At 39.3% G+C, this 72,089-nt stretch overlaps 2 protein-coding genes across 2 annotated transcripts; both read right to left on the bottom strand.

The window, feature by feature from the left end:
* Nucleotides 1-36,333: 36,333 nt before the first annotated feature.
* LOC149195542 (protein NODULATION SIGNALING PATHWAY 2-like) lies at nucleotides 36,334-37,767 on the bottom strand. The gene has a single exon (XM_089407948.1). The coding sequence runs from the start codon at nucleotides 37,765-37,767 to the stop codon at nucleotides 36,334-36,336; it is 1,434 nt and encodes a 477-aa protein (XP_089264074.1).
* Nucleotides 37,768-56,408: 18,641 nt separating this feature from the next.
* LOC149195541 (protein NODULATION SIGNALING PATHWAY 2-like) lies at nucleotides 56,409-58,013 on the bottom strand. The gene has a single exon (XM_089407947.1). The coding sequence runs from the start codon at nucleotides 58,011-58,013 to the stop codon at nucleotides 56,409-56,411; it is 1,605 nt and encodes a 534-aa protein (XP_089264073.1).
* Between the last annotated feature and the right edge of the window lie 14,076 nt (nucleotides 58,014-72,089).

Below are 72,089 nucleotides of genomic sequence, written 5' to 3'. Positions count from 1 at the left end.
TTTTCCTCAATTTATGCTTTACGGAGTTTCCTTTGCAACATCTGGTGCAAATGCTAGTTTTAATTATATGTTCAAAATATCAAATTATAATCATTTTAATGCAATTTGAATATTATGATTTTTTTATTTAAAAAGTTATTTATAATTTTATTAATAAAAACATAATTACTTCCACGGGTAACTCAGCGAGGATGGTGGAATGAAGTCTCATTGAACCGGAGATCTAGATCTTGGGTTCAATCTGGTGCTACCCTCCCTCGTAGCGAGGTGAATAATGCACATGTAAACTCGAAAATTGGAGACTCCTACCAAGATTACAAAAATAAGTAAAAACAGAATTACAATATAAAAAATTTAATAAAATAAATTTGTTTTTTTCATTATTTTTAAATTAATTACATTTTCTAATTAAATTTAGATTATATTTATTATCATTAATTAATTTAAAGTGTCATTTCCATACTCTAAGGTCTCCCCATTTTAAAGTGAGGAGAACCTATAGATGCAATGACGAATCAAAAACACACTCCTTAATCACAAATCAAAAGAAATTGGAAGAGCAAATATTATGGATAGATTCACTCAAAAAACAATTTGTATATTACCTCACAAAACCAAATTATAAGCAACATAAATAGTGCTCATGCGATCCAACAAATTTCACCAAATTATAAGCCACATAAATAGTGCTCTTGAGATCCAAGAGATTCCACCAAATTATAAGCCACATAAATAGTGCTCATGAGATATAAGAGATTCCAAACAAGGAATTGCTTGTTGATAAAATCTCTCAACAAAATTCAACAACCAAAAAACTAATCTTACCTATTTACTGATGTAATTATTATTTCAAGTCCCCATTTAATGCTTACATTACATAATTACAAATATTAATACAGAAAACACAAAAAATAGTTCACATATAATCACATTTGTTTGAGTGGTCTTCCTTGACACTTATCCTCACTTTGAAGTCTCTAAGACAACGCTCTTTTCACCACCACAATCTTCGAGCTTCCCATTCAACTCATTTAATAACCATTTTTTATTAACTTTGTATAGTTCACATTTCTCGATCTCCGGAAGGAGAATCTCCATACTTGACTATATCCAGCAATGAATTATGCAAGTGACCTTTTTACACACATAAATCTCATAACATTATGCAACTCACCTTTTTACACACATAAATCTCATAGCATAACTTCTAACTAATGCTCTTGAACCTAGAAGCACAACAAGACTCTCATCAACCTATAACACACTCCCACAATCAAATTAGCTATACGACTCATGAGCTTATAACACACTCCCACGATCAGATTAGCTATACGACTATAAGAGACTCCCACAATCAAATTAGCTATATGTTCTCTCAGCACCAAAAAACCTTCTTTCCACACCAAAGAAGGTATAGAAAGACTAATTTAACTACATTCTCTCTTCATCAATTAATTCTACACTTTTACAAGTAAAATAAAAAAACTACACAAATCTCACAATAACAAAATCAATAACCATATTTTTACATAAAACTATCTTATATCCTCCCAACAGAAATAAGTCTACTCATCCTCTGACATTATGATATGGATAGAGCCATCGATGTCTAGAATTAACAAGCCCACACTTTGGCACACATGCTATATGTTGAATTCACTAGACTAGGCAATCCCAATCTCCTCACACCATTACAAACAACTACTATTATGAAAGGCAACCCTAGATAAGAATAACGATCACAACACCTACTTAATCCCTCAAAACGAGCTTTCCTCGAACAATGAAGCGATGCTGACAGGTGCGACTTTCATATTATTCAACACGAAATCACATTACTGTTGGGATGTCAATGCGTCAGGAGGGCGGTCGGATTCGATGGTTGTTACCATCCCATTACCATTTTTGTTGTTCTTCTCAAAAAGGTAATTTTTTCGTTGGAATTCAATTATTATAAGTATAATTCATTAATAAGAATTTTGTTTTAAAACGGGAGAGAAATATGAATGAGACTATGTTGTTGAGTATCAAAATAAACATTTGCAAAGAACTGCTATGCACTCAAAGATTCCGGATAATGTCAAAATAATTTAATTATAGTTTTATCTAATTTAAATTAGAAATTTGTTAAAAAAAAAATGTCTTAGTAATTAATTGGTGATATGGTGATAGGATATATTGTTAAAGAATTTTAATTAGGTTAGATTTGAATATTTTTATGATCTATATTGTAGATAAATGTATTTTGAACTAATTACATTTTTAAGATTTTGTAGACATTTCGAATCAACTAATCTGGATCATCCTAAAGACAAGGGGAAAAAACCATAGAATCTTCATGAATAAATAACATTGATGTATCATTGCCCAAAGTTAGCAGTTAAAAACTAGGTTGAAAATTAGTTAAACAAGTAAATAAAAATTGTAAAAAAGTAAATAGGAATGATTTAATATTATAAATTTACAAATTATTTAATATTACAAATTTAATTAATTAGTTAAACAGGTAAATAAATATTCTAAACAAGTAAATAAGAATTATTTAATATTATAAATTTAGTTATAAATTAGTTGTTAGAAGTATGAATAATAATAATATATAGTCAAGAATACTTCATAAATTAATAATGGAGTTAAGAATAAGTTATAAATATTAATAAAAATAATTATTAGGAGTTTATATATAATATTAAATAATAATAAGCTTATAAGATTATGAGTTAGTTCTAAAATATTATATATTATACAGTATAGGGTTAAGAGAGGTTAAGAGTAAGTTTCAAAATAGTATATATTAATAAAATAATTAGGAGCCCAATAATTTATTTTAATGAAGTTAAATAAATAAGGTCAAAAAATGAATCAAAATAAAGATAAAGGGATACTATATGTTATAAATATATAAAGCAAATGGGAGGAGGGAATTTATTTTAATATTACCAAAGAGGTAAGAATAGGTTTCAAAATATTATAAAGTAATTAGGAGCTTGAAAATTTATTTTAATTATGTTAGATAAATAATTATAATAGGAGTAAAAAAAGATATAATTATATAAAGAAAAAGGGAGAAAGGAATTTATTTGGAATAAAAAGCAGGGGGGATGGGTGGGGAAGAAGGATCATGAGGAATATTAATTTAATTTTTTATTAATTTTTTAAGATTTATATATTAATGAAATATTTTAAAATAGTTAAAAATGATTTAAAAAATTAGGAAGTTTCTTTTTTTAGTTTTAATATAAAAGAAATCCATAAAAAAAAATTAATTTACAATCTTTTAAGTGTGTTCTTTTTAGTTTTACGTTGTTTTATGATAGAAGCAGATTTCTAGGGCACTTTGAAACTTATGATTTCATTAGGTCACTTCGAGTGCAGAATTCACTTGTCAAAATTGTGATTTCAATGAATCTGATTCTAGACAAATGAAATCGGAAAATAAATAGGAAATTTTTTCAAAAAGTCACACTTAAAACAATTTTTTTTCATATTGTCAATATTATTAAATTTAAATATAAATTCTTTTATTTAATTATTACAAACACCCATTTATTATATTTATTCAAAATATCATTATAAGAAAATACTAAATAAATTTTATTTTTAAAATTAATCAAGATCCATTTAAAACCTATATTTATGAGAGGAATCAAATTTAGAAATGCTTAAATATTTTTTATCATTTCATTCTATTTCATTACTTTGTAATTAATGTTGTTACTTGTACATATATGTATGTAGTTATTTATTTTTTAGTCAATTTAATTTTGTGTTCTTTAAGAAGGAGCCAAATTGTACTATTTTAATTTTTTAATGTAACATTTTGTTAATTCATTTATTAGTGACCACTACTCCCAATGCTACCTTGTAGGGCACCCTCTACTCTAGATGCTATACAAAAAAATAAAAAATAATCTTAAAAGTTTAATAATCAATGCATGGTCAATGGAAAGAATTTGTTACAGTATGTTATTGTTGTAAACCAACCATATTGGTGAGCTCCAGTATTGTAGCAATAATGCTACAACTCCTGGGGCTTCCTGTCTCTTAATTTTATCAACCCGGTAGTTCGTACAAACTTGGAAGCGACGGTGCTGTATGCACAAGTACTAGCCCTTGTCGCAGCTGTCACTTGGTCAGCTGGCACAAGTCCGCTAGGGCTTAAGCCAACTTCTATAGGCTCACAGAAGAAGCTTTATCAATGATGGACGAAAGTTAACTCAAAGAAAGGCTACTCTACTTGACAAACTGAATCAAAAGCAACTTAAAGCATGTAAATCTATGAAACCCTAATTTAACTAGTCTATCCTCTATAATGCAAAGAATGTGGGTGCAACTCTTATGAATGCTGTCATTGCCTCTAACAAGTATGAATGCATGGGTCTAAGCTACTGGCATCATGAGAAATGTGTTTTTGTGTTTTTCCTTTAAGTGTGTGGAATGATTGTGACCTTGGCCTAACTAGGGTTTGATTGTGCAGGTGGGATGGAGATGGAAGGAAAGTGTGGGACAGGTTGGGGAGGCTTGGAGAGGTTCCTAAGGATCCTCAGCACCCATCCACAGAGGTCCCTCACGTTCAGAAGCTCGGCAACGAAGTGAATGGCCTCCTACAGGAAGGCTGCTGGGAATTCTACAGGATACTCTGTTTTCTACAGGATGGCTGTGCACGTCTACAGGATGGTTGGTCGTGGAGATTTTAGGAGTGGATGGAGTGTTGGAGTGGTGTGGGAGGCTAAGGGAGATGGAGATGGACCTAATGATGTTTTAGGAAATGGCAAGTCAGACGAAGGAAGGGTGCATGCAATGGGTTGATGTTTTGGAAGGGTGAAATCAACGAGAGTGAAGGAGATGGAGCTGTACGTGAAATGAGAGAGTTGGAGGGCAAGTGAGTGAGGTAGAGGATGAATAGAACTTGCAGGTGGATGGAGAAAACGACGAAGGAAGTGGCTTGAGAAAGAGCAGCGTAAATGAAACAAATGACCTGTGCATCAAAACAAGAGATTCATTAACCTATTATGCCATGAAACCTACAAATCCGAAATGGAAAACAAGAAATGAAACTAATGCGTGAGAGTGCAGTATGGATCAATGTCGAGAATATATGAATGGATTTTCAATAAAAACGTTCATGTGGCAACTTGCGTGGAGATGAAACGACTGTTGTTCTTTTTGGTGGTTGATCATGGTCTACACCCCAATCCCAACAGTGAGATGGCAGTGAGCCTTTTGCAACCTGTTTTTGATGGAGCTCCAAGAGATTTATTCTACCAACCTATCAAACTCGAATACTGAAAGCAAAGCATCATACCAGTCCTATCTATGCTAATGAAAACAACTAAACTAACAAGCTGGAAATCTGAATTGCATAGGAAACTAAACAAACTCAAGTGCTGGAACTAATGGTAAATGCATTACAACACGGAGGAGGACTATGGCTCTCAGGTTGGGCCCTCACCTGAGAGCTGTAGCTCCTTGAGAAAACTCGGAACTAACTCAAAAGTGGCCTTCTTTATTCATAATCTGATAACATGCCAAATTGGCTTACAAAAGAGAACGAAACTTGAGCTGTGCTCCAAAATTACAATAGTAATACGAGAGTTTCAACAACCTAACCAAGGCTAAGGCTTCTATACTTATACAAAACGATGCTCCAACAGATATCCATGATTCTAGGAGCTCGGCTGTTCAATCTATAGTTTAACTGCTGATCCTGTAGGATGGTCATAAATGCTGTTTCCTGTAGAGCAGTTTTGAACTGCTGTTCCTGTAGAACAGCTGGCCGTGTATTAAGCTCGGAGGGAGGCTGAAGTGGGCTCGGAGTTCTTGGTGAGGATCACGAGGAATGTCCCCCAAAACCGTGGACAACCTCTCCTTATGTCAGCAATGCCAACTCGTTGTCTCCTTGCCACCTTTCCGTTGTCTTTTGCTCCCTTTTAATGCCAAAACCTGGAATCACAATGCATTAGCTACGTGGATAAAGTGCCTATCCTTTCTCCTACAAACAACATGAATAAACTAAGAAGTGTATGCATAAACAATAAAAATGAATGGTTTGAGCAAGCAAAATAGGCCAAAAATGAGCCCAAATTGTACCAAAATTGGGGCTCATCATCACCCCCCAGCTGAACCATTTGCTCATCGTTGAGCAACTTAGTCAAGATCCTCATCCTTCATGGCCTTTACTGCTCCCCTTACATCCCAAGCTTCTGTGGTGATGTCTTCATGGTTGATATGAAACCCTGCTGTACTTTCCACTTTTTCCCATTGTGCCCTTTCTTCCTTTCCTGCACCTCCTTCAGCCAATCCTAGCAACAATGGAGGGCTGAGTTTGAGGCCAATCCAGCTGGCCTGAAGTCTTTGCACTGATTTCTTGTACAGGTCCATCCTTGCAAATGCTTCCCTCATTCTGGTCGGGGTATGGTATTCCCTGATTTTCAAGCTATGTGCCAAAGCATGCCATCTACGTGCACAAGCATGGCCAGCAGTTTCTCCCAAGAGTCTGTCCATGTCTTCAAAATGGGCGATTGCTTGGGCTTGCTGATCTATAAATCTCAAGGAAGCTGCAGGATCATTGGATAACTGTTGGCGGGCTGAGGTGAGGGCAACCGGATCTCCTAGTTCTGGCCGAATATACAGTGGTTCACTCACTTCCCGGTTCATGACCGACTTCTCCTCAGTGGCTCTCTGATCCTCATGATTCAGCCAAGATGCAAAAGCCATTAGTTGCATATCGCCCAAGGCGATATTGGGATCCCAAGAGACCTCATTGGGCAGAATTAGATTGTGGATATAAAATTCTGCTAGCTTAGCTTTATCTTCTGCTGAGCTAGTGTTGCATACTTCAGTAAACTGCTGTGGGTCATGAATTTGCTCAATACCTCTTTGTGCTAGGGTGTTGATCTGGAATTGTAGCCACCGATCCTTTAAGTACAGCCCATAGGACTTTGCAGGATGTCTGCACTGCAAGGCTTCCATGGCCCAACTAGCCATGCAAGCCAATTGCGCCTCCTTTTGTTGCAGCTGCTCCTTCAAGGCCTGCACCTCAATTCTTAACTGTTGTTCTTCTTCCTGTAGAACTGTTTTTGGTCCTTCAATATTGGTGGCCAGCTCCTTCTTGCCTTCTTGTTCAGATGTGATGCCCTTGGAGGATAGTCCTGCCTTTGCCTGGAGTTCTTGCAGCTGCAACCGTAGCTTTTGGTTTTCTTCCTGTAGAAGTGCCTGCTGGCAGCTAGCCACATGTTTAGCCATAGTGAACTCGCTTCTGACCTCCCTGAGCTGATTTTGTAGAGGGCCTATGTCCCCTACCCCCTTTGATTTGGCAATTTGCATCCAGGTATGGGAGCGAACTCTTTCTTGCTCCAATTCGAAGAACAGAGGTACGGTGAATTTTTGTGGGATGATCTGGCCTGCCTCCAAGAAAGTGTAATATGAATTCAAATTGGGTGAAGGACTAGGTTCAGGTATATGCTCTATTGCTTTTTCTTGAGGGGGTTCTGCCTCATCCGCCCTGGGTGATGAAGGTCCTCTTCTTCTTTCTGTTCGGTTTCCTGTAGTCGAGCTAAGGTATCCTGTAGGACGTTCTCAGCTTCCTGTAGCCGGGTCTTCTCGTCCATCAGGTCCACTCGGTCTTGCCATGTGCTCTTCTTCGGGCTGCCCTTTTCATAGGTAACTGTGACCTTTGAGGGAGATTTGTCTTTGGGAGAAACAGGGGTGTCCTCAATGACAATTGGGCTGCTGGACTGCTGCTGTGGTTTCCCTGTTTTTATCCGAACACTCCTCCGTGCTTTGAAGTAGAGAGGAGGGTCCCTCTTCCTTTTTCCCTTTTGCTTAGGTGGCGTACTGAGGCCAGCTAATACGGCCGCTGCCTCTCTGGCTAAAACATCCACCTTTCGCTTCTCAGATTTTGGTTGTGCATGGCTTCCTGTAGAAGCCTGTTTTTGCACCCTTGTGCTTCCTGTAGACGCTGGTGTCGGGCTTCCTGTAGAAGCCTTGGTCTTTGCTTTTGGGCTTCCTGTAGAAGCCTGCTTTTCCCCCCCTGTAGCGGTAGGTGTCTTCCCTTTTTCTCTTTTTTCTACGGTGGATTGATCCTTTTGCTTGCTTGCGAGTGCTGGATAGGTAATTGGGCTGACGTGGCTTTCCCCGACTCTGTCTCTTCTGCTTTTTGACCTTAATTTTCTTGCTGACAGGATGGGGGAGTCAGCTTTTTCTTTATCCTCTTCTTTCTCAGCCACCTCTTCCTTGTCTTCAGTGCTGGAGGAGCCACTCTCTTCGATCAGCATTTTAATGTCTCCATCTCGTGTCAGATTCCTAAACGACTCCCAGGAGAGGGGAACTCTATATGAGTGCAAGGCATCTTCCACAAGCAATTTTATTAACCCATGATGGGCTATCTGATCAGGGATGCCCTGTCTTAGTTTGGTAGCACACTCCATGAGGGACTGTAGAAGATAATAAGGGATGCTTAGTTTTTGGTCTACAGGATCGTCAATTCCGTGCCTTAATTCAGTGAGGAGCCGGAAATGATATGCATATACTATACTGAACCGGCCTTCACACGTAATATACTTCATTATTTGCAAACTGACTTCATTCCACGGTGGTGTTAGGCTCGTCCTTCTTACCCCATTTTTATCCTCCGAGAATTCTTCCTCAGGTGTGAAGAAATCCTTCTTTGCTTGCTGGCTCATCTTCCGCTCGTCTTTGTCCCACGGCAGACCCATGGGCAACTCTGTAATCCGACTGATATGCTCGGGGGTGAGTTTGAGGCTGAGACCTCTGAAGGTTACCGTGGCCAACGTCTGTGATTTAGGCTGCAGAGCCTGCAAAAATTCCTCGGCTACTTCCTCATCGTAGCCCTGTTGTTTATCACAGAAAGGCATCCATTGTGCTCTAGTGAAGAGCTCAACCACTGCCGGGTTTCTCCTTAATGCATTTGAATTAGTGGGCTCTCGCCTGATAAACCCGCCAGGCATGATGAACACAGTGTTTGTACCAGAGGTGGTGGATACACAGGAAATTCGGTCTTAAAGACAGAACATGCAATGAATTTTCAGACCACAGTGTGATTATACAGCTATCCTGTAGGAGCGATAGTATAGGCACGGCAAACCAAATTTTTTTATGACCACACTGTGACTAATTGCCTTGCCACCTTTTAAAAAACCAATTGCGGAAGGAGTTGCAGGGTTACCTCTTTTCTGCCACCTTTTTTTACGTGAAGACTTCACCTTCCTGTAGAGCCGCGTGCCTGTAGAAACTGCTTCCTGTAGGACGGCGTTCCTGTAGAAACTGTTCCTGTAGGAGCAGTGTGCAGGCTTCGGGAAGAGCTTTTAGCTGGCTGGCGGTCGAGAGGTGCTTTACTAGCGTTCAGGTAGCCGAGAGCTCGGCGTGTCAACATGCAGAGGTAAGTAGAGGATCTACTCGAGTTTTGAAGTGAGGTTGATGGAGATACACGCTTAATCGAGCCGATTAGATTTTGTATTGGTGCAGCTCGTGGCGCGGGGGTGAGCTGTCCCCGCCGGACCGTTGGGTGACGTCACCCCTCATCCGCCTGCACATTCGTTTGTTGCCGCATTCATTCCCACAGATCTGCCGCCGCCCTTTTCGGTTAAACTTCACTTCTCGGTTGACGGGACTGATCTTCACGTGCTTGCTGCGTGTGTCTCTCGTCGTGGATGCCACCTCGTCCTCTGACTATCCCTTTACTAACCGACGTGGCCCATCACTGGCCTTTAGGCCGCTCAACCATTCACCTTTATGCCATGCAAAACAAATCGAAGTAATAATCATGCAGTTTGATGGAGAGAAGGATTAGAACACTTACCTGCGCGCGGCTGCACATGATTTCCAGATTTTTTTAGCGATGGATCCACCTGCCGCATGTGGCTGCACATTCCTGTAGGCTCGTGGTTACAGGATGCTGGCGATGGAGTGGATGGATCTGCGTTCATGCGCCCGTGTTTGATCTCAGATGGCGGTGCTGTGAATGGTCTTCACTTGAGCAGGTCGAACTGTTACAGGATCCCCGCGAGGGGTCTTGTCACCGTTCTTTCTTCTCGGGTGTATGCTGCATGCTGGCAGTTCTGGCTTCTCGATCATGATCCCAGCGCTTCTGATGTATCAACGTGGATGTGGTATGGTTCTCGGTGCTTAGTTTCTCTTTGACAGGTGCTTTCTCACGAGAACTGATTACTTTTCTGTGCTGCTGCAGGGATCTTGGTTGCATGGCGACGAGGGTGGTGGAGGACGATAATGGCAATGTTCAGGGGTGCCATCATTGACATGCATGCATTCAATCCACTCCTCAGTCGCTAGATCTTCATTTGAAACACATTTCGGCCATCGTAACCTTCTACAGGAAGTTTCCTGTAGAACACAGAGCTTCCTGTAGAAATTTGGCACTTTCCTGTAGAAGATCCACGTTTTCCTGTAGGAAGACTGTCTGTTCCTGTAGAAAAAACTGTATCCTCCTGTAGAAGATCCGAAGCATGATAATAATTGCACATACCTTAAAAACAATGCTGTTCTTGGAGGAGGTGCTGATGACATCCTTTGCTAGCATGATGAAGGCCCCTGGCTTGGAGTGGAGAGGCTTCTTCTCCTCCATAGAACATCTGCATGCAAACCTTTTATTGTGCTGATTGTTTTTTCTTTTTTTTTTTTTTTTTTTTTTTTTTTTTTTTTTTTTAGAAAGACAATAGGAGCGCCTCGATGAGGTTTTCACCCCCACTGCCTGCCTTGGGTGCCTCAGAGAGGTTTTCACCCAAGGATCTTTATTTTCCTCTTTTTTCTTGAAAGACAATAGGAGCGCCTCAATGAGGTTTTCACCCCTACTGCCTGCCTTGGGCGCCTCAGAGAGGTTTTCACCCAAGGATCTTTATTTTTTTTTTTTTTTTTTTTTTTTTTTTTTTTTTTTTTTTGTGTTTTAGATCCTTCAGGGTATGCCCAAAGTGGAGGCAGAACCCTTCTCTATGACCAAAACAGATTTCTCCATAGTGCTGATAAACTCTTGTCTTGAGAGAGGTCTTCTATAGATCTTCAATCGGTGCCCATTGACAAGCATGGGAATGGATTCCTCATCAATGGTTCGAATGAGGACAGATCCATTGTCATGGCACTGTTCCACCACATATGGTCCTAGCCATCTGGTTCTCAACTTCCCCTTGAAATCTTTGAATCTGGAATCATACAACAAAGCCCAATCTCCCGGCTGAAATTGCTTGTCATGGAGATGTTGGTCATGCCACACCTTCCTCTGAAGTTGAACCACTTTTGAGTGAAGGAGGGCCTGCATGCGGTGTTCATCCAGTCCATTCAGCTGCAATAGCCTTTCTTGCTGTGCATGGCTGAGATCTAGGTCCAGCTGAGCTGCCAACCTCAAAGTGTTATACTCAAATTCAATGGACAGCAAAGCTTTCTTCCCATAGACCAGCTCGTAAGGTGTGAAACCGGTGGTGGTCTTCCAAGTGGTGTTGTAAGCCCATGTGGCTTCAACTAGGCGATCTGCCCAGTCTTTTCTGCTGCTGTCTACCACTTTGGTCAAGATCCCTTCTAGAGCTCTATTGGTGACTTCCACCTGCCCATTGGCTTGAGGATGATAAGGGGTGGAAGTCCTATGCTTGATCTTGTGATGAGCCAATAGATCTTCAACCAAGTTAGAGGTGAACTGGCTCCCTTGATCGGTCACCAGCTCTCTTGGGTAGCCAAACTTGTAGAAGATGTTCTCTCTTAAGAACTCAACCACCTTTTCTTCAGTTGCTGCTTTGATTGCTTTAGTCTCTGCCCACTTTGTCAAGTAGTCAGTAGACACTATGATGTAGGATCTTTGCCTCGAAGAGGGATTGATTGGGCCCACAAAGTCCATGCCCCACTTCTCAAATGGCTCGAGAGTCACTTGAGGTTGGAGAGGCATCTCATCCCTTTGGGTCGGTTTCCCCATTCTTTGGCATTGGTCACACTGGCTAACATATCTTCTGACATCTTGATGAAGTGTGGGCCAATAGTAGCCTGCCTGCAGGATCTTGAAGGCAGTTCTCTTTGCCGCAAAATGTCCTCCACAAGGCCCATCATGACAGGTGAGGAGAATGTCAAAGACTTCCTCCTCCCTTACACAACGCCTTAAGATCTGATCGGGGCCAAGCTTGAACAGGTTGCCCCCAATCCATGTAAATGAGGCACTCTTTCTGATGATTTTGCTCTTCTCTTTTGAAGAGAGGTGCGGAGGAAACTGAGCTGAAACAAGGTAGTTTGCTATGTCAGCAAACCATGGAGAGAGTACTGAGATAGCAAACAGATGCTCATCAGGCATCTGGTCATCCACCGTCCCATCTTCATCTGCAGACAAATCCAATCTAGACAAGAAGTCAGCAACAACATTTTCTTTTCCTGGTTTATCAACAATGGTTAGATCAAACTGCTGCAATAAAAGTAACCATCTAATAATACGAGCATTCACATCTGGTTTATTCATCAAGTATCTAATAGCAGCATGGTCAGTATGTACAAAAGTCTGGTAACCAGTAATGTAATGTCGGAACTTGTTCAGTGCATGAACCACAGCTAAGAATTCCTTCTCGGTTACAGTGTAATTCAGCTCTGCTTTGGACAAGTTTTTGCTAACGAAGTAAATGGCATATGGAAGTTTTTGCTCAACTTGTCCTAAGGCTGCACCTATGGCTTTGTTCGAGGCATCAGTGTGGATGTGGAAAGGTAGGGCCCAGTTTGGACCTCTTAGGATTGGAGCTGACACTAACTTGTCTTTTAATTCATTCAAACTCTTCTGACAATCGTCAGTCCAATTAAACTCCACATCTTTTGCCAACAAACCAAACAACGGTGAGGCTAACTTGCTGAAGTCTTTAATGAACCTCCGGTAGTATCCTGCTAATCCCAAGAAACTCCGGACATCCCTTACTTTTTGAGGAGGTGGAACCCTCTTGATGAGAGCAATTTTGTTAGGATCCACCTGCAATCCTTGAGAAGAAATGGTATGGCCTAGCACTGTCCCTTCAGTCATTAGGAATTCACATTTCTCAGGGCTAAGGGACAAGTTCATCTCGATGCACTTGGTTAGGACCTTTCCCAAGTTGGACAATGCTTCCTGGAAGTTGGCCCCATAAGGGGTAAAGTCATCCATGTAGATTTCCACTGCATCATGGACCAACTCCGAGAAGATGCTCAAGACAGCTCTCTGAAAAGTAGCAGGAGCATTGCATAGCCCAAAGGGAAGGACTCGGTAGGCAAAGGTACCCCAAGGACAAGTGAAGGTGGTCTTATCTTGGTCTTCCGGGCTGATTTGGATTTGATTGTACCCGCTGAACCCATCCAGGAAAGAGAAGAACTTCTTTCCTGCCAGTCCATCCAACACTTGATCTATGAAGGGTAGAGGGAAATGGTCCTTCTTGGTAGCTTTGTTCAGCTCCCGGTAATCTACACAGATCCTCCACTTCCCATTCTTCTTGGGAACCAACACCAGAGGGGACACCCATTCACTATCTGAGATGGGGTAAATGAATCCGGCGTCCAACAATTTTTGCAATTCTTCCTTGACAATGTCCTTAAGGGCTGGATTCATTCTCCTCTGGGGTTGCCTAACTGGTTTACAATCCTCTTTGATGTATATATGATGGGTACAGACCGAGGGGTGGACTCCTTTCATCTCCTTATAGCTCCAAGCAAAAGCATCTAAGTGGCTGGCCAATAGGCTACACAACTCCTTCTCCTGGGAAGGAGACAGAGAGGAGCTGATCTTTAACGCTCTCTCAGGGCCGAACTCCACACTTTTGACTCTGGGAGTTACAGGGCTGGTTGTACAAAGGTCCACTAAGGGGCTAGCTTGGGCATCCTCCACCAACTTCTCTAAAGATAGTGCACTGGAAGGTGGATTCTGGATCAGGGTCTCAATTAAATCATCCTCGGTAGGAGAATTTCTTCTAGCGGTATCTAGGGTGCACAGAGGTGCAGAGTACACCTCGTCTTCCTCTCCGTCCTCCAACCAGAGTGGTAAATCATGCTCTAAAGAAGGTTGGGCAGGAGGGTATAGGACTAGCTGCTTGGACATGGGACCATTTTTGATGGTCATGTTCCCTGCCCGACAACTTATGTAAGCATCTGCAGTAGCTAACCAAGGCCTTCCCAAGATGAGAGGATATCCAGTAAGCTTGGCCTTTGGTTGCAGGACCAGGAAATCTGCAGGGTATTCCCAAGAATCAATTGAGACCAAGACATCCTCCACAATCCCTTCGGGAGTCACGGTGGAGCGATCTGCTAACTGCAGTACTGTCGAAGTCTTTCTCAAGGAACCCTGAAGATTGAGTTTAAGCATGGTATCCCTGGTCATCACATTGATGGCTGCCCCCAGATCAATCAAGGTGTGGGGGATAATGGTGCCATTGATGTGTACATCTACTACAGGACTTCCAGGATCTAGGTATTTTGGGCAGATGACTTGTCCTAGCATAAGGTCAGACAGTTGTCCTATGACGTTGATAGTTGAGGCATCTTTCTTCCGTCTGCCTGGGTGTTTGAAACACTTCTCCTTAATCAGCTTGTTATATATTGGCACATCCTTGATGGCTTGGAGAAGTGGGATTTTAACACACAACTGTTTGAGCTCACCCAAAAGCTCATCTTCTTCTGGGTTCGGTTGTGTGGTGGCGGTTAATCTCTCAGGAAAGGGTGGAGTAGGCTTTGGTTCACTCTCCTGATGGTTTTCCTCATCCTCTGGGGGAGGAGGTTGGCGATCTGGAAGAATCTTTCCAGATCTAAGATTGATCTCCTGGATCTCCACAGCATAGGTAGGGCACGAGGTCTCCCCAGTATATACCTGCTGAGCCTGTCTATTGTTGGGGTTCGGGTTCGGTTGAGCAGGCATCTGAGGTTGCCTTGGAGGAGCAGGAGGTAAAGGCTGAGGTTGAACTGGTGGTGGAGGCAAAATGGCGGGAGGAGTGTTGTATTGGGGCCTCCACCCCGACTGAGGAGCACTCCATTGAGGTTGCGACTGGGTATGTGAGTGATATGGATGAGAAGTAGGTTGAGTAGGGTACTGAGGTGGATAAGACCATGGAGGAGGCATTGACCAGGAAGGATGAGCAGGGGGACCCCAGGAAGGCATGGGAGTCAAGTGGTTGGGGTTGTAATAAGCTTGAGATGCCCCTTGCATCCCCTGCTGATAAGGTCTAGATCCTTGAGCCTCCTTTGGTTGATGAAGTAGAGAGGTTCAGTGGGGGCTTCAGTTCCCTGGTACATGGCTTTAAACCCAGGCAAGGTTGGACACTGATTTGTTGGGTGGTCCTCCTCACAAACGAAACACACTTCAACCGAATGCAATGGACATTCGTTCTTAGGGTGTCTTCTGGTGCACCTAGGGCAGAAGACAGCCAAGGCTCTCTCAGCTTCCTCTTTCTTTTGCTGGATCCTGAATGTGTCCAGCTGCATGGCAATGGTATGTCTCACCTCACTCTTAAGATCTTCTAATTGGTTTGTAAGCTCATGTTTGGAGAAAGGGACACCGGTGGAGAGGAGGATTCCTCTACCTCGTTTTCTAGCTGCCCTGGAATGATTTCGAAACACAGTTTTGATGTCCTCATAAGGCAGTTGGTAAATGTCCCCCCCAGCTAACATGTGAAGGGTGTCTAGGAGATCTTCAGGGACTCCTCGGAGTAGAACCAACTTGAGGGATTCAGGGTCAAGTGTGCACCTGGCCCGTTTATAGCTAAGTTGGAACCTCTCCTCATAGTCCTCTAAAGACTCATCATTCCCCATGGTCATTCGAAAGATTTCTCCCTTGGTTTCCTTGGACCTACAATAATCCCTATACTTGGTATTGAAGGCTTGCTGCATCTGAGCCCAAGTGGTGATGCTATTCCCAGGTAATCCCATGAACCAGCGTAGTGCTGCATCCTTGAGAGTGGAAGGGAAAAGCTTCAACTTTTGCTCATCCTCAGTATAGTCATAGGTTCGACAAAGGACAGCAAACTCAAACAAGAAGGTATCCGGATCCTCAGTGGTCAGTCCATGGAAGTGAGGCAAGGCAGAGGGGCTAATGTTTTTCATTTTCATATCCCCATTGGTTTCTCGGATGGGGAAAGCTCCTTCTATTCTCTCATCTTCTCTCCCATTATCAGCCATGGCTTCAGATGGAGTGGTTTCTAACTCTTCTTCGTCTATAGGGTCTTGGTATATCTCGGGATGTTCACCTATAGGTTCCTCTGGGTCACTGTCACCAAAGAAGAGAGAAGGGTGACTTAGTGATGTGGTGGGGGTGTTTGGTAGGAATTTGCCTGATCTATCTCGGTTCCTACGAGGCATGAAAGGGAAAGGACTCTTCTCTGTTTTTAGTGCTTTTGCTTTTTTCTTGTACCTGCAAAACTGAAACAAAGTGATCTACAACTAACTAGATTGCTCAAATGAAATTTGCGGAATTGGAAATATTAATCTAGGAAAGCAGGAAATATTAATCTAGGAAAGCAGGAAATACTAATCTAGGAAAGCAGGAAATACTAATCTAAGAAAGCAGGAAATACTAGTCTAAGAAAGCAGGAAAGTCTATGCTACTTTTGCAGAATGGAAATGAAGCAAACTACTTAGCAGAAGGTAAGAGTAGGAAAGTAGAGGAAAAGCAACAGGTGCTAATACTCTGACGCTTCCCCGGCAACGGCGCCAAAAAGATGGTGAGCTCCAGTATTGTAGCAATAATGCTACAACTCCTGGGGCTTCCTGTCTCTTAATTTTATCAACCCGGTAGTTCGTACAAACTTGGAAGCGACGGTGCTGTATGCACAAGTACTAGCCCTTGTCGCAGCTGTCACTTGGTCAGCTGGCACAAGTCCGCTAGGGCTTAAGCCAACTTCTATAGGCTCACAGAAGAAGCTTTATCAATGATGGACGAAAGTTAACTCAAAGAAAGGCTACTCTACTTGACAAACTGAATCAAAAGCAACTTAAAGCATGTAAATCTATGAAACCCTAATTTAACTAGTCTATCCTCTATAATGCAAAGAATGTGGGTGCAACTCTTATGAATGCTGTCATTGCCTCTAACAAGTATGAATGCATGGGTCTAAGCTACTGGCATCATGAGAAATGTGTTTTTGTGTTTTTCCTTTAAGTGTGTGGAATGATTGTGACCTTGGCCTAACTAGGGTTTGATTGTGCAGGTGGGATGGAGATGGAAGGAAAGTGTGGGACAGGTTGGGGAGGCTTGGAGAGGTTCCTAAGGATCCTCAGCACCCATCCACAGAGGTCCCTCACGTTCAGAAGCTCGGCAACGAAGTGAATGGCCTCCTACAGGAAGGCTGCTGGGAATTCTACAGGATACTCTGTTTTCTACAGGATGGCTGTGCACGTCTACAGGATGGTTGGTCGTGGAGATTTTAGGAGTGGATGGAGTGTTGGAGTGGTGTGGGAGGCTAAGGGAGATGGAGATGGACCTAATGATGTCTTAGGAAATGGCAAGTCAGACGAAGGAAGGGTGCATGCAATGGGTTGATGTTTTGGAAGGGTGAAATCAACGAGAGTGAAGGAGATGGAGCTGTACGTGAAATGAGAGAGTTGGAGGGCAAGTGAGTGAGGTAGAGGATGAATAGAACTTGCAGGTGGATGGAGAAAACGACGAAGGAAGTGGCTTGAGAAAGAGCAGCGTAAATGAAACAAATGACCTGTGCATCAAAACAAGAGATTCATTAACCTATTATGCCATGAAACCTACAAATCCGAAATGGAAAACAAGAAATGAAACTAATGCGTGAGAGTGCAGTATGGATCAATGTCGAGAATATATGAATGGATTTTCAATAAAAACGTTCATGTGGCAACTTGCGTGGAGATGAAACGACTGTTGTTCTTTTTGGTGGCTGATCATGGTCTACACCCCAATCCCAACAGTGAGATGGCAGTGAGCCTTTTGCAACCTGTTTTTGATGGAGCTCCAAGAGATTTATTCTACCAACCTATCAAACTCGAATACTGAAAGCAAAGCATCATACCAGTCCTATCTATGCTAATGAAAACAACTAAACTAACAAGCTGGAAATCCGAATTGCATAGGAAACTAAACAAACTCAAGTGCTGGAACTAATGGTAAATGCATTACAACACGGAGGAGGACTATGGCTCTCAGGTTGGGCCCTCACCTGAGAGCTATAGCTCCTTGAGAAAACTCAGAACTAACTCAAAAGTGGCCTTCTTTATTCATAATCTGATAACATGCCAAATTGGCTTACAAAAGAGAACGAAACTTGAGCTGTGCTCCAAAATTACAATAGTAATACGAGAGTTTCAACAACCTAACCAAGGCTAAGGCTTCTATACTTATACAAAACGATGCTCCAACAGATATCCATGATTCTAGGAGCTCGGCTGTTCAATCTATAGTTTAACTGCTGATCCTGTAGGATGGTCATAAATGCTGTTTCCTGTAGAGCAGTTTTGAACTGCTGTTCCTGTAGAACAGCTGGCCGTGTATTAAGCTCGGAGGGAGGCTGAAGTGGGCTCGGAGTTCTTGGTGAGGATCACGAGGAATGTCCCCCAAAACCGTGGACAACCTCTCCTTATGTCAGCAATGCCAACTCGTTGTCTCCTTGCCACCTTTTCGTTGTCTTTTGCTCCCTTTTAATGCCAAAACCTGGAATCACAATGCATTAGCTACGTGGATAAAGTGCCTATCCTTTCTCCTACAAACAACATGAATAAACTAAGAAGTGTATGCATAAACAATAAAAATGAATGGTTTGAGCAAGCAAAATAGGCCAAAAATGAGCCCAAATTGTACCAAAATTGGGGCTCATCATCACCCCCCAGCTGAACCATTTGCTCATCCTTGAGCAACTTAGTCAAGATCCTCATCCTTCATGGCCTTTACTGCTCCCCTTACATCCCAAGCTTCTGTGGTGATGTCTTCATGGTTGATATGAAACCCTGCTGTACTTTCCACTTTTTCCCATTGTGCCCTTTCTTCCTTTCCTGCACCTCCTTCAGCCAATCCTAGCAACAATGGAGGGCTGAGTTTGAGGCCAATCCAGCTGGCCTGAAGTCTTTGCACTGATTTCTTGTACAGGTCCATCCTTGCAAATGCTTCCCTCATTCTGGTCGGGGTATGGTATTCCCTGATTTTCAAGCTATGTGCCAAAGCATGCCATCTACGTGCACAAGCATGGCCAGCAGTTTCTCCCAAGAGTCTGTCCATGTCTTCAAAATGGGCGATTGCTTGGGCTTGCTGATCTATAAATCTCAAGGAAGCTGCAGGATCATTGGATAACTGTTGGCGGGCTGAGGTGAGGGCAACCGGATCTCCTAGTTCTGGCCGAATATACAGTGGTTCACTCACTTCCCGGTTCATGACCGACTTCTCCTCAGTGGCTCTCTGATCCTCATGATTCAGCCAAGATGCAAAAGCCATTAGTTGCATATCGCCCAAGGCGATATTGGGATCCCAAGAGACCTCATTGGGCAGAATTAGATTGTGGATATAAAATTCTGCTAGCTTAGCTTTATCTTCTGCTGAGCTAGTGTTGCATACTTCAGTAAACTGCTGTGGGTCATGAATTTGCTCAATACCTCTTTGTGCTAGGGTGTTGATCTGGAATTGTAGCCACCGATCCTTTAAGTACAGCCCATAGGACTTTGCAGGATGTCTGCACTGCAAGGCTTCCATGGCCCAACTAGCCATGCAAGCCAATTGCGCCTCCTTTTGTTGCAGCTGCTCCTTCAAGGCCTGCACCTCAATTCTTAACTGTTGTTCTTCTTCCTGTAGAACTGTTTTTGGTCCTTCAATATTGGTGGCCAGCTCCTTCTTGCCTTCTTGTTCAGATGTGATGCCCTTGGAGGATAGTCCTGCCTTTGCCTGGAGTTCTTGCAGCTGCAACCGTAGCTTTTGGTTTTCTTCCTGTAGAAGTGCCTGCTGGCAGCTAGCCACATGTTTAGCCATAGTGAACTCGCTTCTGACCTCCCTGAGCTGATTTTGTAGAGGGCCTATGTCCCCTACCCCCTTTGATTTGGCAATTTGCATCCAGGTATGGGAGCGAACTCTTTCTTGCTCCAATTCGAAGAATAGAGGTACGGTGAATTTTTGTGGGATGATCTGGCCTGCCTCCAAGAAAGTGTAATATGAATTCAGATTGGGTGAAGGACTAGGTTCAGGTATATGCTCTCTTGCTTTTTCTTGAGGGGGTTCTGCCTCATCCGCCCTGGGTGATGAAGGTCCTCCTTCTTCTTTCTGTTCGGTTTCCTGTAGTCGAGCTAAGGTATCCTGTAGGACGTTCTCAGCTTCCTGTAGCTAGGTCTTCTCGTCCATCAGGTCCACTCGGTCTTGCCATGTGCTCTTCTTCGGGCTGCCCTTTTCATAGGTAACTGTGACCTTTGAGGGAGATTTGTCTTTGGGAGAAACAGGGGTGTCCTCAATGACAATTGGGCTGCTGGACTGCTGCTGTGGTTTCCCTGTTTTTATCCGAACACTCCTCCGTGCTTTGAAGTAGAGAGGAGGGTCCCTCTTCCTTTTTCCCTTTTGCTTAGGTGGCGTACTGAGGCCAGCTAATACGGCCGCTGCCTCTCTGGCTAAAACATCCACCTTTCGCTTCTCAGATTTTGGTTGTGCATGGCTTCCTGTAGAAGCCTGTTTTTGCACCCTTGTGCTTCCTGTAGACGCTGGTGTCGGGCTTCCTGTAGAAGCCTTGGTCTTTGCTTTTGGGCTTCCTGTAGAAGCCTGCTTTTCCCCCCCTGTAGCGGTAGGTGTCTTCCCTTTTTCTCTTTTTTCTACGGTGGATTGATCCTTTTGCTTGCTTGCGAGTGCTGGATAGGTAATTGGGCTGACGTGGCTTTCCCCGACTCTGTCTCTTCTGCTTTTTGACCTTAATTTTCTTGCTGACAGGATGGGGGAGTCAGCTTTTTCTTTATCCTCTTCTTTCTCAGCCACCTCTTCCTTGTCTTCAGTGCTGGAGGAGCCACTCTCTTCGATCAGCATTTTAATGTCTCCATCTCGTGTCAGATTCCTAAACGACTCCCAGGAGAGGGGAACTCTATATGAGTGCAAGGCATCTTCCACAAGCAATTTTATTAACCCATGATGGGCTATCTGATCAGGGATGCCCTGTCTTAGTTTGGTAGCACACTCCATGAGGGACTGTAGAAGATAATAAGGGATGCTTAGTTTTTGGTCTACAGGATCGTCAATTCCGTGCCTTAATTCAGTGAGGAGCCGGAAATGATATGCATATACTATACTGAACCGGCCTTCACACGTAATATACTTCATTATTTGCAAACTGACTTCATTCCACGGTGGTGTTAGGCTCGTCCTTCTTACCCCATTTTTATCCTCCGAGAATTCTTCCTCAGGTGTGAAGAAATCCTTCTTTGCTTGCTGGCTCATCTTCCGCTCGTCTTTGTCCCACGGCAGACCCATGGGCAACTCTGTAATCCGACTGATATGCTCGGGGGTGAGTTTGAGGCTGAGACCTCTGAAGGTTACCGTGGCCAACGTCTGTGATTTAGGCTGCAGAGCCTGCAAAAATTCCTCGGCTACTTCCTCATCGTAGCCCTGTAGTTTATCACAGAAAGGCATCCATTGTGCTCTAGTGAAGAGCTCAACCACTGCCGGGTTTCTCCTTAATGCATTTGAATTAGTGGGCTCTCGCCTGATAAACCCGCCAGGCATGATGAACACAGTGTTTGTACCAGAGGTGGTGGATACACAGGAAATTCGGTCTTAAAGACAGAACATGCAATGAATTTTCAGACCACAGTGTGATTATACAGCTATCCTGTAGGAGCGATAGTATAGGCACGGCAAACCAAATTTTTTTATGACCACACTGTGACTAATTGCCTTGCCACCTTTTAAAAAACCAATTGCGGAAGGAGTTGCAGGGTTACCTCTTTTCTGCCACCTTTTTTTACGTGAAGACTTCACCTTCCTGTAGAGCCGCGTGCCTGTAGAAACTGCTTCCTGTAGGACGGCGTTCCTGTAGAAACTGTTCCTGTAGGAGCAGTGTGCAGGCTTCGGGAAGAGCTTTTAGCTGGCTGGCGGTCGAGAGGTGCTTTACTAGCGTTCAGGTAGCCGAGAGCTCGGCGTGTCAACATGCAGAGGTAAGCAGAGGATCTACTCGAGTTTTGAAGTGAGGTTGATGGAGATACACGCTTAATCGAGCCGATTAGATTTTGAATCGGCGCAGCTCGTGGCGCGGGGGTGAGCTGTCCCCGCCGGACCGTTGGGTGACGTCACCCCTCATCCGCCTGCACATTCGTTTGTTGCCGCATTCATTCCCACAGATCTGCCGCCGCCCTTTTCGGTTAAACTTCACTTCTCGGTTGACGGGACTGATCTTCACGTGCTTGCTGCGTGTGTCTCTCGTCGTGGCTGCCACCTCGTCCTCTGACTATCCCTTTACTAACCGACGTGGCCCATCACTGGCCTTTAGGCCGCTCAACCATTCACCTTTATGCCATGCAAAACAAATCGAAGTAATAATCATGCAGTTTGATGGAGAGAAGGATTAGAACACTTACCTGCGCGCGGCTGCACATGATTTCCAGATTTTTTTAGCGATGGATCCACCTGCCGCATGTGGCTGCACATTCCTGTAGGCTCGTGGTTACAGGATGCTGGCGATGGAGTGGATGGATCTGCGTTCATGCGCCCGTGTTTGATCTCAGATGGCGGTGCTGTGAACGGTCTTCACTTGAGCAGGTCGAACTGTTACAGGATCCCCGCGAGGGGTCTTGTCACCGTTCTTTCTTCTCGGGTGTATGCTGCATGCTGGCGGTTCTGGCTTCTCGATCATGATCCCAGCGCTTCTGATGTATCAACGTGGATGTGGTATGGTTCTCGGTGCTTAGTTTCTCTTTGACAGGTGCTTTCTCACGAGAACTGATTACTTTGGTGTGCTGCTGCAGGGATCTTGGTTGCATGGCGACGAGGGTGGTGGAGGACGATAATGGCAATGTTCAGGGGTGCCATCATTGACATGCATGCATTCAATCCACTCCTCAGTCGCTAGATCTTCATTTGAAACACATTTCGGCCATCGTAACCTTCTACAGGAAGTTTCCTGTAGAACACAGAGCTTCCTGTAGAAATTTGGCACTTTCCTGTAGAAGATCCGCGTCTTCCTGTAGGAAGACTGTCTGTTCCTGTAGAAAAACTGTATCCTCCTGTAGAAGATCCAAAGCATGATAATAATTGCACATACCTTAAAAACATTGCTGTTCTTGGAGGAGGTGCTGATGACATCCTTTGCTAGCATGATGAAGGCCCCTGGCTTGGAGTGGAGAGGCTTCTTCTCCTCCATAGAACATCTGCATGCAAACCTTTTATTGTGCTGATTTTTTTTCTTTTTTTTTTCTTTTTTTTTTTTTTTTTTTAGAAAGACAATAGGAGCGCCTCGATGAGGTTTTCACCCCCACTGCCTGCCTTGGGTGCCTCAGAGAGGTTTTCACCCAAGGATCTTTATTTTCCTCTTTTTTCTTGAAAGACAATAGGAGCGCCTCAATGAGGTTTTCACCCCTACTGCCTGCCTTGGGCGCCTCAGAGAGGTTTTCACCCAAGGATCTTTATTTTTTTCTTTTTTTTTTCTTTTTTTTTTTTTTTTTTTTGTGTTTTAGATCCTTCAGGGTATGCCCAAAGTGGAGGCAGAACCCTTCTCTATGACCAAAACAGATTTCTCCATAGTGCTGATAAACTCTTGTCTTGAGAGAGGTCTTCTATAGATCTTCAATCGGTGCCCATTGACAAGCATGGGAATGGATTCCTCATCAATGGTTCGAATGAGGACAGATCCATTGTCATGGCACTGTTCCACCACATATGGTCCTAGCCATCTGGTTCTCAACTTCCCCTTGAAATCTTTGAATCTGGAATCATACAACAAAGCCCAATCTCCCGGCTGAAATTGCTTGTCATGGAGATGTTGGTCATGCCACACCTTCCTCTGAAGTTGAACCACCTTTGAGTGAAGGAGGGCCTGCATGCGGTGTTCATCCAGTCCATTCAGCTGCAATAGCCTTTCTTGCTGTGCATGGCTGAGATCTAGGTCCAGCTGAGCTGCCAACCTCAAAGTGTTATACTCAAATTCAATGGACAGCAAAGCTTTCTTCCCATAGACCAGCTCATAAGGTGTGAAACCGGTGGTGGTCTTCCAAGTGGTGTTGTAAGCCCATGTGGCTTCAACTAGGCGATCTGCCCAGTCTTTTCTGCTGCTGTCTACCACTTTGGTCAAGATCCCTTCTAGAGCTCTATTGGTGACTTCCACCTGCCCATTGGCTTGAGGATGATAAGGGGTGGAAGTCCTATGCTTGATCTTGTGATGAGCCAATAGATCTTCAACCAAGTTAGAGGTGAACTGGCTCCCTTGATCGGTCACCAGCTCTCTTGGGTAGCCAAACTTGTAGAAGATGTTCTCTCTTAAGAACTCAACCACCTTTTCTTCAGTTGCTGCTTTGATTGCTTTAGTCTCTGCCCACTTTGTCAAGTAGTCAGTACACACTATGATGTAGGATCTTTGCCTCGAAGAGGGATTGATTGGGCCCACAAAGTCCATGCCCCACTTCTCAAATGGCTCGAGAGTCACTTGAGGTTGGAGAGGCATCTCATCCCTTTGGGTCGGTTTCCCCATTCTTTGGCATTGGTCACACTGGCTAACATATCTTCTGACATCTTGATGAAGTGTGGGCCAATAGTAGCCTGCCTGCAGGATCTTGAAGGCAGTTCTCTTTGCCGCAAAATGTTCTCCACAAGGCCCATCATGACAGGTGAGGAGAATGTCAAAGACTTCCTCCTCCCTTACACAACGCCTTAAGATCTGATCGGGACCAAGCTTGAACATGTTGCCCCCAATCCATGTAAATGAGGCACTCTTTCTGATGATTTTGCTCTTCTCTTTTGAAGAGAGGTGCGGAGGAAACTGAGCTGAAACAAGGTAGTTTGCTATGTCAGCAAACCATGGAGAGAGTACTGAGATAGCAAACAGATGCTCATCAGGCATCTGGTCATCCACCGTCCCATCTTCATCTGCAGACAAATCCAATCTAGACAAGAAGTCAGCAACAACATTTTCTTTTCCTGGTTTATCAACAATGGTTAGATCAAACTGCTGCAATAAAAGTAACCATCTAATAATACGAGCATTCACATCTGGTTTATTCATCAAGTATCTAATAGCAGCATGGTCAGTATGTACAAAAGTCTGGTAACCAGTAATGTAATGTCGGAACTTGTTCAGTGCATGAACCACAGCTAAGAATTCCTTCTCGGTTACAGTGTAATTCAGCTCTGCTTTGGACAAGTTTTTGCTAACGAAGTAAATGGCATATGGAAGTTTTTGCTCAACTTGTCCTAAGGCTGCACCTATGGCTTTGTTCGAGGCATCAGTGTGGATGTGGAAAGGTAGGGCCCAGTTTGGACCTCTTAGGATTGGAGCTGACACTAACTTGTCTTTTAATTCATTCAAACTCTTCTGACAATCGTCAGTCCAATTAAACTCCACATCTTTTGCCAACAAACCAAACAACGGTGAGGCTAACTTGCTGAAGTCTTTAATGAACCTCCGGTAGTATCCTGCTAATCCCAAGAAACTCCGGACATCCCTTACTTTTTGAGGAGGTGGAACCCTCTTGATGAGAGCAATTTTGTTAGGATCCACCTGCAATCCTTGAGAAGAAATGGTATGGCCTAGCACTGTCCCTTCAGTCATTAGGAATTCACATTTCTCAGGGCTAAGGGACAAGTTCATCTCGATGCACTTGGTTAGGACCTTTCCCAAGTTGGACAATGCTTCCTGGAAGTTGGCCCCATAAGGGGTAAAGTCATCCATGTAGATTTCCACTGCATCATGGACCAACTCCGAGAAGATGCTCAAGACAGCTCTCTGAAAAGTAGCAGGAGCATTGCATAGCCCAAAGGGAAGGACTCGGTAGGCAAAGGTACCCCAAGGACAAGTGAAGGTGGTCTTATCTTGGTCTTCCGGGCTGATTTGGATTTGATTGTACCCGCTGAACCCATCCAGGAAAGAGAAGAACTTCTTTCCTGCCAGTCCATCCAACACTTGATCTATGAAGGGTAGAGGGAAATGGTCCTTCTTGGTAGCTTTGTTCAGCTCCCGGTAATCTACACAGATCCTCCACTTCCCATTCTTCTTGGGAACCAACACCAGAGGGGACACCCATTCACTATCTGAGATGGGGTAAATGAATCCGGCGTCCAACAATTTTTGCAATTCTTCCTTGACAATGTCCTTAAGGGCTGGATTCATTCTCCTCTGGGGTTGCCTAACTGGTTTACAATCCTCTTTGATGTATATATGATGGGTACAGACCGAGGGGTGGACTCCTTTCATCTCCTTATAGCTCCAAGCAAAAGCATCTAAGTGGCTGGCCAATAGGCTACACAACTCCTTCTCCTGGGAAGGAGACAGAGAGGAGCTGATCTTTAACGCTCTCTCAGGGCCGAACTCCACACTTTTGACTCTGGGAGTTACAGGGCTGGTTGTACAAAGGTCCACTAAGGGGCTAGCTTGGGCATCCTCCACCAACTTCTCTAAAGATAGTGCACTGGAAGGTGGATTCTGGATCAGGGTCTCAATTAAATCATCCTCGGTAGGAGAATTTCTTCTAGCGGTATCTAGGGTGCACAGAGGTGCAGAGTACACCTCGTCTTCCTCTCCGTCCTCCAACCAGAGTGGTAAATCATGCTCTAAAGAAGGTTGGGCAGGAGGGTATAGGACTAGCTGCTTGGACATGGGACCATTTTTGATGGTCATGTTCCCTGCCCGACAACTTATGTAAGCATCTGCAGTAGCTAACCAAGGCCTTCCCAAGATGAGAGGATATCCAGTAAGCTTGGCCTTTGGTTGCAGGACCAGGAAATCTGCAGGGTATTCCCAAGAATCAATTGAGACCAAGACATCCTCCACAATCCCTTCGGGAGTCACGGTGGAGCGATCTGCTAACTGCAGTACTGTCGAAGTCTTTCTCAAGGAACCCTGAAGATTGAGTTTAAGCATGGTATCCCTGGTCATCACATTGATGGCTGCCCCCAGATCAATCAAGGTGTGGGGGATAATGGTGCCATTGATGTGTACATCTACTACAGGACTTCCAGGATCTAGGTATTTTGGGCAGATGACTTGTCCTAGCATAAGGTCAGACAGTTGTCCTATGACGTTGATAGTTGAGGCATCTTTCTTCTGTCTGCCTGGGTGTTTGAAACACTTCTCCTTAATCAGCTTGTTATATATTGGCACATCCTTGATGGCTTGGAGAAGTGGGATTTTAACACACAACTGTTTGAGCTCACCCAAAAGCTCATCTTCTTCTGGGTTCGGTTGTGTGGTGGCGGTTAATCTCTCAGGAAAGGGTGGAGTAGGCTTTGGTTCACTCTCCTGATGGTTTTCCTCATCCTCTGGGGGAGGAGGTTGGCGATCTGGAAGAATCTTTCCAGATCTAAGATTGATCTCCTGGATCTCCACAGCATAGGTAGGGCACGAGGTCTCCCCAGTATATACCTGCTGAGCCTGTCTATTGTTGGGGTTCGGGTTCGGTTGAGCAGGCATCTGAGGTTGCCTTGGAGGAGCAGGAGGTAAAGGCTGAGGTTGAACTGGTGGTGGAGGCAAAATGGCGGGAGGAGTGTTGTATTGGGGCCTCCACCCCGACTGAGGAGCACTCCATTGAGGTTGCGACTGGGTATGTGAGTGATATGGATGAGAAGTAGGTTGAGTAGGGTACTGAGGTGGATAAGACCATGGAGGAGGCATTGACCAGGAAGTATGAGCAGGGGGACCCCAGGAAGGCATGGGAGTCAAGTGGTTGGGGTTGTAATAAGCTTGAGATGCCCCTTGCATCCCCTGCTGATAAGGTCTAGATCCTTGATGCCTCCTTTGGTTGATGAAGTAGAGAGGTTCAGTGGGGGCTTCAGTTCCCTGGTACATGGCTTTAAACCCAGGCAAGGTTGGACACTGATTTGTTGGGTGGTCCTCCTCACAAACGAAACACACTTCAACCGAATGCAATGGACATTCGTTCTTAGGGTGTCTTCTGGTGCACCTAGGGCAGAAGACAGCCAAGGCTCTCTCAGCTTCCTCTTTCTTTTGCTGGATCCTGAATGTGTCCAGCTGCATGGCAATGGTATGTCTCACCTCACTCTTAAGATCTTCTAATTGGTTTGTAAGCTCATGTTTGGAGAAAGGGACACCGGTGGAGAGGAGGATTCCTCTACCTCGTTTTCTAGCTGCCCTGGAATGATTTCGAAACACAGTTTTGATGTCCTCATAAGGCAGTTGGTAAATGTCCCCCCCAGCTAACATGTGAAGGGTGTCTAGGAGATCTTCAGGGACTCCTCGGAGTAGAACCAACTTGAGGGATTCAGGGTCAAGTGTGCACCTGGCCCGTTTATAGCTAAGTTGGAACCTCTCCTCATAGTCCTCTAAAGACTCATCATTCCCCATGGTCATTCGAAAGATTTCTCCCTTGGTTTCCTTGGACCTACAATAATCCCTATACTTGGTATTGAAGGCTTGCTGCATCTGAGCCCAAGTGGTGATGCTATTCCCAGGTAATCCCATGAACCAGCGTAGTGCTGCATCCTTGAGAGTGGAAGGGAAAAGCTTCAACTTTTGCTCATCCTCAGTATAGTCATAGGTTCGACAAAGGACAACAAACTCAAACAAGAAGGTATCCGGATCCTCAGTGGTCAGTCCATGGAAGTGAGGCAAGGCAGGGGGGCTAATGTTTTTCATTTTCATATCCCCATTGGTTTCTCGGATGGGGAAATCTCCTTCTATTCTCTCATCTTCTCTCCCATTATCAGCCATGGCTTCAGATGGAGTGGTTTCTAACTCTTCTTTGTCTATAGGGTCTTGGTATATCTCGGGATGTTCACCTATAGGTTCCTCTGGGTCACTGTCACCAAAGAAGAGAGAAGGGTGACTTAGTGATGTGGTGGGGGTGTTTGGTAGGAATTTGCCTGATCTATCTCGGTTCCTACGAGGCATGAAAGGGAAAGGACTCTTCTCTGTTTTTAGTGCTTTTGCTTTTTTCTTGTACCTGCAAAACTGAAACAAAGTGATCTACAACTAACTAGATTGCTCAAATGAAATTTGCGGAATTGGAAATATTAATCTAGGAAAGCAGGAAATATTAATCTAGGAAAGCAGGAAATACTAATCTAGGAAAGCAGGAAATACTAATCTAAGAAAGCAGGAAATACTAGTCTAAGAAAGCAGGAAAGTCTATGCTACTTTTGCAAAATGGAAATGAAGCAAACTACTTAGCAGAAGGTAAGAGTAGGAAAGTAGAGGAAAAGCAACAGGTGCTAATACTCTGACGCTTCCCCGGCAACGGCGCCAAAAAGATGGTGAGCTCCAGTATTGTAGCAATAATGCTACAACTCCTGGGGCTTCCTGTCTCTTAATTTTATCAACCCGGTAGTTCGTACAAACTTGGAAGCGACGGTGCTGTATGCACAAGTACTAGCCCTTGTCGCAGCTGTCACTTGGTCAGCTGGCACAAGTCCGCTAGGGCTTAAGCCAACTTCTATAGGCTCACAGAAGAAGCTTTATCAATGATGGACGAAAGTTAACTCAAAGAAAGGCTACTCTACTTGACAAACTGAATCAAAAGCAACTTAAAGCATGTAAATCTATGAAACCCTAATTTAACTAGTCTATCCTCTATAATGCAAAGAATGTGGGTGCAACTCTTATGAATGCTGTCATTGCCTCTAACAAGTATGAATGCATGGGTCTAAGCTACTGGCATCATGAGAAATGTGTTTTTGTGTTTTTCCTTTAAGTGTGTGGAATGATTGTGACCTTGGCCTAACTAGGGTTTGATTGTGCAGGTGGGATGGAGATGGAAGGAAAGTGTGGGACAGGTTGGGGAGGCTTGGAGAGGTTCCTAAGGATCCTCAGCACCCATCCACAGAGGTCCCTCACGTTCAGAAGCTCGGCAACGAAGTGAATGGCCTCCTACAGGAAGGCTGCTGGGAATTCTACAGGATACTCTGTTTTCTACAGGATGGCTGTGCACGTCTACAGGATGGTTGGTCGTGGAGATTTTAGGAGTGGATGGAGTGTTGGAGTGGTGTGGGAGGCTAAGGGAGATGGAGATGGACCTAATGATGTTTTAGGAAATGGCAAGTCAGACGAAGGAAGGGTGCATGCAATGGGTTGATGTTTTGGAAGGGTGAAATCAACGAGAGTGAAGGAGATGGAGCTGTACGTGAAATGAGAGAGTTGGAGGGCAAGTGAGTGAGGTAGAGGATGAATAGAACTTGCAGGTGGATGGAGAAAACGACGAAGGAAGTGGCTTGAGAAAGAGCAGCGTAAATGAAACAAATGACCTGTGCATCAAAACAAGAGATTCATTAACCTATTATGCCATGAAACCTACAAATCCGAAATGGAAAACAAGAAATGAAACTAATGCGTGAGAGTGCAGTATGGATCAATGTCGAGAATATATGAATGGATTTTCAATAAAAACATTCATGTGGCAACTTGCGTGGAGATGAAACGACTGCTGTTCTTTTTGGTGGCTGATCATGGTCTACACCCCAATCCCAACAGTGAGATGGCAGTGAGCCTTTTGCAACCTGTTTTTGATGGAGCTCCAAGAGATTTATTCTACCAACCTATCAAACTCGAATACTGAAAGCAAAGCATCATACCAGTCCTATCTATGCTAATGAAAACAACTAAACTAACAAGCTGGAAATCCGAATTGCATAGGAAACTAAACAAACTCAAGTGCTGGAACTAATGGTAAATGCATTACAACACGGAGGAGGACTATGGCTCTCAAGTTGGGCCCTCACCTGAGAGCTATAGCTCCTTGAGAAAACTCAGAACTAACTCAAAAGTGGCCTTCTTTATTCATAATCTGATAACATGCCAAATTGGCTTACAAAAGAGAACGAAACTTGAGCTGTGCTCCAAAATTACAATAGTAATACGAGAGTTTCAACAACCTAACCAAGGCTAAGGCTTCTATACTTATACAAAACGATGCTCCAACAGATATCCATGATTCTAGGAGCTCGGCTGTTCAATCTATAGTTTAACTGCTGATCCTGTAGGATGGTCATAAATGTTGTTTCCTGTAGAGCAGTTTTGAACTGCTGTTCGTGTAGAACAGCTGGCCGTGTATTAAGCTCGGAGGGAGGCTGAAGTGGGCTCGGAGTTCTTGGTGAGGATCATGAGGAATGTCCCCCAAAACCGTGGACAACCTCTCCTTATGTCAGCAATGCCAACTCGTTGTCTCCTTGCCACCTTTTCGTTGTCTTTTGCTCCCTTTTAATGCCAAAACCTGGAATCACAATGCATTAGCTACGTGGATAAAGTGCCTATCCTTTCTCCTACAAACAACATGAATAAACTAAGAAGTGTATGCATAAACAATAAAAATGAATGGTTTGAGCAAGCAAAATAGGCCAAAAATGAGCCCAAATTGTACCAAAATTGGGGCTCATCACATATTATTCATAAATGATACTTACAATAATCTAATATATTCACATAAATAAGTCCAACATACTAGAGTATAAATAATGTATAGGAATTGTAGCACACAATGGTGATGGTGGGTTTAGGTTCTCATTAAGTTCCATATTAACTAATTCCCTACAATTCAATATAACAATTGTGTTTAGGTATTATTTTGAGTATTTTTTCTAATTTTAAAATAAAACAAACAAATTAAAACCCAAAAATTAATTTAAAAAAGAAGAAGAGTAGAATGCTTACTTTGACTCCAAAACCAAGATATGGTCTTGATTTGGAGCTCATGAATCAAGGTTGTTCACAAATCCGCAAATGTTTTCAATATCTCCCTAAAATATGTCACATGGTCCTAATATGATAAAAAAAGGTGTTAGGGGTGCATAAATGAATAGATAAATAAAAATCTCACTAGGAACATATGTGCATTCCTAAGAACATGTGTGTGTTCCTAAGAATATGTGCATATTAGTAATAAGTTATACACATTGCTAAAGTGCATGCATGTTCCTAAGTCGTGTCGAGTTGGCAACTTAAGCCTTGTCGAGATTGGATGCCAAGGAATGCATGTGCACTCTTATGGGAACACATTCTTGATGGCCCCCTTGCCACTTTTGAAGTCATCATCTTGTTGAAAATGCCCAAGAGCATAAATATTGAGAAATAATGTAAATAATCAAACAAACAACAATGTGAATGAAAATATAAACTACCCTAGCTAAAACATAGGTAGTACTTGAGTAACAAGGGGCTTCTACCTCCTTAGATGAGGAATTGGTTAAACTTGAATAAATATCCCTATACTATCAACAAATCGCATACAAAAAGTGGAAATGGATTAGGAACTAGCAAGCATCTAGATTAATAACATAATTACAATCGTCTTCTCTCATTTTACTTATTCATTTCCTGTCGCTCCAATAGAGTGGGGTATTCATACAATGCTTCAACCTCTCAATTTGATCATGAAATCAAGGGACAACATGAAAATATTTGATTCTTAGCATACTCTCCTTCTTTACAACAACAGAGCTAAAATATGGAAAACTCGAACATCTTCCAACTCACTTAACCAACATAACATGAAAAAGGATGTATCAAATCAGTTGTAATCACGCTCTCCATGATGGAGAACCAACCACCCATACTGTTTCCTCTATTGGATAATCATGTGGTCAAACCATCCATTTTGTAAGAGCCCCTAGTTAATTTTTTATGTAAATAAAATAAGAACAAGGTCATGAGACACATATTCCAAGCTAAATGTTGGGGAAAATATAGTGATGGGTATCACTAATGATTAATTAATGGCTATGGAAATTGGTAAAGGAAAAGTGGCAATAATTAGTTTTTTATTTATGAAATAAAAAGAGAATAAGAGAAAAATAATGTGAAGAGAAACATATTTGCATGAGAGGGAAATTGAATGAAACCTGAAGGAAAATGAAGAAAATATAGGCCTTAGTGATAAAAAGGCTTTTAAAGATCAGTTGCTAGCATTTTGACAATTTTTAGGTGGATCTCTCTTCTATTGTATCATTCTTTCATACTCTTGCACACTTATAAAAATCTTGAAGCATTCTCGGGGTATGCGTGGAACACTCTAGTATTCAATTGGATTGGAGAAAGAAGGCAAAGGAAATATGGAAAACACAAGGGAACAAGTGGATTAGTAGATATAGTTGGATTGCTTTGTAGGTAACAAATTTCATGTGTGATTTCCTTGTTGATTTATGGATGCATGGCATATATATGTCACTTTCTGATTATGTGTTTTCATTGGCATGGAGATTTTCCTAGATTGACAGTGCTTTTAGCCTTTGCTTTCCATCCGTTTGGATAACCATGGTGTTATGGGTTTTTGCACTTGACTTTTTTATTATTGGTGTTCATGTGCCTTATGGTTGTGGGTTGGAAAAAACACTCTGGAAGCCCTTGAACATCTTGGGTTGAGTTACTAGTCCTGGAGCCTAGGTTGGGACAAATGGTCTGGAGCCCTTAGTGGGTTGAGATAGTAGTCCCTGGAGCCGGGTTTGGAAAATTCTTTGTAGCCCTTGAAGGTTGTGGGTTTAGTAACTAGTTCCTGTAGCCCTAGATAACTTGGGTAGATATCGATATGGTTAGTGTTAGTGATGTCTAACTGTGGAGGTGGAATCACTGTGGTTGAGGGTTGAGGTGGTTTGGCCTCTTAAGCCCTGGTTTGTTTGTTTTTTTTGGTTTATTCCATGAGATCCCACATTCATACTTGGAATATGGTAGGAGGCTGACTTGGTAAATGATTGATTTGGTTTAGCCAAATCTATGGTCAGGTGGTACGTAGAAGTCCCTGATTTGGTTGGTATTTTGATATATTAATATGATACATTTTCCTATTGTGATCTATGATCATTTGTAACGAGTCTATTGATGACATTATGGCTGGGTTTCCATGATCTCTATGTTGGTTATTTTCTGGTTATATGTCAGATATATGATGTCTATTATCTATGGCCGTTGTCATGAATTGTTTTATTATTGATCAGTTGATGAACGTATGGAGTAATAAGTGTTGTTGCATCTATATGGAGAGTGAATTGGTCCTTCTTGGTGATTCTCAAATCAATCTCATACTATTATGATCAAATATTCATTCATGACCTGCAGGTTACATGTTGTCCATGTGTTTGACGAAACGTTTGTTATGGACTAGGAATGTCCTAGTTCAGTGCTTGTTCAATTTTTGTACGAAATCTTTTTCATTATGTCATTTATCATTCTAAAAAGTCTTAGGCATTTCTAGGCAGTGGTCTCGAGGCTAGCATGGAAAGGTGGTTCAGATCTCGAGACCGCACCTTCGGAACTAGGAAAGTTGGGTCATGACCGCATGGAGGCAGTGTTGTTCATGCGTTTGGAGACCTATAACTACACCCAAGCCTTGTTATGCATGTGGTTGACGGTCTAGGTTAGTGAAAAGAGCCCCAACTCAAGGTTTGGCCACCTGGGGTGGTCCATTGGCCTCTAAGTGATCGAAACTTAAACAGGAACACAACAACTTAAAGATATAACCATGAACACAAAGATGCAGTAGAAAAATACTTCATTTCATTAATAGAAAAATATTGAACTGTGCTTACAAACAGAATGGAAATAACATAGCCTGGGCGATGGTAGCTTATCTCTAAGAAGAGATGTGGTAGCTACATGCCTCTGAATTGAGTTACAATGAGGCTCAAGGGAAGTTTTATTATTGAACATTAAGAGAAAACGCTAAACAACCAAAACCCTAACCCGAGGAGATGTAACACTAAGAGTTTATGGGCCCCATTCGGGTTAGTTAGGCAGCCAAATTCCCAAGGTCGTAACTTGGTAATATTATCTTCTTTTGACACATATGATACCTCGTTGGAAAGATGTCTCCAAGGAATATAGAGGCTGATGCAATTTCCGTAAAAATTGATGAGAAATTTTTCTTAAAAAACGTCGTTTAGGGCCTCAAAACAACTCCAGAAGTTCAGGGCTCGCAAAACTACAAAAAATAGTAAATTGTGCTACAATTAAGGAAACTAAAAAAGCTGAAAGAAACAATGATGAGGGTCGAAATGGAAAAGGTGGGTGGCCACCAATATCCACCTAGATCATTCCCCCCCCCCTAGGAAGTAATGGTCCCATAGTTCACATATAGTCACATTTGTTTGAGTGGTCTTCCTTGACACTTATCCTCACTCTGAAGTCTCTAAGACAATGCTCTTTTCACCACCACAATCTTCGAGCTTCCCATTCAACTCATTTAATAACCATTTTTTATTAGCTTTGTATAGTTCACATTTCTCGATCTCCGGAAGGAGAATCTCCATACCTGACTATATCCAGCAATGAATTATGCAAGTGACCTTTTTACACACATAAATCTCATAACATTATGCAACTGACCGTTTTACACACATAAATCTCATAGCATAACCTCTAACTGATGCTCTTGAACCTAGAAGCACAACAAGACTCTCATCAACCTATAACACACTCCCACAATCAAATTAGCTATACAACTCATGAGCTTATAACACACTCCCACGATCAGATTAGCTATACGACTATAAGAGACTCCCACAATCAAATTAGCTATATGTTCTCTCAGCACCAAAAAACCTTCTTTCCACACCAAAGAAGGTATAGAAAGACTAATTTAACTACATTCCTCTCTTCATCAATTAATTCTACACTTTTACAAATAAAATAAAAAACTACACAAATCTCACAATAACAAAATCAATAACCATATTTTTACATAAAACTATCTTAACCATATTTTTACATAAAACTATCTTATATCCTCCCAGCAGAAATAAGTCTACTCATCCTCTCACATTATGATATGGATGGAGCCATCGATGTCTAGAATTTAACAAGCCCACACTTTGACACACATGCTATATGTTGAATTCACTAGACTAGGCAATCCCAATCTCCTCACACCATTACAAACAACTACTATTATGAAAGGCAACCCTAGATAAGAATAACGATCACAAAACCTACTTAATCCCACACTTTGGCACACATGCTATATGTTGAATTCACTGGACCAGGGACTCTCAATCTCATCACACCATTACCAACAACGACTCTTATTAACGGCAACCCTAGATAAGAATATCGATCACAACACCTACATTATTGCTCAGAAAACATGATAATTAGGAATTAAAAAACACACTGGTTCATCACAACCTCATTTACATCTTGTTTTCTTTATGCAGTCTTAACCACACAAAAAACAAAACACTTATCATAATGCTTCTCTAAATACAAAAACACGCGTATCAGTTCAACCCTGCAAATCATTTTGAGAATCCTAACAATTGCATGCATTACTTTTTTAAGCTTTCATCCAAATAACAAAACTGTGGTGACGGATTGATTTATGTGGCTCTACCTTGCTGCTATATCTTCCCTTTCTCAATCTCAGTGCTACTTCCATGTCGTCAAGGTAGAAACCCACACCAACGGGGTACAACCCCATTTCACCCGCCAGTTCTACTTCATAGCATCCCCTACCCACACAGTTGTGCAGCGTATATTTTGCGTACAACATATTGTCGTTGCTTATACTACCTTCGCCATAACGACACTCCAGAGGGAGATCAAGAACATTGGATTTTCTGGTATCTGGTGGGCCAGACGCACTGCTACTCACAATTCTCTTTGCCATGGCGGGTCCAAAGAAGAAGCGTTCCACCATCGCTCTTGCAAGCCCGTGCTGTAGGAGACCAGCTTCAAGCGAGTCGAAAATGGTGCACAGCTCCTCCAGACAACGACAGAAGCTCTCCAAGAAGTTGGACATGTTTGCCTCTGAGCCGTGTGGGCCCGTAGCGACTGTAACGGCCTCGGGATTCAAGTGGCTTGCGCCGACTAGGAATTCCATCATCTCCGATTTATTTCGCAGATTAACCATGTGAGGCAACTGCCATATGCAATTCACCATTACAATCTCCCCCTCACGAGACGGCAGGAGTCCCTCTTTCAGCCCTTTCAAATCCGCTTCTTGGAACGAAAATGGGAGTCCCACAGAGCTTGCGTACTCCGACAACCTTCTTCCGGTGTGCCCAGAATAAAGCGGGAATTCTTCGTTCTCCTCTGCCCATCTGATTGCTGTGATTCTCAAGTGAGCAACATCATAATTTCCATTATTCCTCAGGGCCTCCATTAATGGCGGCCATTGCATACCCTCCATTATATCAAAGTCAATAATATGGATTCCTACATTATTACCACCACCGGCTGCAGCGACTGCTTCTAGAATGCATTGGTTAGCAGTGAAGTGAGGTATTTGTATGTAAGGATAAGCTACACGCAGCAGCTTTAAGATTCCTAGAAAATGGTCCTGACTGCTCTTATCATTGGGCTCCATATTATGAGCGAGGGAACTCGCATTGGAGTGGAGTAGAGCATGGTAGAGATAGTAAGCCACTCTCTCCATGGTGGAGCCTGTGAGAGAAACCAGCTCTCGCAACCTGCAGAGTATGACCTCCACTACATCTTCTGCTCCCTGCGACAATGCTTCTGCGCATGCTGTCAAGAGATGTACAACCCTCAAACCTTTGTATTCAGTTTCCTCAAAGGCGCCATGATCGATAAGGACAGAGGGCGAGACTGACTTGTTTGTGACCACGGCACAGTCAGAAAGCGATCGATCCGCACCAATTAGAGCAGCTGGATGCAGTCTAGTGTCTACTGGGCATTGGAAGACGATGGGATCACTTTGAGGTCTCGATATTGGATCTTCCTCGATGTTATTATTGTCATCTCGCATATCTGTATCTATTAAATATTCACCAATGGCCTCCAATTCTGTTGACAACGATAGGTTATTGAAGGAGCAGCCAAGGTTGTCGTCAACGAGTAAATCATCCAATGACGAGTAAATGCACGTCTGACAGTTCTACTGCTAGCGAATGAGTATCCCAATCGACATCTAGCAAACTATAATGCCAATCTTTTTCAGAAAACAATGTTGTTCCAGTTCCATCTTCCATGTCGCCCATTTTCGACACTGTAAAAGCTGAGCCTCCTGTTTTTTGATCCTATGCGAGAAGAAAGACACGCAGGAAAAAAACTTGATGGCCTGAAACTCTAGAGCGATGAACTCCTGATGAAGTTATTATGGATTGATTAATACTTAGAATTGCAACATCCAATATAAGGGGAAGCAAGGACTTAGTTTAGGGATAGTTTTCTCACAGGTGGGTAGCAGAAGATGAAGTTTTTGTTGTCGGCGGGCAGCTGAACAATGAGGTGATGGAGACGTGGACTTTCATTTCATACGACGTCACTGTTGCGACATCACTGTTAGGACATCTGGCAGGAGAAGATTTCGATACCAAATTTTGTCAATTTCAAAAGCTACAGGAATGGCCAATTAATTGGTGGGGATTATTTGGGTAGTAAATAAAACAAAAGTTACAGGAATGACTAATTAATTGGTGGGGGAGATTCTTTGGGTACGTCAATTTATTATTGATGGTGATTTGTTATAGATGATGAGATTATTTGGTCATATTAACTCATTGCTATTTATGTTTAAAATATAGTTTAAGTTTAAATATATATATGTGAATTGCGGTATTAAAATATAAATGTAATTAAATTTAAAAATATATAAGTAATTGTATTATGAAGTAGAATATTTATATTTTTTATTGTTTATTTTTTTAAATACGGGATGACTAATTAATTCATGAGAATTATGAGGGTATGTCAAGTTATCACTTATGTCTAAAAGCATAAATTAATCTGAAAACATATTTGTAAGGTGTTTGATTACTGAATCTGTTTTTCCAATTTTTTTTTGAAAGCTATAGGGATCATCAATTAATTAGTGGAACTTATCCAGTTAAGTCAAGTTATTTTGAAAATATGTCTGCAAAGTGTCTTATTAGTGACAATATCTACCTCTTTCCAGCTTCTGTGTTTTTTAAATTAGAAGAATCACAAATTAATTGGTGAAGAGTACATATAAATGCCTATAATATAGCTAAAATTTGAAAAAATATCCATAAAATATAGTATTAATGAAAATATCTACTTTTCCAACTGCATCGTAAAAATAAAAACATAATCTGAAATATATAGCATTAAAGAGACTATCTACTTTTACAACCTCTTCAAGAAAAGTGAAACAACCTTAAAATAGGAAACTCCTATTTCATAGACCATAGAAAAGTAAATGCTCCCTGACATGCCACGCATTTAACTCTCGCCCTCTCTCTCCAGACTGCTATCTTGTTCCGCGTGTTGTCACTCAGAAAGCGAAAGCTAAATGCCTGACATGTCAGGCAGCTTTACTTTTCTATATCTAGAACAACATTATTTAATATTTTTTCTACATATTCTTCGGGCTCCTGAGGGATCATTCCCCAGACAAATGGAACAAAGGAATTAATTCGATTGAAACGAGATTTCCTCGAACAATGAAGCTGATGCTGACAGGTGCGACTTTCATATTATTCAACACGAAATCACATTACTGTTGGGATGTCAATGCGTCAGGAGGGCGGTCGGATTCGATGGTTGTTTTTACCATCCCATTACCATTTTTGTCTCAAAAAGGTAATTTTTTCGTTGGAATTCAATTATTATAAGTATAATTCATTAATAAGAATTTTGTTTTAAAACGGGAGAGAAATATGAATGAGACTATGTTGTTGAGTATCAAAATAAACATATGCAAAGAACTGCTATGCACTCAAAGATTCCGGATAATGTCCCAATAATTTAATTATAGTTTTATATAATTTAAATTAGAAGTTTGTTTAAAAAAAAAAAGTGTCTTAGTAATTAATTGGTGATAGGGTGATAGGATATATTGTTAAAGAATTTTAATTACTAATTGGAAGGTTAGATTTGAATATTTTTATGATTTATATTGTAGATAAATGTATTTTGAAGTAATTACTTTTTTAAGATTTGGTAGACATTTTGAATCAACTAATCTGGATCATTCTAAAGACAAGGGGAAAAAACCATAGAATCTTCATGAATAAATAACATTGATGTATCATTGCCCAAAGTTAGCCGTTAAAAACTAGGTTGAAAATTAGTTAAACAAGTAAATAAAAATTGTAAAAGAGTAAATAGGAATTATTTAATATTATAAATTTACAAATTATTTAATATTATAAATTTAATTAATTAGTTAAACAGCTAAATAAATATTCTAAACAAGTAAATAAGAATTATTTAATGTTATAAATTTAGTTATAAATTAGTTGTTAGAAGTATGAATAATAATAATATATAGTCAAGAATACTTCATAAATTAATAATGGAGTTAAGAATAAGTTATAAATATTAATAAAAATAATTGTTAGGAGTTTATATATAATATTAAATAATAATAAGCTTATAAGATTATGAGTTAGTTCTAAAATATTATATATTATACAGTATAGGGTTAAGAGAGGTTAAGAGTAAGTTTCAAAATACTATATATTAATAAAATAATTAGGAGCCCAATAATTTATTTTAATGAATTTAAATAAATAAGGTCAAAAAATGAATCAAAATAAAGATAAAGGGATACTATATGTTATAAATATATAAAGCAAATGGGAGGAGGGAATTTATTTTAATATTACCAAAGAGGTAAGAATAGGTTTCAAAATATTATAAAGTAATTAGGAGCTTGAAAATTTATTTTAATTATGTTAGATAAATAATTATAATAGCAGTAAAAAATGATATAATTATATAAAGAAAAAGGGAGGAAGGAATTTATTTGGAATAAAAAGCAGGGGGGATGGGTGGGGAAGAAGGATCATGAGGAATATTAATTTAATTTTTTATTAATTTTTTAAGATTTATATATTAATGAAATATTTTAAAATAGTTAAAAATGATTTAAAAAATTAGGAAGTTTCTTATTTTAGTTTTAATATAAAAGAAATCCATAAAAAAAAATTAGTTTACAATCTTTTAAGTGTGTTCTTTTTAGTTTTACGTTGTTGTATGATAGAAGCAAATTTCTCTAGGGCACTTTGAAACTTATGATTTCATTAGGTCACTTCGAGTGCAGAATTCACTTGTCAAAATTGTGATTTCAATGAATCTGATTCTAGACAAATGAAATCGGAAAATAAATAGGAAATTTTTTCAAAAAGTCACACTTAAAACAATTTTTTTCATATTGTCAATATTATTAAATTTAAATATAAATTCTTTTATTTAATTATTACAAACACCCATTTATTATATTTATTCAAAATATCATTATAAGAAAATACTAAATAAATTTTATTTTTAAAATTAATCAAGATCCATTTTAAACCTATATTTATGAGAGGAATCAAATTTAGAAATGCTTAAATATTTTTTATCATTTCATTCTATTTCATTACTTTGTAATTAATGTTGTTACTTGTACATATATGTATGTAGTTATTTATTTTTTAGTCAATTTAATTTTGTGTTCTTTAAGAAGGAGCCAAATTGTACTATTTTAATTTTTTAATGTAACATTTTGTTAATTCGTTTATTAGTGACCACTACTCCCAATGCTACCTTGTAGGGCACCCTCTACTCTAGATGCTATACAAAAAAATAAAAAATAATCTTAAAAGTTTAATAATCAATGCATTGTCAATGGAAAGAATTTGCTACAGTATGTTATTGTTGTAAACCAACCATATTATTCATAAATGATACTTATAATAATCTAATATATTCACATAAATAAGTCCAACATACTAGAGTATAAATAATGTATAGGAATTGTAGCACACAATGGTGATGGTGGGTTTAGGTTCTCATTAAGTTCCATATTAACTAATTCCCTACAATTCAATATAACAATTGTGTTTAGGTATTATTTTGAGTACTTTTTCTAATTTTAAAATAAAAACAAACAAATTAAAACCCAAAAATTAATTTAAAATAGAAGAAGAGTAGAATGCTTACTTTGAATCCAAAACCAAGATATGGTCTTGATTTGGAGCTCATGAATCAAGGTTGTTCACAAATCCGAAAATGTTTTCAATATCTCCCTAAAATATGTCACGTGGTCCTAATATGATAAAAAAAGGTGTTAGGGGTGCATAAATAAATAGATAAATAAAAATCTCACTAGGAACATATGTGCATTCCTAAGAACATGTGTGTGTTCCTAAGAATATGTGCATATTAGTAATAAGTTATACACATTGCTAAAGTGCATGCATGTTCCTAAGTCGTGTCGAGTTGGCAACTTGGTTGGCAGCTTAAGCCTTGTCGAGATTGGATGCCAAGGAATGCATGTGCACTCTTATGGGAACACATTCTTGATGGCCCCCTTGCCACTTTTGAAGTCATCGTCTTGTTGAAAATGCCCAAGAGCATAAATATTGAGAAATAATGTAAATAATCAAACAAACAACAATGTGAATGAAAATATAAACTACCCTAGCTAAAACATAGGTAGTACTTGAGTAACAAAGGGCTTCTACCTCCTTAGATGAGGAATTGGTTAAACTTGAATAAATATCCCTATACTATCAACACATCGCATACAAAAAGTGGAAATGGATTAGGAACTAGCAAGCATCTAGATTAATAACATAATTACAATCGTCTTCTCTCATTTTACTTATTCATTTCCTCTCGCTCCAATAGAGTGGGGTATTCATACAATGCTTCAACCTCTCAATTTGATCATGAAATCAAGGGACAACATGAAAATATTTGATTCTTAGCATACTCTCCTTCTTTACAACAACAGAGCTAAAATATGGAAAACTCGAACATCTTCCAACTCACTTAACCAACATAACATGAAAAAGGATGTATCAAATCAGTTGTAATCACGCTCTCCATGATGGAGAACCAACCACCCATATTGTTTCCTCTATTGGATAATCATGTGGTCAAACCATCCATTTTGTAAGAGCCCCTAGTTAATTTTTTATGTAAATAAAATAAGAACAAGGTCATGAGACACATATTCCAAGCTAAATGTTGGGGAAAATATAGTGATGGGTATCACTAATGATTAATTAATGGCTATGGAAATTGGCAAAGGAAAAGTGGCAATAATTAGTGTTTTATTTATGAAATAAAAAGAGAATAAGAGAAAAATAATGTGAAGAGAAACATATTTGCATGAGAGGGAAATTGAATGAAACCTGAAGGAAAATGAAGAAAATATAGGTCTCAGTGATAAAAATGCTTTTAAAGATGAGTTGCTAGACTTTTGACAATTTTTAGGTGGATCTCTCTTCTATTGTATCATTCTTTCATACTCTTGCACACTTATAAAAATCTTGAAGCATTCTCGGGGCATGCGTGGAACACTCTAGTATTCAATTGGATTGGAGAAAGAAGGCAAAGGAAATATGGAAAACACAAGGGAACAAGTGGATTAGTAGATATAGTTGGATTGCTTTGTAGGTAACAAATTTCATGTGTGATTTCCTTGTTGATTTATGGATGCATGGCATATATATGTCACTTTCTGATTATGTGTTTTCATTGGCATGGAGATTTTCCTAGATTAACAGTGCTTTTAGCCTTTGCTTTACATCCGTTTGGATAACCATGGTGTTATGGGTTTTTGCACTTGACTTTTTTATTATTGGTGTTCATGTGCCTTATGGTTGTGGGTTGGAAAAAACACTCTGGAAGCCCTTGAACATCTTGGGTTGAGTTACTAGTCCTGGAGCCTAGGTTGGGACAAATGGTCTGGAGCCCTTAGTGGGTTGAGATAGTAGTCCCTGGAGCCAGGTTTGGCAAATTCTCTGTAGCCCTTGAAGGTTGTGGGTTTAGTAACTAGTTCTTGTATCCCTAGATAACTTGGGTAGATATCGATCTGGTTAGTGTTAGTGATGTCTAACTGTGGAGGTGGAATCACTATGGTTGAGGGTTGAGGTGGTTTGGCCTCTTAAAGCCCTGGTTTGTTTTTTTTTTTTGGTTTATTCGATGAGATCCCACATTCATACTTGGAATATGGTAGGAGGCTGACTTGCTAAAAGATTGATTTGGTTTAGCCAAATCTATGGTCAGGTGGTACGTGGAAGTCCCTGATTTGGTTGGTATTTTGATATATTAATATGATACATTTTCCTATTGTGATCTATGATCATTTGTAACGAGTCTATTGATGACATTATGGCTGGGTTTCCATGATCTCTATGTTGGTTATTTTCTGGTTATATGTCAGATATATGATGTGTATTATCTATGGCCGTTGTCATGAATTGTTTTATTATTGACCAGTTGATGAATGTATGGAGTAATAAGTGTTGTTGCATCTATATGGAGAGTGAATTGGGCCTTCTTGGTGATTCTCAAATCAATCTCATACTATTATGATCAAATATTCATTCATGACCTGCAGGTTACATGTTGTCCATGTGTTTGACGAAACGTTTGTTATGGACTAGGCATGTCCTAGTTCAGTTCTTGTTCAATTTTTGTATGAAATCTTTTTCATTATGTCATTTATCATTCCAAAAAGTCTTAGGCATTTCTAAGCAGTGGTCTCGAGGCTAGCATGGAAAGGTGGTTTAGATCTCGAGACCGCGCCTTCTGAACTGGGAAAGTTGGGTCATGACCGCATGGAGGCAGTGTTGTTCATGCGTTTGGAGACCTATAACTACACCCAAGCCTTGTTATGCATGTGGTTGGGGGTCTAGGTTAGTGAAAAGAGCCCCAACTCAAGGTTTGGCCACCTGGGGTGGTCCATTGGCCTCTGAGTGATCCAAACTTAAACAGGAACACAACAACTTAAAGATATAACCATGAACACAAAGATGCATTAGAAAAAGACTTCATTTCATTAATAGAAAAATATTGAACTGTGCTTACAAACAGAATGGAAATAACATAGCTTGGGCGATGGTAGCTTATCTCTAAGAAGAGATGTGGTAGCTACATGCCTCTGAATTGAGTTACAATGAGGCTCAAGGGAAGTTTTATTATTGAACAATAAGAGAAAACGCTAAACAACCAAAACCCTAACCCGAGGAGATGTAACACTAAGAGTTTATGGGCCCCATTCGGGTTAGTTAGGCAGCCAAATTCCCAAGGTCGTAACTTGGTAATATTATCTTCGTTTGACACATATGATACCTCGTTGGAAAGATGTCTCCAAGGAATATAGAGGCTGATGCAATTTCCGTAAAAATTGATGAGAAATTTTTCTTAAAAAACGTCGTTTAGGGCCTCAAAACGACTCCAGAAGTTCAGGGCTCACAAAACTACAAAAAATAGTAAATTGTGCTACAATTAAGGAAACTGAAAAAGCTGAAAGAAACAATGGTGAGGGTCGAAGTGGAAAAGGTGGGTGGCCACTAATATCCACCTAGATCATTCCCCTCCCCCTCCTAGGAAGTAATGGTCCCCATTGCATTGAGTTCCTCCATGTGATGGGGAAACACCTGCTGAACTTGGTTCCTAGTGAGCCATTTTCCTTGGTGAAGGAGCTGGCTTTCTTTGATAACTCGATATAGTTGTATCCTTTGTTGTCGAGTGTTCTTGATTTGTGTGTCCATGATATGATTTCTTGTGGCCTATTCCATGCAGTCTGGGTTAAGCTCTGTTGTTGTGAGCTATTCTGCAATGTGAAATGTGTCCACCAATGGTGGACTGTATGGCTGAAGGCAATCTACATTGAATATTGGGTGCAGACCAAGGAACGATGGGATGCCGAGATCAAAGGGATTGTCACCAACGGCCTTGGTGATGGTCTATGGAGAGTTAGAATGGCTTGAAGTGGAATAAAATAGAATATAATATGGCCTGTGGTTTAGTGGTTGAGGCAAGGCATCACCATGTTAATGAGCTAAAGTCAAACCTAGAGTTTAGAGCCCTGAATTGTAAGTTCACAAAATGATTCTAGAAAAATAATCATCGTAACATTTTGTAGTCTTTTGTTCGTTAGCTTGTGGTTTAGTGGTTGAGACAAGGCATCACCATGTTAATGACCCAAAGTCAAACTTAGTGATCAGAGCCCTGAATTGTATGTTGGTTTAATTTTATGAGATTTATAAGCAATATTAATTCAATAATTAATAATAAAAATATAGTCTTAGGCACCCTAAAGCAACTTTAGTTTATACAGCTTTAGAATTTCATTTCTACTACATCTCTACATCTTATTTAGATTTTCCCATTCCCATGTTACAATTTCTCCTCAATTTATGCTTTACGGAGTTTCCTTTGCAACATCTGGTGCAAATGCTAGTTTTAATTATATGTTCAAAATATCAAATTATAATCATTTGAATGCAATTTGAATATTATGATTTTTTTATTTAAAAAGTTATTTATAATTTTATTAATAAAAACATAATTACTTCCACCGGTAGCTCAGCGAGGATGGTGGAATGAAGTCTCACCAAGATTACAAAAAATAAGTAAAAACAGAATTACAATATTGTTGAACTAGGTTGTCATTGATGTCAATATGGCAATATTCTGGATACTAGAGGATGACATGAAGCCAAGGGGATGCAGAGCAGATTCATGAAGAGATAGGAGCAAAGGCCATCAGGATAGCTGGGCCATATATATATATGCGTAAACAGACTTATATGCAAGGAGGTCTTTGAAAGACACTGCCAGGCCAGAGGAGCAGATGGAGACGAGAGGAGCAGACAGAGCCACCAAAGGAGAAAATGGAGCAGACGGACCGAGAGGAGCAGATGGAACAAGAGGAGCCAAGAGGAGACGGACCAAAGAGGAGCAGATGGAGATGAGAGGAGCGCACAGGTATATGCCAAAGAGGAGCAGATGGAGATGAGAGGAGCGCACAGAGCCATCAGAGGAGCTAACAGAGCTATTGGAGCCATACTTATAAACCATACATATATGCCAAAGAAGAGGAGCAATGGAGCAGACAGAATTAGCGGAGCTACAGGAGCAAAAAGAGCAGAGAACATAGCCATCGGAGCAACAGAGGAGTAAACAGAGCTATCGGAGCGATAGAGGAAGCAGAACTCATATACAGCCACAGATAACAGCTATCGGGAGCCATCGGGAGCCGAACTCATATAGATATATCCAGTTACGTTTATCGGGCTTGTAAAACCCATGGATTGTGGCAGGACTGCGTTTTACACAGAAATCCTTCAAATGGCGAAAATCCAAGTTAAAATGAAACTTACCGGAATGCCCAAGAACCGTTAGATCTTTTAAGATCAACGGTCCTGATCCATATCGCATCGATGCCGGAACCAAATATCACATCGGCCAACAAGAAATAGCGATGCGATGTTGCGATTAAGCGTCAACCGTCGGATCGCGAATTCGGATCGACCGTCCCGATCTAATCGGCGATCAGCGAATGGAGAATGGAGGATGCGATATGCGATGGACGCGATATGTGATTTAGCACTGACCGTCCGATCTGAAGGAATAATGGATGGCGGAGATCTAATCGGCATTCGACGTATATGCGCGTCGGGGGTTCGGCTATGTGACTGCCGAAGAGTAAGCTCCGACAGTCCGGAGCCGAAATTATTATGAAGCCAAGTATAAGGACCATCGGGTCCGCGGAGGCCTTGTATCACATCAGAGCAGCGATTAACGAAATCGCCGAAATCATCCGGACCCGAAATCATTATAGAACGGGTCGCTAAAGGATATCGGGTCCGCAAGAGCTTAGGACTGTACGCCCATAAATGGAGCCGAAATAATATACAGAACAGTTGAATGGGACATCGGGTCTGCAAACCCTTTGTGTTACAAAACCACCGATGCGAACCTGCCGAAATAATGGACCCGAAGTCATTATAGGAAGGAGCATAAGGGGTTGTCGGGTCCGCAAGGGCATCGGGGGTTGGAGTCAAGTGTTTATGGCGAGCGCCGATAACTGGACCTGCCGATATTTATAAAGGCTGGCTTATAATGTTTGAAATCCGCGTGTGTTCTTTGAAGCGGGTTTTATAATGTTTTACCGTGTGTTAATGTTTATGTGACCGCGGGTTCAGAAGGGGTGATTCAAGGTGTTACCGTGTATTAATATGTTGTAACGCCTGCGGGCTTGAGTGGTGGCTTCCGATGGGTGCAAACCTGCCGATAAAAGGGTGGCTCCGATTCTAAAGTGTGGAGGAAAAAATATTGTAAGGAACAGTCTCGATAGTGCGGGAGACCAAATCATGGTGATTATGATTGGGATGTGGCTATCTGTTAAATGAAACAAAACCCTGTGTATGCCTGCTATTATTGTCGAAAGGACGTGGCTGTCCGTTAAATAATGCCATCCCTGTGTATGCCCACAATCATTGGCAAAGCAGCGTTGTCACAGTTTTAGCCGAGAAGATATGTTCTCCGGTGGATTGTTTTGGACCTGGCCATTGATTCAACGTGTCCCGTGAGCATGAATAGACAAAGGAAACGGAAATTCGGGAAGCCGAAGAAGCAAGAAAGCGAAGAGGAAATGACAGCGAGCGTTGAGGAAGTCTAAGAGGCCGTGTAAGAGGAAACGAATGGACAGAGGCATGGGAATGCATAAAAACAGCAAGAACAGAAGCCTGTTGTTGCTGTTGTTGTTGCAAACAAATCAGAATATGAGGTAGCAGAAGCAGCAGAGGTAGTCAAGCATAGTATGAAGTTGCCGGTGAATGCTGTTGCGGCTGTTGAACACTGTCAGAGCTGTTGTGGGGGTGAAGAACCAGAGTGTGAGGTAGTAAAAGCAGCGGAGGCTGTAGAGACTGCAGAAGCAGCGGAGGTTGTAGAGGCAGCAGAAGCAGTGAAGGTTATTGGAGACTGTGCGTGGGCAATGTGCAGAGCTGTGAAGACTCATCCATAAGAAGACATGGTTGTCATTGATACAGTAGTTTGAAGACTACAGTGAAGCTGTAAATAGACAGAACTCAGCAGAGAAGAGTTCTGAGAGCAGAAGGATTGGAGTCCTTGGGGTTGGTGCCTCAAAAGTGAGATTGGATTGAAGTCCTTGAGAGTTGGTGCTCCGAAGCCCAAGTTGGTGCTTGGCAACTGGAAAATAGAGTTGGTGCTCTGGAGGTTGGAGCCTCACCAAAGTCCAAGTTGGAGCTTGGCAACCGATTGTGACCATCTATATATTGTATTTATTTTTCTGCACAGTTATATTAATAAAAGCATTTATTCTTGTTGTTCATATTGTGTTCTGAATATATATGTTTTAATTGGTAAAACAATAGTGGGAAAAAGAAATACTGATTCACCCCCCCTCTCAGTATTTCCAACAATTGGTATCAGAGCCAGTTCCTTCATTCAAAGCTTAACAGCTTGAAGGTTGACTCATAGAACTCAAATGGCGAGATCAAGGAAGAAAGTCTCCAATCCTCCTAAGGATGTGTCTCCCTCTACTACTAAAATAGAAGACAATGAATTTGAGGGGGCTCCAAGGCTCAATGGGAACTTTAATATATGGGAAGTAAGAATGAGGAATTTCTTACAGACTCAAGGCTTTGAAACCTGGAAATCTGTGATTGATGATAGCAGTATGGATGAAAAATCCGAGTACAATGAAAAAGTAGTAAAGGCAATCTTGAATGGGCTACCTAATTCTGTAAAGAACAATCTAGGAAAATGTTCATTAGCAAAGGATATATGGGACAAACTTCATGACCTTCATTCCGAAGGAACATTGACCATGACCATTAGTCAAGAAAATGATGGAAATCTAGAAAGAAATCCAGAACCCATCATAGAAGCTGAACATGAGAATAATGATGTCAAGGCTATAGTAGACCAAAAAGATGAAGAGAATGAAAAAGACTTCGTAGAAGAAATCCTTGCTCAACTTATGACTGTCATGGAAGAGAATAATAATTTGAAAAAAGAAAATGAGGCACTTAAGAAGATAGCTCCAGTTGGTGACCAAGATCAAACAAGGAAGAAAGTTGATCTCATCAAGCTTCAAGTACAAGAAAGGGATGAAGAGCTTGCCAAGCTTAAGAAGGAATATCATAAAGCAAAGAAGCAGGAAGATATCTTGTCAAGTCAACTTGAACAAAGGCACAAGAGTGTGAATAAACTTGAAGAAGAGATTAGTCAGTACAAGGTAGAGGTCTTCTCCCTTAAGTCTCAATTACAAGAAGCCAGGAAATAGGCACAAGGAGATGAGAAGAGAATGGAGAGCAGTCAAGCAAAGAATGAAGAAATCTTCAAAATGAAGTCAGATATCATCTCCCTTAAAACAGTAGCAGCTGAAGCTACTCGTAGCAAGGAAGAAACTGAGGAACAACTTGGAAAGAAGAATAATGAGTGTGAAATATTGGAAGAAGAGATTGTCCTCCTCAGGAAAAAGGTTGAAGGGATGAACAAAATCTTGAAGAGCTCTCAGGCCTTGGATGACATGCTCAGCTATCACAGATGTCCATCTGATAAATCAGGTCTCGGATATGTAGGTGAATCCTCAAATAAGAATGAACATGCTTTAAACAAAAGAGATGTGAAGAAGCTAGAAAGAAATGGTAATGCTCCCAGCTCCAGCAAAGGCAAGGAGAAAAATCAAGGCTACAATAGAACAAATCCTACTCCAAGAAGAAAACCAGATCCAAGAAGAAATATATATGATGACAAAGATGCGAGAGGCAATGGTTATCATCAAAGGATCTCAAGGCAGCAAGGCTTCAGAAGTACATCAAAGAAACCTTCATCTCCCAGATACCAAAGTTCATTTTTTGGTTATTGTTATTGCTGTTCAAACTTTGGTCATATGGCAAAAGACTGTAAAGTATATCATAAAGATAGATGTTATGGTCCCCAACCATCTCATAGAGATAGATGTTATAGCCTCCGACAACCTCCAAGAGACAATTTTGCAAGAAGAAATCATGAATTCTTATTCATGTACAATGAAGAATGCTTCAAGTGTCATAACATTGGTCATATGGCATGTGATTGTAACTTATCATGGGCTCTCACACAAGCTAGAACCATGCAAAAGAAGAAAGTTACACAAGTATGGAGAAGGAAGGAAATACAATCCGAAAGTCCCTTGAGCTCTCCAGCCAACAACATATGTCATTGGCTTAAATTTTGACAATCTAAGCATTTGATGGGAAGACTCTGCCAAAATGAGATGATGCATACAGTTAGGGGGAGCCTGTAATTCTTGATCATTATTGCTGAAGCTATTAGTGAAAGGGTCCCTATGAAATCCTTATTGAGCTATATTAACATCATTCTTTGATGAAGATCATTTCTCAAGAACACTCCATTGAAGAACATGATTCTGTAATAGGACAAATAATTATGGTGCTGATATTAAAGATACTGAATGTATTGACTCAGGAATTTAAATGTGAGAACAGATAAATTCTGGACACTGATAGAGGCAGTCTTCAAACAAATAGATACATCTGGAATGGAGTTTGAAGTAAGAGCAGCTAGCAGCCTATATCAAAACCAAAGCGTTGCATGAAGACGTAAATCCACAGAATAAATTTAAAGGACAGTCAACGATTGGATATCTGAATCTGCAGAGATATGTACAAGAACACAAGGAAAGGATGGCAGTGAGTTAAGAAGAAGCACAGAGACACAAATAAACTCAGATCTGAAGAAAGACAACAAGAAAGACAATCTCAGTAGCAGTCTCTTTCTTGATTCGAACTATGAAGGTCTCTCAATTCTGCCTATGGAGACATCAATATGGATTGAGCATGAAAGCCTGGACTTGGACACCTATGTATGGCCATTTGCAATCTGAATGAAAGCATTAAAGTAGAGCATCCTGAAGCATTGTTGAAGCCATGATAAAGCAGTTCTGAGACATGAAGATGATAAAGTATCAATCCTTCTATCTTGAAGAAGAAGAGCACTATGACAGGGGGAGTCACGGACCCATGAAGATCTACCATTCATGAAGAACAGAAGCAGTTTAATAGGGGGAGTCCCAGAGCACTCCTTTGCCATTGATGTCAAAGGGGGAGAGAAGAAGAATATTGCCATCAATAACAAAGGGGGAGATTGTTGAACTAGGTTGTCATTGATGTCAATATGGCAATATTCTGGATACTAGAGGATGACATGAAGCCAAGGGGATGCAGAGCAGATTCATGAAGAGACAGGAGCAAAGGCCATCAGGATAGCTGAGCCATATATATATATATATATATGCGTAAACAGACTTATATGCAAGGAGGTCTTTGAAAGACACTGCCAGGCCAGAGGAGTAGATGGAGACGAGAGGAGCAGACAGAGCCACCAAAGGAGCAAATGGAGCAGACGGACCGAGAGGAGCACATGGAACAAGAGGAGCCAAGAGGAGACGGACCAAAGAGGAGCAGATGGAGATGAGAGGAGCGCACAGGTATATGCCAAAGAGGAGCAGATGGAGATGAGAGGAGCGCACAGAGCCATCAGAGGAGCTAACAGAGCTATTGGAGCCATACTTATAAACCATACATATATGCCAAAGAAGAGGAGCAATGGAGCAGACAGAATTAGCGGAGCTACAGGAGCAAAAAGAGCAGAGAACACAGCCATCGGAGCAACAGAGGAGTAAACAGAGCTATCGGAGCGATAGAGGAAGCAGAACTCATATACAGCCACAGATAACAACTATCGGGAGCCATCGGGAGCCAAACTCATATAGATATATCCAGTTACGTTTATCGGGCTTGTAAAACCCATGGATTGTTGCAGGACTACGTTTTACACAGAAATCCTTCAAATGGCGAAAATCCAAGTTAAAATGAAACTTACCGGAATGCCCAAGAATCGTTAGATCTTTTAAGATCAACGGTCCTGATCCATATCGCATCGATTCCGGAACCAAATATCACATCGGCCAACAAGAAATAGCAATGCGATGTTGCGATTAAGCGTCAACCGTCAGATCGCGAATTCAGATCGACAGTCCCGATCTAATCGGCGATCGGCGAATGGAGAATGGACGATGCGATATGCGATGGACGCGATATGCGATTTAGCGCTGACCGTCCGATCTGAAGGAATAATGGATGGCGGAGATCTAATCGGCATTCGGCATATATGCGCGTCGGGGGTTCGGCTATGTGACTGCCGAAGAGTAAGCTCCGACAGTCCGGAGCCGAAATTATTATGAAGCCAAGTATAAGGACCATCGGGTCCGCGGAAGCCTTGTATCACATCAGAGCAGCGATTAACGAAATCGCCGAAATCATCCGGACCCGAAATCATTATAGAACGGGTCGCTAAAGGATATCGGGTCCACAAGATCTTAGGACTGTACGGCCATAAACGGAGCCGAAATAATATACAGAACAGTTGAATGGGACATCGAGTCTGCAAACCCTTTGTGTTACAAAACCGCCGATGCGAACCTGCCGAAATAATGGACCCGAAGTCATTATAGGAAGGAGCATAAGGGGTTGTCGGGTCCGCAAGGGCATCGGGGGCTGGAGTCAAGTGTTTATGGCGAGCGCCGATAACTGGACCTGCCGATATTTATAAAGGCTGGCTTATAATGTTTGAAATCCACATGTGTTCTTTGAAGCGGGTTTTATAATGTTTTACCGTGTGTTAATGTTTATGTGACCGCGGGTTCAGAAGGGGTGATTCAAGGTGTTACCGTGTATTAATATGTTGTAACGCCTGCGGGCTTGAGTGGTGGCTTCCGATGGGTGCAAACCTGCCGATAAAAGGGTGGCTCCGATTCTAAAGTGTGGAGGCAAAAATATTGTAAGGAACAGCCTCGATAGTGCAGGAGACCAAATCATGGCGATTATGATTGGGATGTGGCTATCTGTTAAATGAAACAAAACCCTGTGTATGCCTGCTATTATTGTCGAAAGGACGTGGTTGTCCGTTAAATAATGCCATCCCTGTGTATGCCCACAATCATTGGCAAAGCAGCGTTGTCACAGTTTTAGCCGAGAAGATATGTTCTCCGGTGGATTGTTTTGGACCTAGCCATTGATTCAACGTGTCCCGTGAGCATGAATAGACAAAGGAAATGGAAATTCGGGAAGCTGAAGAAGCAAGCAAGCGAAGAGGAAATGACAGCGAGCGTTGAGGAAGTCTAAGAGGCCGTGTAAGAGGAAATGAATGGACAGAGGCACGGGAATGCATAAAAACAACAAGAACAGAAGACTGTTGTTGCTGTTGTTGTTGCAAACAAATCAGAATATGAGGTAGCAGAAGCAGCAAAGGTAGTCAAGCATAGTATGAAGTTGCTGGTGAATGCTGCTGCGGCTGTTGAACACTGTCAGAGCTGTTGTGGGGGTGAAGAACCAGAGTGTGAGGTAGTAAAAGCAGTGGAGGCTGTAGAGACTGCAGAAGTAGCGAAGGTTGTAGAGGCAACAGAAGCAGTGAAGGCTATTGGAGACTGTGCGTGGGCAATGTGCAGAGCTGTGAAGACTCATCCATAAGAAGACATGGTTGTCATTGATACAGTAGTTTGAAGACTACAATGAAGCTGTAAATAGACAGAACTCAGCAGAGAAGAGTTCTGAGAGCAGAAGGATTGGAGTCCTTGGGGTTGGTGCCTCAAAAGTGAGATTGGATTGAAGTCCTTGAGAGTTGGTGCTCCGAAGCCCAAGTTGGTGCTTGGCAACTGGAAAATAGAGTTGGTGCTCTGGAGGTTGGAGCCTCACCAAAGTCCAAGTTGGAGCTTGGCAACCGATTGTGACCATCTATATATTGTATTTATTTTTCTGCACAGTTATATTAATAAAAGCATTTATTCTTGTTGTTCATATTGTGTTCTGAATATATATGTTTTAATTGGTAAAACAATAGTGGGAAAAAGAAATACTGATTCACCCCCCCTCTCAGTATTTCCAACAAATATAATAAATTTAATAAAATAAATTTGTTTTTTTTATTATTTTTAAATTAATTACATTTTCTAATTAAATTTAGATTATATTTATTATCATTAATTAATTTAAAGTATCATTTCCATACTCTAAGGTCTCCCCATTTTAAAGTGACGAGAACCTATAGATGCAATGACGAATCAAAAACACACTCCTTAATCACAAATCAAATGAAATTGGAAGAGCAAATATTATGGATAGATTCACTCAAAAAACAATTTGTATATTACCTCACAAATCCAAATCATAAGCAACATAAATAGTGCTCATGAGATCCAACAAATTTCACCAAATTATAAGCCACATAAATAGTGCTCTTGAGATCCAAGAAATTCCACCAAATTATAAGCCACATAAATAGTGCTCATGAGATCTAAGAGATTCCAAACAAGGAATTGCTTGTTGATAAAATCTCTCAACAAAATTCAACAACCAAAAAACTAATCTTACCTGTTTACTGATGTAATTATTATTTCAAGTCCCCATTTAATGCTTACATTACATAATTACAAGTCCCCATTTAATGCTTACATTACATAATTACAAATATTAATACAGAAAACACAAAAAATAGTTCACATATAGTCACATTTGTTTGAGTGGTCTTCCTTGACACTTATCCTCACTCTGAAGTCTCTAAGACAATGCTCTTTTGACCACCACAATCTTCGAGCTTCCCATTCAACTCATTTAATAACCATTTTTTATTAACTTTGTATAGTTCACATTTCTCGATCTCCGGAAGGAGAATCTCCATACTTGACTATATCCAGCAATGAATTATGCAAGTGACCTTTTTACACACATAAATCTCATAACATTATGCAACTGACCGTTTTACACACATAAATCTCATAGCATAACCTCTAATTGATGCTCTTGAACCTAGAAGCACAACAAGACTCTCATCAACCTATAACACACTCCCACAATCAAATTAGCTATATGACTCATGAGCTTATAACACACTCCCACGATCAGATTAGCTATATAAGAGACTCCCACAATCAAATTAGCTATATGTTCTCTCAGCACCAAAAAACCTTCTTTCCACACCAAAGAAGGTATAGAAAGACTAATTTAACTACATTCCTCTCTTCATCAATTAATTCTACACTTTTACAAATAAAATAAAAAACTACACAAATCTCACAATAACAAAATCAATAACCATATTTTTACATAAAACTATCTTATATCCTCCCAGCAGAAATAAGTCTACTCATCCTCTGACATTATGATATGGATGGAGCCATCGATGTCTAGAATTTAACAAGCCCACACTTTGGCACACATGCTATATGTTGAATTCACTAGACTAGGCAATCCCAATCTCCTCACACCATTACAAACAACTACTATTATGAAAGGCAACACTAGATAAGAATAACGATCACAACACCTACTTAATCCCACACTTTGGCACACATGCTATATGTCATCACAACTTCATTTACATCTTGTTTTCTTTATGCTGTCTTAACCACACAAAAAAAACAAAACACTTATCATAATGCTTCTCTAAATACAAAAACACGTGTATCAGTTCAACCCTGCAAATCATTTTGAGAATCCTAACAATTGCATGCATTACTTTTTTAAACTTTCATCCAAATAACAAAACTGTGGTGACGGATTGATTTATGTGGCTCTACCTTGCTGCTATATCTTCCCTTTCTCAATCTCAGTGCTACTTCCGTGTCGTCCAGGTAGAAACCCACACCAACGGGGTACAACCCCATTTCAGAACCAGTCGATGATCACCTGCCAGTTCTACCTCATAGCATCCCTTACCCACACAGTTGTGCAGCGTATATTTTGCGTACAACATATTGTCGTTGCTTATACTACCTTCGCCATAACCACACTCCAGAGGGAGATCAAGAACGTTGGATTTTCTGGTATCAGGTGGGCCACACGCACTGCTACTCACAATTCTCTTTGCCATGGCGGGTCCAAAGAAGAAGCGTTCCACCATCGCTCTTGCAAGCCCATGCTGTGGGAGTCCAGCTTCAAGCGAGTCGAAAATGGTGCACAGCTCCTCCAGACAACGACAGAAGCTCTCCAAGAAGTTGGACATGTTTCCCTCTGAGCCGTGTGGGCCCGTAGCGACTGTAACGGCCTCGGGATTCAAGTGGCGTGCGCCGACCAGGAATTCCATCATCTCCGATTTATTTCGCAGATTAACCATGTGAGGCAACTGCCATATGCAATTCACCATTACAATCTCCCCCTCACGAGACGGCAGGAGTCCCTCTTTCAGCCCTTTCAAATCCGCTTCTTGGAACGAAAATGGGAGTCCCACAGAGCTTGCGTACTCCGACAACCTTCTTCCGGTGTGCCCAGTATAAAGCAGGCATTCTTCGTTCTCCTCTGCCCATCTGATTGCTGTGATTCTCAAGTGAGCAACATCATAATTTCCATTATTCCTCAGGGCCTCCATTAATGGCGGCCATTGCATACCCTCCATTATATCAAAGTCAATAATATGGATTCCTACATTATTACCACCACCGGCTGCAGCGACTGCTTCCAGAATGCATTGGTTAGCAGTGAAGTGAGGTATTTGTATGTAAGGATAAGCTACATGCAGCAGCTTTAAGGCTCCCAGAAAATGGTCCTTACTGCTCTTATCATTGGGCTCCATATTATGAGCGAGGGAATTCGCATTGGAGTGGAGTAGAGCATGGTAGAGATAGTAAGCCACTCTCTCCATGGTGGAGCCTGTGAGAGAAACCAGCTCTCGCAACCTGCAGAGTATGACCTCCACTACATCTTCTGCTCCCTGCGACAATGCTTCTGCGCATGCTGTCAAGAGATGTACAAGCCTCAAACCTTTGTATTCAGTTTCCTCAAAGGCGCCATGATCGATAAGGACAGAGGGCGAGACTGACTTGTTTGTGACCACGGCACAGTCAGAAAGCGATCGATCCGCAGCAATTAGAGCAGCTGGATGCAGCTCAGTGTCTACTGGGCATTGGAAGACGATGGGATCACTTTGAGGTCTCGATATTGGATCTTCCTCGATGTTATTATTGTCATCTCGCATATCTGTATCTATTAAATATTCACCAATGGCCTCCAATTCTGTTGACAACGATAGGTTATTGAAGGAGCAGCCATGGTTGTCGTCAACGAGTAAATCATCCAATGACGACCATTGGGCTGCATCCAAATGCACGTCTGACAGTTCTACTGCTGGCGAATGAGTATCCCAATCGACATCTAGCAAACTATAATGCCAATCTTTTTCAGAAAACAATGTTGTTCCAGTTCCATCTTCCATGTCGCCCATTTTCGACACTGTAAAAGCTGAGCCTCCTGTTTTTGGATCCTATGCGAGAAGAAAGACACGCAGGAAAAAAACTTGATGGCCTGAAACTCTAGAGCGATGAACTGCTGATGAAGTTATTATGGATTGATTAATACTTAGAATTGCAACGTCCAACATAAGGGGAAGCAAGGACTTAGTTTAGGGATAGTTTTCTCATAGGTGGGTAGCAGAAGATGAAGTTCATAGGTGGGTAGCAGAAGATGAAGATGAAGATGAAGTTTTTGTTGTCGGTGGGCAGCTGAACAATGCGGTGATGGAGACGTGGACTTTCATTTCATACGACGTCACTGTTGCGACATCACTGTTAGGACATCTGGCAGGAGAAGATTTCGATACCAAATTTTGTCAATTTGAAAAGCTACAGGAATGGCCAATTAATGGGTGGGGATTATTTGGGTAGTAAATAAAACAAAAGTTACAGGAATGACTAATTAATCGGTGGGGGAGATTCTTTGGGTAGGTCAATTTATTATTGATGGTGATTTGTTATAGATGATGAGATTATTTGGTCATATTAACTCATTGCTATTTATGTTTAAAATATAGTTTAAGTTTAAAAATATATATATGTGTGTGAGAATTGAGGTATTAAAATATAAATGTAATTAAATTTAAAAATATATCAGTAAAATGTACTATGAAGTAGAATATTTATATTTTTTATTGTTTATTTTTTTAATACGGGATGACTAATTAATTCATGAGAATTATGAGGGTATGTCAAGTTATCACTTATGTCTAAAAGCATAAATTAATCTGAAAACATATTTGTAAGGTGTTTGATTACTGAATCTGTTTTTCCATTTTTTTTTGAAAGCTATAGGGATCATCAATTAATTGGTGGGACTTATCCAGTTAAGTCAAGTTATTTTGAAATATGTCTGCAAAGTGTCTTATTACTGACAATATCTATGTTTCCAGCTTCCGTCTTTTTTAAATTAGAAGAATCACAAATTAATTGGTGAAGAGTACCTATAAATGCCTATAATATAGCTAAAATTTGAAAAAATATCCATAAAATATAGTATTAATGAAAATATCTACTTTTCCAACTACATCGTAAAAATGCAAACATAATCTGAAAACATATCTATAATATATAGCATTAATGAGAATATCTACTTTTACAACCTCATCAAGAAAAGTGAAACAACCGTAAAATAGGAAACTCCTATTTCATAGACCATAGAAAAGTAAATGCTCCCTGACATGCCACGCATTTAGCTCTCGCCCTCTCTCTCCACGCTGCTATCTCGATTCGCGTGCTGTCACTCAGAAGGCAAAAGCTAAATGCCTGGCATGTCAGGGAGCGTTTACTTTTCTATGATCTATGAAATAAGAATTGCCCGTAAAATACCATTGCTAAACAATCTAGAACACCATTATTTAATATTTTTTCTACGTATTCATCGGGCTGCTGAGGGATCATTTCCCAGACAAATGGAACCAAGGAATTAATTCGATTGAAACGAGCTTTCCTCGAACAATGAAGCGATGCTGACAGGTGCGACTTTCATATTATTCAACACGAAATCACATTACTGTTGGGATGTCAATGCGTCAGGAGGGCGGTCGGATTCGATGGTTGTTGTTACCATCCCATTACCATTTTTGTTGTTCTTCTCAAAAAGGTAATTTTTTCGTTGCAATTCCATTATTATAAGTATAATTCATTAATAAGAATTTTGTATTAAAACGGGAGAGAAATATGAATGAGACTATGCTGTTGAGTATCAAAATAAACATTTGTAAAGAACTGCTATGCACTCAAAGATTCCGGATAATGTCCCAATAATTTAATTATAGTTTTATCTAATTTAAATTAGAAGTTTGTTTAAAAAAAAAAGTGTCTTAGTAATTAATTGGTGATAGAGTGATAGGATATATTGTTAAAGAATTTTAATTACTAATTGGAAGGTTAGATTTGAATATTTTTATGATCTATATTGTAGATAAATGTATTTTGAACTAGTTACTTTTTTAAGATTTGGTAGACATTTCGAATCAACTAATCTGGATCATCCTAAAGACAAGGGGAAAAAACCATAGAATCTTCATGAATAAATAACATTGATGTATCATTGCCCAAAGTTAGCCATTAAAAACTAGGTTGAAAATTAGTTAAACAAGTAAATAAAAATTGTAAAGAAGTAAATAGGAATTATTTAATATTATAAATTTACAAATTATTTAATATTATAAATTTAATTAATTAGTTAAACAGGTAAATAAATATTCTAAACAAGTAAATAAGAATTATTTAATGTTATAAATTTAGTTATAAATTAGTTGTTAGAAGTATGAATAATAATAATATATAGTCAAGAATACTTCATAAATTAATAATGGAGTTAAGAATAAGTTATAAATATTAATAAAAATAATTGTTAGGAGTTTATATATAATATTAAATAATAATAAGCTTATAAGATTATGAGTTAGTTCTAAAATATTATATATTATACAGTATAGGGTTAAGAGAGGTTAAGAGTAAGTTTCAAAATAGTATATATTAATAAAATAATTAGGAGCCCAATAATTTATTTTAATGAAGTTAAACAAATAAGGTCAAAAAATGAATCAAAATAAAGATAAAGGGATACTATATGTTATAAATATATAAAGCAAATGGGAGGAGGGAATTTATTTTAATATTACCAAATAGGTAAGAATAGGTTTAAAAATATTATAAAGTAATTAGGAGCTTGAAAATTTATTTTAATTATGTTAGATAAATAATTATAATAGCAGTAAAAAATGATATAATTATATAAAGAAAATGGGAGGAAGGAATTTATTTGGAATAAAAAGCAAGGGGATGGGTGGGGAAGAAGGATCATGAGGAATATTAATTTAATTTTTTAAGATTTATATATTAATGAAATATTTTAAAATAGTTAAAAATGATTTAAAAAATTAGGAAGTTTCTTATTTTAGTTTTAATATAAAAGAAATCCATAAAAAAAAATTAGTTTACAATCTTTTATGTGTGTTCTTTTTAGTTTTACGTTGTTTTATGATCGAAGCAGATTTCTCTAGGGCACTTTGAAACTTATGATTTCATTAGGTCACTTCGAGTGCAGAATTCACTTGTCAAAATTGTGATTTCAATGAATCTGATTCTAGACAAATGAAATCGGAAAATAAATAGGAAATTTTTTCAAAAAGTCACACTTAAAACAATTTTTTTTCATATTGTCAATATTATTAAATTTAAATATAAATTCTTTTATTTAATTATTACAAACACCCATTTATTATATCTATTCAAAATATCATTATAAGAAAATACTAAATAAATTTTATTTTTAAAATTAATCAAGATCCATTTTAAACCTATATTTATGAGAGGAATCAAATTTAGAAATGCTTAAATATTTTTTAGTCAATTTAATTTTGTGTTCTTTAAGAAGGAGCCAAATTGTACTATTTTAATTTTTTAATGTAACATTTTGTTAATTCGTTTATTAGTGACCACTACTCCCAACGCTACCTTGTAGGGCACCCTCTACTCTAGATGCTATACAAAAAAATAAAAAATAATCTTAAAAGTTTAATAATCAATGCATTGTCAATTTAATTTTGTGTTCTTTAAGAAGGAGCCAAATTGTACTATTTTAATTTTTTAATGTAAAATTTTGTTAATTCGTTTATTAGTGACCACTACTCCCAACGCTACCTTGTAGGGCACCCTCTACTCTAGATGCTATACAAAAAAATAAAAAATAATCTTAAAAGTTTAATAATCAATGCATTGTCAATGGAAAGAATTTGCTACAGTATGTTATTGTTGTAAACCAACCATATTATTCATAAATGATACTTATAATAATCTAATATATTCACATAAATAAGTCCAACATACTAGAGTATAAATAATGTATAGGAATTGTAGCACACAATGGTGATGGTGGGTTTAGGTTCTCATTAAGTTCCATATTAACTAATTCCCTACAATTCAATATAACAATTGTGTTTAGGTATTATTTTGATTATTTTTTCTAATTTTAAAATAAAAACAAAAAAATTAAAACCCAAAAATTAATTTAAAAATGAAGAAGAGTAGAATGCTTACTTTGACTCCAAAACCAAGATATGGTCTTGATTTGGAGCTCATGAATCAAGGTTGTTCACAAATCCACAAATGTTTTCAATATCTCCCTAAAATATGTCACATGGTCCTAATATGATAAAAAAAGGTGTTAGGGGTGCATAAATAAATAGATAAATAAAAATCTCACTAGGAACATATGTGCATTCCTAAGAACATGTGTGTGTTCCTAAGAATATGTGCATATTAGTAATAAGTTATACACATTGCTAAAGTGCATGCATGTTCCTAAGTCGTGTCGAGTTGGCAACTTGGTTGGCAGCTTAAGCCTTGTCGAGATTGGATGCCAAGGAATGCATGTGCACTCTTATGGGAACACATTCTTGATGGCCCCCTTGCCACTTTTGAAGTCATCATCTTGTTGAAAATGCCCAAGAGCATAAATATTGAGAAATAATGTAAATAATCAAACAAACAACAATGTGAATGAAAATATAAACTACCCTAGCTAAAACATAGGTAGTACTTGAGTAACAAGGGGCTTCTACCTCCTTAGATAAGGAATTGTTTAAACTTGAATAAATATCCCTATACTATCAACACATCGCATACAAAAAGTGGAAATGGATTAGGAACTAGCAAGCATCTAGATTAATAACATAATTACAATCGTCTTCTCTCATTTTACTTATTCATTTCCTCTCGCTCCAATAGAGTGGGGTATTCATACAATGCTTCAACCTCTCAATTTGATCATGAAATCAAGGGACAACATGAAAATATTTGATTCTTAGCATACTCTCCTTCTTTACAACAACAGAGCTAAAATATGGAAAACTCGAACATCTTCCAACTCACTTAACCAACATAACATGAAAAAGGATGTATCAAATCAGTTGTAATCACGCTCTCCATGATGGAGAACCAACCACCCATATTGTTTCCTCTATTGGATAATCATGTGGTCAAACCATCCATTTTGTAAGAGCCCCTAGTTAATTTTTTATGTAAATAAAATAAGAACAAGGTCATGAGACACATATTCCAAGCTAAATGTTGGGGAAAATATAGTGATGGGTATCACTAATGATTAATTAATGGCTATGGAAATTGGCAAAGGAAAAGTGGCAATAATTATTGTTTTATTTATGAAATAAAAAGAGAATAAGAGAAAAATAATGTGAAGAGAAACATATTTGCATGAGAGGGAAATTGAATGACACCTGAAGGAAAATGAAGAAAATATAGGCCTCAGTGATAAAAAGGCTTTTAAAGGTCAGTTGCTAGCCTTTTGACAATTTTAGGTGGATCTCTCTTCTATTGTATCATTCTTTCATACTCTTGCACACTTATAAAAATCTTGAAGCATTCTCGGGGCATGCGTGGAACACTCTAGTATTCAATTGGATTGGAGAAAGAAGGCAAAGGAAATATGGAAAACACAAGGGAACAAGTGGATTAGTAGATATAGTTGGATTGCTTTGTAGGTAACAAATTTCATGTGTGATTTCCTTGTTGATTTATGGATGCATGGCATATATATGTCACTTTCTGATTATGTGTTTTCATTGGCATGGAGATTTTCCTAGATTGACAGTGCTTTTAGCATTTGCTTTCCATCCGTTTGGATAACCATGGTGTTATGGGTTTTTGCACTTGACTTTTTTATTATTGGTGTTCATGTGCCTTATGGTTGTGGGTTGGAAAAAACACTCTGGAAGCCCTTGAACATCTTGGGTTGAGTTACTAGTCCTAGAGCTTAGGTTGGGACAAATGGTCTGGAGCCCTTAGTGGGTTGAGATAGTAGTCCCTGGAGCCGGGTTTGGCAAATTCTCTGTAGCCCTTGAAGGTTGTGGGTTTAGTAACTAGTTCCTATAGCCCTAGATAACTTGGGTAGACATCGATCTGGTTAGTGTTAGTGATGTCTAACTGTGGAGGTGGAATCACTGTGGTTGAGGGTTGAGGTGGTTTGGCCTCTTAAAGCCCTGGTTTGTTTTTTTTTTTGGTTTATTCCATGAGATCCCACATTCATACTTGGAATATGGTAGGAGGCTGACTTGCTAAAACATTGATTTGGTTTAGCCAAATCTATGGTCAGGTGGTACGTAGAAGTCCCTGATTTGGTTGGTATTTTGATATATTAATATGATACATTTTCCTATTGTGATCTATGATCATTTGTAACGAGTCTATTGATGACATTATGGCTGGGTTTCCATGATCTCTATGTTGGTTATTTTCTGGTTATATTTCAGATATATGATGTGTATTATCTATGGCCGTTGTCATGAATTGTTTTATTATTGATCAGTTGATGAACGTATGGAGTAATAAGTGTTGTTGCATCTATATGGAGAGTGAATTGGGCCTTCTTGGTGATTCTCAAATCAATCTCATACTATTATGATCAAATATTCATTCATGACCTGCAGGTTACATGTTGTCCATGTGTTTGACGAAACGTTTGTTATGGACTAGGCATGTCCTAGTTCAATTCTTGTTCAATTTTTGTATGAAATCTTTTTCATTATGTCATTTATCATTCCAAAAAGTCTTAGGCATTTCTAGGCAGTGGTCTCGAGGCTAGCATGGAAAGGTGGTTCAGATCTCGAGACCGCACCTTCTCAACTGGGAAAGTTGGGTCATGACCGCATGGAGGCAGTGTTGTTCATGCATTTGGAGACCTATAACTACACCCAAGCCTTGTTATGCATGTGGTTGGGGGTCTAGGTTAGTGAAAAGAGCCCCAACTCAAGGTTTGGCCACCTGGGTGGTCCATTGGCCTCCGAGTGATCCAAACTTAAACAGGAACACAACAACTTAAAGATATAACCATGAACACAAAGATGCAGTAGAAAAAGACTTCATTTCATTAATAGAAAAATATTGAACTGTGCTTACAAACAGAATGGAAATAACATAGCGTGGGCGATGGTAGCTTATCTCTAAGAAGAGATGTGGTAGCTACATGCCTCTGAAATGAGTTACAATGAGGCTCAAGGGAAGTTTTATTATTGAACAATAAGAGAAAACGCTAAACAACCAAAACCCTAACCCGAGGAGATGTAACACTAAGAGTTTATGGGCCCCATTCGGGTTAGTTAGGCAGCCAAATTCCCAAGGTCGTAACTTGGTAATATTATCTTCGTTTGACACGTATGATACCTCGTTGGAAAGATGTCTCCAAGGAATATAGAGGCTGATGCAATTTCCGTAAAAATTGATGAGATTTTTTTCTTAAAAAACGTCGTTTAGGGCGTCAAAACGACTCCAGAAGTTCAGGGCTCGCAAAACTACAAAAAATAGTAAATTGTGCTACAATTAAGGAAACTGAAAAAGCTGAAAGAAACAATGGTGAGGGTCGAAGTGGAAAAGGTGGGTGGCCACCAATATCCACCTAGATCATTTCCCCCCCCCCCCCCCCCCCAAGGAAGTAATGGTCCCCATTGCATTGAGTTCCTCCATGTGATGGGGAAACACCTGCTGAACTTGGTTCCTAGTGAGCCATTTTCCTTGGTGAAGGAGCTGGCTTTCTTTGATAACTCGATATAGTTGTATCCTTTGTTGTCGAGTGTTCTTGATTTGTGTGTCCATGATATGATTTCTTGTGGCCTATTCCATGCAGTCTGGGTTAAGCTCTGTTGGTGTGAGCTATTTTGCAATGTCAGATGTGTCCACCAATGGTGGACTGTATGGCTGAAGGCAATCTACATTGAACATTGGGTGCAGACCAAGGAACGATGGGATGCCGAGATCAAAGGGATTGTCACCAATGGCCTTGGTGATGGTCTATGGAGAGTTAGAATGGCTTGAAGTGGAATAAAATAGAATATAATATGGCTTGTGGTTTAGTGGTTGAGACAAGGCATCACCATGTTAATGAGCCAAAGTCAAACCTAGAGTTCAGAGCCCTGAATTGTAAGTTCACAAAATGATTCTAGAAAAATAATGATCGTAACATTTTGTAGTCTTTTGTTCATTAGCTTGTGGTTTAGTGGTTGAGACAAGGCATCACCATGTTAATGACCCAAAGTCAAACTTAGTGATCAGAGCCCTGAATTGTATGTTGGTTTAATTTTATGAGATTTATAAGCAATATTAATTCAATAATTAATGATAAAAATATAGTCTTAGGCACCCTAAATCAACTTCAGTTTATACAGCTTTAGAATTTCATTTCTACTACATCTCTACATCTTATTTAGATTTTCCCATTCCCATGTTACAATTTTTCCTCAATTTATGCTTTACGGAGTTTCCTTTGCAACATCTGGTGCAAATGCTAGTTTTAATTATATGTTCAAAATATCAAATTATAATCATTTTAACGAAATTTGAATATTATGATTTTTTTATTTAAAAAGATATTTATAATTTTATTAATAAAAACATAATTACTTCCACCGGTAGCTTAGCGAGGATGGTGGAATGAAGTCTCACCAAGATTACAAAAAATAAGTAAAAACAGAGTTACAATATAATAAATTTAATAAAATAAATTTGTTTTTTTTATTATTTTTAAATTAATTACATTTTCTAATTAAATTTAGATTATATTTACTATCATTAATTAATTTAAAGTATCATTTCCATACTCTAAGGTCTCCCCATTTTAAAGTGAGGAGAACCTATAGATGCAATGACGAATCAAAAACACACTCCTTAATCACAAATCAAATGAAATTGGAAGAGCAAATATTATGGATAGATTCACTCAAAAAACAATTTGTATATTACCTCACAAAACCAAATCATAAGCAACATAAATAGTGCTCATGAGATCCAGCAAATTTCACCAAATTATAAGCCACATAAAAAGTGCTCTTGAGATCCAAGAGATTCCACCAAATTATAAGCCACATAAAGGGTAATTTTTTCGTTGGAATTCAATTATTATAAGTATAATTCATTAATAAGAATTTTGTTTTAAAACGGGAGAGAAATATGAATGAGACTATGTTGTTGAGTATCAAAATAAACATTTGCAAAGAACTGCTATGCACTCAAAGATTCCGGATAATGTCCCAATAATTTAATTATAGTTTTATCTAATTTAAATTAGAAGTTTGTTTAAAAAAAAAAGTGTCTTAGTAATTAATTGGTGATATGGTGATAAGATATATTGTTAAAGAATTTTAATTAGGTTAGATTTGAATATTTTTATGATCTATATTGTAGATAAATGTATTTTGAACTAATTACATTTTTAAGATTTGGTAGACATTTCGAATCAACTAATCTGGATCATCCTAAAGACAAGGGGAAAAAACCATAGAATCTTCATGAATAAATAACATTGATGTATCATTTCCCAAAGTTAGCAGTTAAAAACTAGGTTGAAAATTAGTTAAACAAGTAAATAAAAATTGTAAAAAAGTAAATAGGAATGATTTAATATTATAAATTTACAAATTATTTAATATTACAAATTTAATTAATTAGTTAAACAGGTAAATAAATATTCTAAACAAGTAAATAAGAATTATTTAATATTATAAATTTAGTTATAAATTAGTTGTTAGAACTATGAATAATAATAATATATAGTCAAGAATACTTCATAAATTAATAATGGAGTTAAGAATAAGTTATAAATATTAATAAAAATAATTATTAGGAGTTTATATATAATATTAAATAATAATAAGCTTATAAGATTATGAGTTAGTTCTAAAATATTATATATTATACAGTATAGGGTTAAGAGAGGTTAAGAGTAAGTTTCAAAATAGTATATATTAATAAAATAATTAGGAGCCCAATAATTTATTTTAATGAAGTTAAATAAATAAGGTCAAAAAATGAATCAAAATAAAGATAAAGGGATACTATATGTTAAATATATAAAGCAAATGGGAGGAGGGAATTTATTTTAATATTACCAAAGAGGTAAGAATAGGTTTCAAAATATTATAAAGTAATTAGGAGCTTGAAAATTTATTTTAATTATGTTAGATAAATAATTATAATAGGAGTAAAAAATGATATAATTATATAAAGAAAAAGGGAGGAAGGAATTTATTTGGAATAAAAAGTAGGGGGGATGGGTGGGGAAGAAGGATCATGAGGAATATTAATTTAATTTTTTATTAATTTTTTAAGATTTATATATTAATGAAATATTTTAAAATAGTTAAAAATGATTTAAAAAATTAGGAAGTTTCTTTTTTTAGTTTTAATATAAAAGAAATCCATAAAAAAAAATTAATTTACAATCTTTTAAGTGTGTTCTTTTTAGTTTTACGTTGTTTTATGATAGAAGCAGATTTCTAGGGCACTTTGAAACTTATGATTTCATTAGGTCAGTGCAGAATTCACTTGTCAAAGTTGTGATTTCAATGAATCTGATTCTAGACAAATGAAATCGGAAAATAAATAGGAAATTTTTTCAAAAAGTCACACTTAAAACAATTTTTTTTCATATTGTCAATATTATTAAATTTAAATATAAATTCTTTTATTTAATTATTACAAACACCCATTTATTATATTTATTCAAAATATCATTATAAGAAAATACTAAATAAATTTTATTTTTAAAATTATTCAAGATCCATTTTAAACCTATATTTATGAGAGGAATCAAATTTAGAAATGCTTAAATATTTTTTATCATTTCATTCTATTTCATTACTTTGTAATTAATGTTGTTACTTGTACATATATGTATGTAGTTATTTATTTTTTAGTCAATTTAATTTTGTGTTCTTTAAGAAGGAGCCAAATTGTACTATTTTAATTTTTTAATGTAACATTTTGTTAATTCGTTTATTAGTGACCACTACTCCCAATGCTACCTTGTAGGGCACCCTCTACTCTAGATGCTATACAAAAAAATAAAAAATAATCTTAAAAGTTTAATAATCAATGCATTGTCAATGGAAAGAATTTGCTACAGTATGTTATTGTTGTAAACCAACCATATTATTCATAAATGATACTTATAATAATCTAATATATTCACATAAATAAGTCCAACATTCTAGAGTATAAATAATGTATAGGAATTGTAGCACACAATGGTGATGGTGGGTTTAGGTTCTCATTAAGTTCCATATTAACTAATTCCCTACAATTCAATATAACAATTGTGTTTAGGTATTATTTTGAGTATTTTTTCTAATTTTAAAATAAAAACAAACAAATAAAAACCCAAAAATTAATTTAAAAAAAGAAGAAGAGTAGAATGCTTACTTTGACTCCAAAACCAAGATATGGTCTTGATTTGGAGCTCATGAATCAAGGTTGTTCACAAATCCGCAAATGTTTTCAATATCCCCCTAAAATATGTCACATTGTCCTAATATGATAAAAAAAGGTGTTAGGGGTGCATAAATAAATAGATAAATAAAAATCTCACTAGGAACATATGTGCATTCCTAAGAACATGTGTGTGTTCCTAAGAATATGTGCATATTAGTAATAAGTTATACACATTGCTAAAGTGCATGCATGTTCCTAAGTCGTGTCGAGTTGGCAACTTGGTTGGCAGCTTAAGCCTTGTCGAGATTGGATGCCAAGGAATGCATGTGCACTCTTATGGGAACACATTCTTGATGGCCCCCTTGCCACTTTTGAAGTCATCATCTTGTTGAAAATGCCCAAGAGCATAAATATTCAAAAATAATGTAAATAATCAAACAAACAACAATGTGAATGAAAATATAAACTACCCTAGCTAAAACATAGGTAGTACTTGAGTAACAAGGGGCTTCTACCTCCTTAGATGAGGAATTGGTTAAACTTGAATAAATATCCCTATACTATCAACACATCGCATACAAAAAGTGGAAATGGATTAGGAACTAGCAAGCATCTAGATTAATAACATAATTACAATCGTCTTCTCTCATTTTACTTATTCATTTCCTCTCGCTCCAATAGAGTGGGGTATTCATACAATGCTTCAACCTCTCAATTTGATCATGAAATCAAGGGACAACATGAAAATATTTGATTCTTAGCATACTCTCCTTCTTTACAACAATAGAGCTAAAATATGGAAAACTCGAACATCTTCCAACTCACTTAACCAACATAACATGAAAAAGGATGTATCAAATCAGTTGTAATCACGCTCTCCATGATGGAGAACCAACCACCCATATTGTTTCCTCTATTGGATAATCATGTGGTCAAACCATCCATTTTGTAAGAGCCCCTAGTTAATTTTTTATGTAAATAAAATAAGAACAAGGTCATGAGACACATATTCCAAGCTAAATGTTGGGGAAAATATAGTGATGGGTATCACTAATGATTAATTAATGGCTATGGAAATTGGCAAAGGAAAAGTGGCAATAATTAGTGTTTTATTTATGAAATAAAAAGAGAATAAGAGAAAAATAATGTGAAGAGAAACATATTTGCATGAGAGGGAAATTGAATGAAACCTGAAGGAAAATGAAGAAAATATAGGCCTCAGTGATAAAAAGGCTTTTAAAGATCAGTTGCTAGCCTTTTGACAATTTTTAGGTGGATCTCTCTTCTATTGTATCATTCTTTCATACTCTTGCAACACTTATAAAAATCTTGAAGCATTCTCGGGGCATGTGTGGAACACTCTAGTATTCAATTGGATTGGAGAAAGAAGGCAAAGGAAATATGGAAAACACAAGGGAACAAGTGGATTAGTAGATATAGTTGGATTGCTTTGTAGGTAACAAATTTCATGTGTGATTTCCTTGTTGATTTATGGATGCATGGCATATATATGTCACTTTCTGATTATGTGTTTTCATTGGCATGGAGATTTTCCTAGATTGACAGTGCTTTTAGCCTTTGCTTTCCATCCGTTTGGATAACCATGGTGTTATGGGTTTTTGCACTTGACTTTTTTATTATTGGTGTTCATGTGCCTTATGGTTGTGGGTTGGAAAAAACACTCTGGAAGCCCTTGAACATCTTGGGTTGAGTTACTAGTCCTGGAGCCTAGGTTGGGACAAATGGTCTGGAGCCCTTAGTGGGTTGAGATAGTAGTCCCTGGAGCCGGGTTTGGCAAATTCTCTTTAGCCCTTGAAGGTTGTGGGTTTAGTAACTAGTTCCTGTAGCCCTAGATAACTTGGGTAGATATCGATCTAGTTAGTGTTAGTGATGTCTAACTGTGGAGGTGGAATCACTGTGGTTGAGGGTTGAGGTGGTTTGGCCTCTTAAAGCCCTGGTTTACTTTTTTGTTTTGGTTTATTCCATGAGATCCCACATTCATACTTGGAATATGGTAGGAGGCTGACTTGCTAAAACATTGATTTGGTTTAGCGAAATCTATGGTCAGGTGGTAGTAGAAGTCCCTGATTTGGTTGGTATTTTGATATATTAATATGATACATTTTCCTATTGTGATCTATGATCATTTGTAACAAGTCTATTGATGACATTATGGCTGGGTTTCCATGATCTCTATGTTGGTTATTTTCTAGTTATATGTCAGATATATGATGTGTATTATCTATGGCCGTTGTCATGAATTGTTTTATTATTGATCAGTTGATGAACGTATGGAGTAATAAGTGTTGTTGCATCTATATGGAGAGTGAATTGGGCCTTCTTGGTGATTCTCAAATCAATCGCATACTATTATGATCAAATATTCATTCATGACCTGCAGGTTACATGTTGTCCATGTGTTTGACAAAACGTTTGTTATGGATTAGGCATGTCCTAGTTCAGTTCTTGTTCAATTTTTGTATGAAATCTTTTTCATTATGTCATTTATCATTCCAAAAAGTCTTAGGCATTTCTAGGCAGTGGTCTCGAGGCTAGCATGGAAAGGTGGTTCAGATCTCGAGACCGCACCTTCTCAACTGGGAAAGTTGGGTCATGACCGCATGGAGGCAGTGTTGTTCATGCGTTTGGAGACCTATAACTACACCCAAGCCTTGTTATGCATGTGGTTGGGGGTCTAGGTTAGTGAAAAGAGCCCCAACTCAAGGTTTGGCCACCTGGGGTGGTCCATTGGCCTCTGAGTGATCCAAACTTAAACAGGAACA

This window comes from Pinus tabuliformis, chromosome 2_2, assembly GCF_031772625.1.
Source record: "Pinus tabuliformis cultivar Carrire ecotype Pingquan chromosome 2_2, CPIR1, whole genome shotgun sequence".
Lineage (NCBI taxonomy): Eukaryota > Viridiplantae > Streptophyta > Pinopsida > Pinales > Pinaceae > Pinus > Pinus tabuliformis.
Note: the sequence above shows the minus strand (reverse complement) of the source record. Positions and strands in the feature narration are given on the sequence as shown.

Coding starts and splice junctions, on each gene's coding strand:
- LOC149195542 (XM_089407948.1), bottom strand. CDS start 37,767: ATGCGAGATGACAATAATAACATCGAGGAAGATCCAATATCGAGACCT.
- LOC149195541 (XM_089407947.1), bottom strand. CDS start 58,013: ATGGGCGACATGGAAGATGGAACTGGAACAACATTGTTTTCTGAAAAA.